Raw genomic sequence first — 69,669 nt, 5'->3', positions numbered from 1 at the left:
TTGCACAATCTGGGTTGTCTAAAAGATGTTGACCGATGGCAGAATCACTTGTTTTAACAGTGTTTCTAGACCTACAAGTTCGAGGAGGCTGTTCTCTTTGAGGGGCAGTTTTGTTTCTTATGTTGGAAGGAGCATGCTGTTTTATCCTATCCCCCAATCTTTGGGTTGTGCGTCCTACGTAGCCAGAATCACACTGGCACGTAAATTCATGAATGACGGAACCTTTTTTGGTTGGTAGGAACGCAATCCTTTTGAATGGATGGAAGGGCTCTCCTAGTGCTGTAAACAATCCGAGGTTTGACAGCAAAGGAAAATTTGGTTATGGGTTGCCTAATCTGACTCTCGAATCGCAAGGAAGTGTTACCAATCCATGGTAGTTTCAAATAAACTGGGCACTTTTGCGGACCAAACTTTTGAACAGCCGAAAAATTTGCGATCTTCTCCTTAGTATAAGATAAAATGACGTCTTCTGGATAGCCGTTGTCCAAGAAGATCTTTTTGAGTTTTTCCAGTTCAGCGTGCAGTTTAGATTTCGAGCAGATCATAAGTGCCCTATGTACTAATGTTTTGACAAGGTTGACTTTGCGTTGTTTTGGGCAAAATGAATTCCAGCGTATGTACTGACCGGTAAAAGTAGGCTTGCGATATACACTGGTAAGAATCCAGTGTTAGACTTTTCGACCAAAACATCTAAAAATGGCAAGGAATCATTTTCTTCCTTTTCAAACGTAAACTGGAGGGCTGGGTGTAGGCTATTAAGGTGTTTTAGAAAAATATCACACTCAGCCTCTGTTTTGAAAATGGTATATGTGTCATCCACAGGGCCGCGGAGAGGATTTATAGGCCCCGGGTTAAAACGAAAGATAGAAAGCAATTGATCCGAGGAAAATTTTTGGGACGATGGTTGCTAAAATTGCGGCTATTTTGGTTGCTGAAATTGCGATGGTGGCTATTACTTCTTTGGTCATTTAAAAGTGGGCCTATTATAGGGAGACCAAAAGCCGCAAAACCGTGCAAAAATCAACGAAATGCCGCAATCCGCAATGAAATTAAGCGCGAAGACGCGGCCGCGATAGCAAAAGAGGGCCTATAAGGGAAAATTGAAATATGAAATAATTAAAGTTTTCGGGGAGAAAATATACCTATTTAGATTTTTTGGTTTTGGAATATGAAATAACTTTGGTTCCCAGTATAAAATATGAAATAACAAAATAACTGAATACATCTTTTAATGTTGTGTTAGAATTAGCTATTTGATAACAGCATTGACTCAAGCAACTTTTGATATGTAGAGCTGTTAAGATATCATATTACGTCTGGGTTGCTCTTTTAAAACTTTTCAAACTTTTTTGAGGCATTTTCTCAAAGAAGGCGCTTAAAAGAAGAGGTGGCCTTTCATACTTCACGATTAGTGAAAATGCCAATAGCATAGAATCTACCGCAAATATTTTTGGTTTATAATATCTCAACAAAATAGACGAGAACATCAAATGGCATCATAAAAGTGTTTTTATCTAATTTAATTGTTCCACATCTTTATACTATGAATTCTTTCTAAAACCACTAAACAACAGTTTTGTAAACCAGTTAAGTTGCAGGATTGATTTGCTGATAAAATATGCCCTCTAAATCTTCAAATCTCCAAACAGATATTGTTCATTTTTCAATTTTTTTTATCCGAGGCTAGACATGTTTCCCGCGAAGTTATTCTTATTTTAAACAAATTAGACGAAGCACGCAATACACCAATTCGACTTACAGCCTCATTTCTGCGTTAAATCTACAATACAAGCACAAACAATATGAAAGAATTGTATCCAGCCTAAAATTATGATGATAAAGCCGAATCTGAGCATAAAAATGTCGTACATACTGAAGTCGATCAGTGCTGAAGTCTGGAGAAATTTCCTAAACGAGGCCGAAAGTCAAATTGGTGTATACTTGAGAGAAGCAAGTAACCAATCTCTCATAATGTCAAAATTGGCGCCAATAAACAATGCTAAAAATTTTTAGATATTATCTTTTTGATGCAAGACGAAGTAACTATATTAGATCAAACTATAAGGAAAAATTATGAAAAGCCACGTGAAGGCAACCGTAATAGACAGGACATATAGACTGACAATCTGACATTCAAGCTAATGTTTACTTTCTCAACGGATTCTGGTAGTAGGGAGTTCAGGCTTTCATAATCTGCCAGATGACTTTTTGGAAAATGCCTGGATGTCACGTGACTGATGACGTCATTTAACGGTAAAAAATCAGACAAAATCATCGTTAGCTCCTCACTGAAGGGTTATTTTTCAATGCAACTTACATATTTTGACTCATCTCATTGCAAGCTTTCAAATGATATATATTTAAGCAAGATTTGCCGACATAAGTATTTTCATTATGACGTCATAACAAATTTTGCATGACGTCATCAAATATTTTATTGTCATAAAATGATACGTTAGCATAATTTTGTTTTAATATGACGCTGGCTATCAGCAAAACCTTTTCTTCCATATGTTTTTCAATTAAAATATTAGTATTTAGTTCATTTAAATTGAATTTGTGCCCACCGCAATAGCCAAAGTTCGAAACAGGTAGTAGTCACTATCTGACGAGTGAATCACTTCTTTCTCCGAAATCGCAAAGTCTTGCTCCCACTCTGAACCGGACAATTATTTCTCTGCATCTGCATTTGACTGTTGCTAAGTCGGAAAATATCTTCGCACTATTATAGGCTGTCCAAGATGTCTTCGCACTATAGGTCTTTAGCGTGAACGCAAAGGACTTCAGACTATCAGTTCAGTTTTATCTGTGAACAAGCTTAAGCATTTGAATTTGCAACACTTATTTCCCAACCTTTTCATTGTATTAAGTTTGTTTCTGACTTGCCTTCTAGTGTTGCATCAGGCAAAATATCGTCCAGTAAGCTCAAATTCATAAATTATTGGCTTTGCTCACTGGTTTCAATGTCCATGGAAACTGAAAATGCCGAAAAACTTGACTATAGCTCCATAATTAACCTTTTTACAGATACAAAGTCTTGAAAATTGTTTTGTTAATATCTAGACAATAACCGAAAGCTATTAGCTCTGTTAGAGTTACATAAATGGGGTTAATACTATTGCTGCTTCTACCTTTCCAAGGCTTTTGCGATAATTGTTTCTATTATTGAAAGGTTTTGAAAATGGAGATTACTTTTATATTGTTTGTGCTTGTATTGTAGATTTAATGCAGAAATGAGGCCGAAAGTCGAATTGGTGTATACTTGAGAGAAGCAAGTAACCAATCTCTCATAATGTCAAAATTGGCGCCAATAAACAATGCTAAAAATTGATAGATATTATGTTTTTGATGCAAGACGAAGTAACTATATTAGATCAAACTATAAGGAAAAATTATGAAAAGCCACGTGAAGGCAACCGTAAAGAGAATTTGGCCCACTAAAGCTCCTGTTTTTTCACACTCGATGAGTACCCCTTTAAAAGACACCTAAAATATCTACTCTTTAGAAACATGTAGTCAATCTCTAGTATTTATAACGATTTATTCTTGAGAACATCGAATGCGTGGATGTTGCTTAGTTTTAGCTTTGCATTAACTTTATTTTAGCATTGTTTCTTGCTATCTTATGCATCCAAGACTGCAACTGATTAGAAATAACAGCATGACTGTAGTATGAAGAATTGATTAAACAACTGAATTTACTGGTTATTAGGGCTCTTGGCGATTAGTAGAGCCAAAGAAGATGTCCTAAAATTAAAAGTTTAAAAATCCTTCAGGCTCATTGTCTCTCCCAGGCATGTCTATAACTGGCCCCTTCAGGTTGTACCCTCCACGCAAAGGACTTCAGACTATCAGTTCAGTTTTATCTGTGAACAAGCTTAAGCATTTGAATTTGCAACACTTATTTCCCAATCTTTTTATTGCATTAAGTTTGTTTCTGACTTTGCCTTCTAGTGTTGAATCAGGCGAAATATCGTCCAGTAAGCTCAAATTCATAAAGTATTGGCTTTGCTCACTGGTTTCAATGTCCATGGAAACTGAAAATGCCGAAAAACTTGACTATAGCTCCATAATTAACCTTTTTACAGATACAAAGTCTTGAAAATTGTTTTGTTAATATCTAGACAATAACCGAAAGCTATAAGCTCTGTTAAAGTTACATAAATGGGGTTAATACTATTGCTGCTTCTACCTTTCCAAGGCTTTTGCGATAATTGTTTCTATTATTGAAAGGTTTTGAAAATGGAGAAGCTGAATTGCTACTTATCAACTTTTGACTAAGTTATTATCTTTGGGCCCATAAAGTCATGGGCCCCGGGTCAGTGACCCCCCTGACCACCCCTCTCCTCAGCACTGGTCATCCACATACCGAAAACAGACACCTGGCTTTTGGTCGCAGTCAAACAAACGCTCTTCATGAAAGCCGACAAAGATATTGGCCAAGGCAGGTCCCAGGGGACTACCCATAGCGACACCATCCTTTTGTTGGTACCTTTCATTGTTAAAACTGAATTCAACTGAACGTGTTGCAGTTTCCAACAGTTCAATGGATACCTCCTCTGGGAATGGTGGGCAATTAAGCTCGCTCCGGTACAAAGCGTCGGCACATATTTTGATGGTCTCACTCAAAGGGACATTTGTGAAAAGACTGCTAATGTCGAAAAAACACATGAACTAATTGTAACTAATTGTAATGCTACAATAGCTACGTAAATTTACATAATAATAGTGAATACAAAATATATTACTTTCAAGATTAATTACATAAACTGAATAATGATACTAAAAATCCCAAAAGAAAAAGTTAATGAATCTAAAGGTGCAATCAGATAACAAAAGGAATTATAAACAATCGAATGGTTATTATGAACAATTACTAAGGTTACAGGATGCAAAACAAACGAAATCCAAACTAGCACTATTACACACGGGTAGAACACTTCGCTGTAAATTGCTGTGAACAATCTAATAAAACGTGTGATTCTACAATCGAAGCACGTTGCGCTGCCATGGCCCCATCAACATTTGTGTAACTATTTACGTGGCTTCATATTAAGCACACCAACTAACGAAGATTTTACGTATGCCAAAAATGTTTTCTGTTAGCTTGCACTCGGAACGCCAAAAAACCTGAGTGTACGCCAAAGATCTTCGGGCCTAAGTACATGGAACGCACCCTGGCAATCAATAAAGCAGCTTCTTGTTATTAACAACGATGTGAACCAAAGGTCACTCTTTCTTTCTTTATCTAATGCATGAATCATCCCCTCCGAAAATTTTTTCCAAAAAATAAAAAATCAATATTTTTTTGCGCATCGTCTAAATGTCTATTCTGAGCGGTGTAGTAATTTGTTGAATTTTAGCCTGGGAGATGCATTTTTAGCCATTCTAGAAGGCTTGATTTCGAAAATTTTCTTGCGCGTCGGACCCAACCATGGTGGGTCTTTCTTTGTCACTAAACTTGATTCTTAGCCCAACCCCAGATTCAATTTCATGGCGACGCCTCTGTCCGATTTAATAGTGCGATTCAATGCTTGAAACTCTCAAGTTGATGAAAGAATTACTATTTAATAACTACTAAGAATAACAAACTTGAACCATGTTTGTATATTATACATCCGATAAATACGATGAGACTAGGCCAACCATATTGGTAACGTTTCCCCCAGTATAAGGCGCCCCAGTATACGGTCCAGCCCCAGTATAGGGATTGTCAATCAAGATTATGTTCTTAAGTGCCGCCAAAGCCGTTTCGGTTCGTTATCGTCGCGATGATGGATAGAAGTTATTTCAAGTCACAGCGGCTTCTCGGCCAGTAGACATTCAGCCATACACTTTCAGCAAGCGGCCATGTTGTAACAGCCGTACTTGAAAGACATTCGCGTAGCTCACCTTTAAAATATTATACCTTTAAAACTCATACAAAATATAAGTTTAGTTGTTTAAGTTTCGTTTTATTTTGCTCGTACCAAGTTTTGGTGCGACTATCGAACGAGTAACGTGGGAGCCTTTAGCAAGAATAGAGGGCTCCCTCGTTCAGCTGACAACTACGGGGGTCAAATTGTTTCTAGGATACAGTTTTGAAAAAATCTTGACTGAAACTGTTTCGCCGGCCAATTGAAATCGGTGCACTTGCGTTTAAACTTTATTTGTTTTATTGTTTTGTGGGGTTCCTGGTGTTTAATGTTGCTTGCCTTGTTTATATGACTAGCATTGACTGGGGATTTTTATGAACTAGAAGTTAGAAGAAAGAGGGTTTCGCTATGTTCTCAAGGTTGCAAATCAACCTTTTGATTATATGCAGCATTCTGAAAATCAAATCCACATGTCACATTGAGTTATTTGCTTGATCAAAAATTATCTTCCCCAAGAACTACACCTCGGTTGTGGGAGACACGCGCGGGGCCTTCACCCCCGGGTCAGACATAGAGGATTCTCAGAGTAGCGCGGACCTCTGTACACTTTTGCATAAATTTGGCCTCTTGTATGACCGATTATACCTTTAAAACTCATACAAAATATAAGTTTAGCTGTTTAAGTTTCGTTTTATTTTGTTCGTACCAAGTTTTGGTGCGACTATCGAGCCGAGTAACGTGGGAGCCTTTAGCAAGAATATAGGGCTCGCTCGTTCAGCTGACAACTACGGGGGTCAAATTATTTCTAGGATACAGTTTTGAAAAAATCTTGACTGAAACTGTTTCACCGGCCAATTGAAATCGGTGCACTTGCGTTTAGACTTTATTTGTTTTATTGTTTTGTGGGGTTCCTGGTGTTTAATGTTGCTTGCCTTGTTTATATGATGAGCATTGACTGGGGATTTTTATGAACGGGGTTCCCCAATGATTGCTTGCGATAGTTGTAATGAATGGTTTCACGTAGAATAAAAAGTGTCCAAGCAGTAATAAAAAGGCAGAACAAGTGGTTTTGCGAAAATTGCACTGCAGTTGGAAGCGAAACAGAATCACAACATGCCCCGCTGAATAAAAAGAGGAAGGAAATGGCTATGAGTAAGGGTTCTAAAAGGAAAAAAGAGTCTGCAACCTTACAAGGGAAAAGAAAACCCATTTGTTTGAAACCAGTTGAGAGCCCATGCGAAAAGAAAGTTGCAGTAGACGTTAATTTGAAAAGTTTGAATAAATTCTTACTAGCTTCACTAAAAAATGGGTCAATTGCAGAAAAGCTAGCAATGTTTAGGAATACAAAATTACCGTCCGTTTATGCAGAAAATATGAATTTAGTATTGAAAGAGGATAATAACCTGAAAATTTCAAGTTGATATCTTTGCTCATTCAGATATTATAGTTTTTTTAATTTTTGCTGATTCAGCATAATATTATCCACATATCCGCCATTTTGAATGTGCAGAGAAAGAATTTGCCTCTATAACCTTTTTTGCAAAATTTGGACATAGAATGGCTGATAAATTATTGGCCAGTACTAAATAATGAAACAAACAATATATGACCAAAATCAAAACTGTCAATTGTATATTTAATGTCAATTACGTTAAAATTAGCCGAACTTTTCATTGGATTCTTCCAAACAAAAGTTATTTTCAAACATATTTCCCAATCACGAAATCAAGATAAAATGCATAAAATGAACATCACGATTACAACCATGTTGTTATCATGAACGCAATGTCAAAAGTGTAATCGGTCGACCTCTTGTATCATCAATTGTCGCAGATGAAATATCGATCTTGATACCAAAAATCATAAATGGATTGTTCTTACCTATTAGCATTGTCCGCAAAAATTTGCAGTCAAAATTTTCATCAAAATGTGCAGTTTCCTTAAAATTAGAGTTTCCTTCTTTCTTCTAACTTCTAGTTCATAAAAATCCCCAGTCAGTGCTCGTCATATAAACAAGGCAAGCAACATTAAACACCAGGAACCCCACAAAACAATAAAACAAATAAAGTCTAAACGCAAGTGCACCGATTTCAATTGGCCGGCGAAACAGTTTCAGTCAAGATTTTTTCAAAACTGTATCCTAGAAACAATTTGACCCCCGTAGTTATCAGCTGAACGAGCGAGCCCTATATTCTTGCTAAAGGCTCCCACGTTACTCGGCTCGATAGTCGCACCAAAACTTGGTACAAGCAAAATAAAACGAAACTTAAACAGCTAAACTTATATTTTGTATGAGTTTTAAAGGTATAATCGGTCATACAAGAGGCCAAATTTATGCAAAAGTGCACAGAGGTCCGCGCTACTCTGATAATTCGCTATGTCTGACCCGGGGGTGAAGGCCCCGCGCGTGTCTCCCACAACCGAGGTGTAGTTCTTGGGGAAGATAATTTTTGAACAAGCAAAAAACGCAATGTGACATGTGGACTTGATTTTCAGAATGCTGCATATAATCAAAAGGTTGATTTGCAACCTTGAGAACATAGCGAAACCCTCTTTCTTCTAACTTCTAGTTCATAAAAATCCCCAGTCAATGCTCGTCATATAAACAAGGCAAGCAACATTAAACTCCAGGAACCCCACAAAACAATAAAACAAATAAAGTCTAAACGCAAGTGCACCGATTTCAATTGGCCGGCGAAACAGTTTCAGTCAAGATTTTTTCAAAACTGTATCCTAGAAACAATTTGACCCCCGTAGTTGTCAGCTGAACGAGGGAGCCCTCTATTCTTGCTAAAGGCTCCCACGTTACTCGGCTCGATAGTCGCACCAAAACTTGGTACGAGCAAAATAAAACGAAACTTAAACAACTAAACTTATATTTTGTATGAGTTTTAAAGGTATAATATTTGAAAGGTGAGCTACGCGAATGTCTTTCAAGTACGGCTATTACAACATGGCCGCTTGCTGAAAGTGTATGGCTGAATGTCTACTGGCCGAGAAGCCGCTGTGACTTGAAATAACTTCTATCCATCATCGCGACGATAACGAACCGAAACGGCTTTGGCGGCACTTAAGAACATAATCTTGATTGACAATCCCTATACTGGGGCTGGACCGTATACTGGGGCGCCTTATACTGGGGGAAACGTTACCAACGTTGCTCGACTAGGCTGATAAATTCGCCCATAAGCAGTGGCAAATAGACTAAGGTTACCTTTAGTTAAAAAACTAAGGAGCCCGAAAGAAAAATTTGCTCTACGTTATTTTACTCTGAAGCTGGTATTCTGGAAATAATAAACGAATTCAAGGGGCCGTCAGCCTGTATGAAACATCAGTGTAATTGAATAGAATGTCTTTTGATTAGTATTTCATGATTTGCCTACCGTATTTATTTCCTCGAAAATAGGCCGACTCTCGAAAATAAGCCAATTCAAAATAGCTTGATATTTAACCGAACCACGATCGAGAAGGTCAAATGTTAGGATTACAACATAACTTTTTGCATTCATATTCGCATTTTTAGTCAAAATCTTATTCATGAAATTTTAGATTCAAGTTGCAAAAATAGACTTCCCTTCTAGAAAACAGAACAAAACAAAAGAAAACAAAATGCAAAAATTGCCACTGTAGGATTTACAAAACTTTTATAGATGGTTTAGGTTTTTTGTAATTATTGTACCTTTTGTATATACCTTTTGTAAATAGTTGGCCTTAATTAGCTTTAGCTATTTTGAACTGCCAACTTTAAATCAAGGTATTAATAATAATAATAATGAATAATGATAATAGAAACACGTGCTTTTATATAACCACGATATATAGATAGGGCGCAAAAATCGACTTGGCCAACCCAGAGAAAACATAGCCACCCCATCACTGTAAAGCACCCGCCACTTTGTCGGAAATTAGAGAAGTTCGGTTGTTTTATGGCGTAAAACTCAGAAGGTCTTAGCGCCCTAAACATTTATGCCCCAAGCTTTTAATGTATCGAGTATATCAAAAATTATGAATATATCGTATATAATCACACGGGGGACTTGCTAAACACGAAGTAGATATCTAAAAGCCTGAAGGTGTCTTCTCAGCTTGAGGCCTCTTTGCAGTCCTAAACTGCACTCAAATAAAAACGATTAAAGTCGACTTCTGCCCGTCATTTTGTAATCGATCAGACCACAAAAATTAATAGATAATTCATTCATCTCTACTTTAAGCAGAAGAACAAAAGGAAAACACTGAAACTTCATTTTTTGGGACTGAAGCTTTGAACAGTTTACTCAGCTCGTTCTGTCAGCTCTCATTCACTGTCTTCCCTCATCTCCATTATATAGAGCGGTGCAACAAAACGGCGCTTAAAGCTGTAAAGCGTGTGTATCAGGGCCCGCGCCACCAGGGGGTGCCGGGGTGGCCATGCCCCCTTCCCACTTTATTGCGAAGCAAGTAGTTTTAAAGCTGCAGTAAAAGGGGTAAGAAGCCTTGGCCCCGTACTTTTTTAGCGTTGCCCCCCACTTTCAAATTTGTGGCGCGGGCCCTGTGTAACAATCTGCAGTCAAAGTTTACATAAATCCGCCGTTGCAGTTGCTTAAATTGTCTCAAAAATATTTGACAGAAATTTCATCTGTAACTTCAACCTAGAAACAAATGAAAATACAACATTTTGGAAGTGCAGCCATTATTTGAGCTATTTAGTTATTATTTTGTTAAGAACTGAATCTTATAACTGAATTGTGTGGCTGAGGGAGTATTGTGTAATTATTATTGAATGAATGGAAAACAGAGCCATTTGACTCGTATGTTTAGTCAAGTGGTTTGGTTGATTGCTGATCTCCTCCCGAATTCTTTTCTTTGTCAACAACCCTGTATCGATGATCCAGTAAAACTTGTTTGATAGCCGGTTTGGTCTAGTATAGACCTATTCGTCTATTGTGAACCAAAAGGTCTGCCACACGTGATCGTTGAAAACCAATAAAAAACCCGTCTTTGGTGAAGGCTATCCAATCATTTAAGCTATCCAGTTCACGTGACTGCAGTCGTCACCAGCGAAACGGACGCATTTGGCCAACTGCACGTCTCACAAGAATTTTTCAAAGACGCTGTTTGCTAGAAGGCTAGTAAAGTTTCGAAGACTTCAAAAAGCTGACAGAGCACAGAAAATCGACATCTTTGGCTGCAAGAAAGTAGCTGTAAAGCGAAAATTTAAGTTCAGATAATTATCTGGTTGTCTGTTGGTATGTATGGTAATATTTTGTTGTTTTTATCATTTATGACATTCTGGTCTACCGACGGATTGAAGTTTGATGCCAACAGATGGTGGCAAATCAGACGGCAATAACATCTAACTTGTAAAAGATATGACAACTGAAATAACTTCGATTGAGAAACTGCATAAAGCTTTTTTATTTAGCATTTTCTTTGACCCATTTCTTTGCTTTGAAACTTAATACTTCGGGCGTGAAACATCTGCATACTAGAACGTGTGCAACGCTTAAACAAACATAGATTTGTTTTTATTCAGTAAATTTGTTTTATGAAGTAAGAGTTGTTTTTATTCAACGAAAAAGGCGAATTATCGCAGATTTAATGCAGTTCATGCGTATGAAACCCAGGATTGTTGATCTTAAGATATTTCTGTGGTGCGACAAGATGCTTGCGGCGCGATTTACATTTGAATGCGATAAAATAAGCAAGTGATATAACCCGTTACATTAGAATGCTCTCAAACAAAGTGATACGAAAAATACCAGTTTTACTTGTCAACAGAGGCGCGATTCGTTCAATTTATTGTTTTTGAGCTTGTTAGACTGTTCTCTTTCGAGGTAATCGTGACAAAACTTTGTTTACATCTACTTTATTTCGTTCCGCTCGGCTTGCAACAGAGAGTACCAGTCTGCAGAGCATTCACAGTACGCTTTCAAAATGAAGAAACAATAGACTTCAGGCTCTTCTGAAGTTCCCCAAACAGGGCCCACGCCACCGTGAATAATAAAATTTTTTTGGTAAATAATAAAATGTCAAAAGAGGCCCTGTTTTGTAGCACTAAATTCAATTGACGTTCGTGGCGTGGTTGCTTATGGCCTGCTATTGATTAGTTGCTTAACCCTTATAACTGTCCTAAAGATTCTGTGAAAGTTACCCATTGCACAGTTCAGCTACTTTGTTCTACTTCTAACCCCCTTCTAGGCCTTGCCACGATGCAAACTGAACTGATGATGAGCGACGGAGACAAAACTACATGTTTTGTTTACACTTTAACCTTCGTTTATTTGCTTGCACCATACTTAACCGATAAATAGCAAGCATAAAATGTACAGTACTTGTGAGCTCCCCGTGAGCTCCTCAATTGCGAACTGAAACAATGTATGGTAGCCTCCGCTGCCCGCCCCAAAGCTTCTTGTTGCTCTAATTTCAATTAGTTTCTTGTCGAAATCTTCCTAAAGTTTATGCAAAAACAGAGCTTTAAACCAAAGTTCTTATGAGTATGCTATAACAAAATTACTTAGAAAGCTGTATAATTGTTTTTCCTCGCTTTCCAGGTTTTATTGAACTTGGACACAGCAGTTTGTTTGTTTTTGCAAAAGTTGTTCCTTTCGAGCAGCAAATGGCTCTCTCTCAAGCCCGATGTCTTAGAAAACGGTTTCCAGCTGTTCTTGGAAGATACATCCAAGCAAGGTTTGCAAGTGAAGGTAAGTTTTCAGCGCTCTATTTAGCATTACAGTTTATGGACCATGCCAAGGGGGCTGAGGGGGCTTTACCCCCCCCCCCCCAATAAATTCCAAAATGTACTTAAAATCATACAAAAAGCTGTCTTGCTCTTGGTTTTTGGCATGTTTAATCAGTGTTTCCACTTTTAAGGAATTTTCCTCAGATCAAGGATTTTTTTAAGGAATTACAAGATTTAAAGATAATGTGTCCATATAAAAGGACTGCGTATACCCAACTTGTCAAGCCACCCATCAAAATAACAATTTGCGATTGGATAGTGTTCTTGCAATGCAAAACTGCTGACATGAAAAGCTGACCTCGCAGCAGGATAAATCAACAGAACGACGGCAATGACTGGGGCGATGACATGAAAAATCACATGTTTCTAAAAACTCCTGCAGAGTCGCTTGCTATAGCTGGACACAATACCTTTAAAGAATTTTTAAGGAATTGCAAGATCAAAGCAATTTTTAGAGTATTAACTTTTTTTCCAAAAGTTAAAAATATTTTCGATGTTTGCTTTTTTAGATGTGTAATGTAACAGCGAAGATATAGCGTCTTATGCGTTAGCAACGAAAAAGTTGCGGTAGAATTGTCTTCATGACGACCCAAGAGGTTGTCAGTTGTTGATTTTCTTCTATCTGAAGGTTGCAATTATAGAGCCGTTGGCGCTTGTAGGTGATGATGACCCATCGCCGATTCTAAAGGAAACGCGTGTTTTTGAATAACTTTTTCCGTATTTTTGAATAAGTCAGATCGTTTCTTTGGGCTAAAACAGTTGGGCTAAAACAGTTGGACTTAAACTTCATTTCGAATTGATCTATCGTCACGTTGAAGCGAAATTGTTTTGACAGTAAAAGTGCAGCTTTAGCAACAGGAAAGCGTAAAAGATACTAGCAGAAATTTCGGAATACGTGACTAGGGGATCCCCTTTTCAAGTTTTATAATTTATGATGATTATTTGACTGTTTCAACACCTTAGCATTCAAATGGCCATTTAAAGCATAAAATGAATGAATTATTTATTCATCGTTCAAAGTTTGTATATGCATACTAACTGTTAGTCATGGCATGACCAATTTTGGGATAAAACTAACAAGGAAATATTCACAGAAAATAGAATTCCTGTTTAAGGAATTTTGAAAAATTTCAGCCTCGCTTTAAGGAAATTGAAATTTGAATAGCGGAAGCACTGTGTTTAATTCCTCCAAAACGTTGACGTTGAAAAGTGTTTGCAGTGCAGCAGAGTCCAGAAAACATTACGGACCGTAATTTACGGTCGCACGGTCATTGACCGGAGGAAGGTTTGAGAAACAATAGAGATTTGGAGAAAGGTTTTGGTAAAATATAATTTTAGAAAATAATTGAGACAACTTATTTCGCACTTGTTTCTTTGTTGCGATTTTAAAACACACGTTGAATCTGTCGCAGAGTCGAATGGTCGCACAAACGGACGCAAAATTTTTAGGCCACGCCTTTTTACCGCCTGAGTTACGTAAAGGCGGTTTGAAAAGAGAATACTGTTCGTGCTCTATGATTTTGAAATTTTTCAAGTTATATTGTATCATGTTTCCATCGATTTTATTATTCGACATTTAAAAGGAAATGTTATTCTTGAGCTGTAATGAGATTGGTATCTTATCAAATTTTTATCGTATGCGATAATTACCATCGACCCAAACACATAACTTTGTCTCGAGTTATTGCATCTGTCAAGCCGAAAACCCACTCCGGAAAATGATCCGCGGATCGGATCAGATTTTGTGTTGCGCAAGCGCTTTGAATGCAAATATCGTCACATGACTGATCCGCAACGGATCGAAATGGATCGAAAAAAAATTTTAACTTTAAACAATAGGGCATTTGCGTCATGAGGCAAGAATCCCGTGGAGATAATGTCAACGTGCATTCCAATCTGACACGTTCCGCGGATCGAAAAGACAACACGATCTGATCCGATCCGCGGATCTTTTTCCAGAGTGGCTTTTCAGCTCCACCCCTTATGCTGCAGCCACTCCCTAGCCACGCCCTGTCCAAGGCTATTGCTTAAACAATTGGAGTAAGGTTTTGACGGGGGAAAATTTGACCGGAGGAAGGTTGCAGACTTTTCTGGACTCTGGTTTGCAGTACTTGCTCAGATAGGGCAAACTCCTTTCAATTTTACACTCTCTGTTTTAGGGAAATAGCAATGGTCAAAATTTCAGGGAATTCCTTTTTTAAATTATGTGTATAGTATTGTTGTAAAAGATGCAAACCTTTATTCCCAAATAGTGTTTTGTTCTCATACTTCTGAAAATATTGTACAGAAAATTAACATTTTTGCCTCGACGATCGAGGTTTGGCACCAAGTTTTCAACGTGAAATTTCAGTTTAAAGGGGAACATGGACGACTTTCTCTTGTGTTTATCACTTCAAGATTCCTACCGACTGTGTTTATCACTTGAAGATTCCTACCGACTGTGTAATCAGAGCTACAGAGTAACAGTAATAGTGAAAATGCTTCAAAATCCTCCGTAAATTTTTAGGGTGTCAATTGTATTTTGGTGTATTAATCGATGTATATCTAAACCTAGAGTTGAAAGTGAAGCCATTTCTTTGCAAAGAAGATGGAGACTATTTTGAGCCAATTATGCGCACACAGCATCCAGGCCCCGTTTCACAGGTAATAATTCTTCTACTTTGATCTCATAAGATGCTTTTGCTCTAGATGATTGGCAATATTTCTCAGACAGCAGAATAAATCAACATTTGCTTCCCTCTAGTTCAGTAGCGGATTTAGGGGGGCAACTAGGGGGCAGGCAGTTGCCCCTCCCTCACCGAGTTGAGGCAAGTCTAGCGTCCCTTTTTGGAAATTTTGAGCCCCTTTTTTGGAAATTTTTTCGCCTCTTTTGAAGAATGAGAAGCAAGTGTAAAAGTTTCTGAGGCCTCCAGGTTAATTTACTTCAAAGATTTCTTCAAAGTTTTCAACATAATTGTGAAAAATTTCCTTACAAAGTGAATACAGCGTACACTCATCATCAATTTCTGAAAGATTTTCAGTGCCCTGACTTCCAGCTGCCCCTCCTTCAAATTTTCTCTGGATTCGCCCCTGCTCTAGTTTTGACAAAAAATTACTCTCATAACTGTATTTCTTTTCTACTTTCGTGGCTTTTTGGTAGAACATTGCCTTATAACACAAGGCATGATTTATGAACAAATGTTGCCCAAGGAGCGACACTCATAACCCCAGTCAATTTTCCATTTTAAATGTTCCTTTGCTTTTGCAAACCAAGCACTTGACCCTCAACTTTTGAGAAAATACCCTTTTCAAAGAAGTAAGCTTTCTGAAAAAGTTTCTTTTTTGCAACATGGTGCCTTTTTCTACCAGAATTATTTCTCCAATTTTCCACCTCAGCAAAGATGTAACTGCCTTTGATTGTTTGCACTTACTTTTCTTTCTAGGAGACAATGGCAAATTTGATAAAGCTGCAAGGGGTAGGAATTATTTGGAAGTAAAGTAATAATTTGCTTGGTGCAAATTTGTTCTCTTTCTTTGTCATGTTATTATAATCTACGTTTTTCTCAAAATAATCTTTTGCAAATGGTGTCCAATTCCATAGCATTCTTAATGTTTTCTCAGATATTTTATCACCCTGGTGGTAAGAGAAATGTTTTATGATTATGTTCATATGGTCTCTGAATATGTATGAAATTTTCATCATTCTCCATGCCAATATATATATGAAAATATTATATATTTGCAGGAAAGCTTTAGAGGCACCCTGAAGATATTTGCTGATTTTGACAAAAGTCAAGGCAACTTCCTTGCTGATGCAGATGGAAATGTTTATTTGGACGTGTTTCAACAAATTGCTTCACTTCCTCTGGGTAAGGATGGTGATAATAATGCATGCCTACTTTTTGCCTTTTTGTTTACCTTTAGAGTCAGTGGCAAGGGAGACCCTTTCAATAACGCAAAGTTCCAGTTCATTTGTTTGAAAACCTTTTGCTAATCACTTTTTTGAAGAGCTGTAGCTGTTTTCTTATGTCATTTCAAAATAGCGACTGAAAGGATTTTACTCTATGTTTCTGTTCCTCTTTGTATTTCCCCTCTTGTCAAGCAGTACATCACATTCCTATAACAATCTTTTAAGCAAAATTGCAAATTGGATTTTCAATATTTTTTTCCTTTTAGGCTATAACCATAGTGCTGTGATAGAGGCTGCTTCTTTACCATCGTTTACGGTAAGTTTGTATTTCAACAGATTTTACAAAGTTGATTCATTATTCTGTACCACTGTTGTTGGTTGGCAGACTAAATGGAAAACATGTCTCAAAGCAACTCAGCAAAGCAGGGTCATTACCGCTATTACTGTAATGAAACTTTTTTCAAAGTCTTAATCAGTTTGATGCTTTTATCTGCTAGACACAACAAATGAAGTAGAAATAATATGGTATCTGCCATCTAAGCTAGTTTGAGGCTCCCGGTCACGTTTTTACTTTCGGGTTTCTAATAACGGAAACAGCAAAGTCTTTGTCATGGGACTCTCTGATGAGGTAAAATTCAATTGTTCTTGGTCCTTGAAATAAAGCAGCCTAGCAGCCTCCCTATACTTCTGGGATTCTGATTATGCAATCATTTACCTTTAACTAGTGCTGTTTTATGGTTTTGCTTGTAAGTTAGCTGTTTCCATTTAATTATGTTGTGAAAGATCAAGTGAATGACCATTGTCTGGGTGTTCAAAGTGTACATATCTCTAACTATTTTGAAACAGTGGGGATTAACTCACTAGCAACATTTTGTACTGAAAGACCGTGCCAGATATATCTCATCATGCATTTACCTTTAATTATTTTTAGCCTGCATCCTTTTAAATATTAATTTGTAAACAGTAGCTATTCAAAATGTTGCAAGTTGCTTATAAACTGAACTGAACCTTGAATGTGTTCAGAGGGCTTCCACACAGCGGCTTCTGTTATTACAATTGTGATTCTAATGATGGGCCCTCATATTGGCTAAAATGTAGAGGCCGCAAAATACTTTTCACGACTAACCACCGCTCGCAAGCCCTTCAGACAAAAATTACAACTGTCAAAGAAGTTTGTTGAAGAAGATCAACAGGAAATCAGGCTCTTCTAGATTTCTTTTTTATGCTAGCAAGGAAGTATCTGTGTTTATTTTTTAAGAGATACAACACTCAAATGAGCAAAAAACCAAGAAACTATCAGCATTCGCTCAAATTCTTAGTTGCTTACAAAAAACGTGCATATCAACTGATAATTTGCTTTTGATCCAACCAATTTATGTCTTTTGGTGTGCTTTTTGTTTGCTATTTAGAGAAAATTAAAGACTTTCATTCATCTAAGATGCATATTTCCCTAATGTATAGCTGGGCCAAATTCGAAGGGGGGGGGGGGGTTGTAGCACCCCTATACCCACCCTCCAGCTGAAGAGCTTTGAAATTGCTTCATAAAGAAATTGTTAATTTTCCTTTTTCTTGCATTTTCCATACGTTTGAAAAGGTAATATGAAAAAAATTTACTCCCAGGCGCCCTTTCAGCAAAGAATTTTGCAGTACTTTCAAGTATATTAGAGTAGATGACTAGTTTTTTCTGGCAAAAGAATGTGTTTGTAAATTGTGCCTTTGAATGTACATGAATGTTGTCAAACATTCAGTGCCAAAAGGCTGGGTAAAGCTCTGCAAGGGTGCACATAGTAAGCAAAATGGTTTTAAGATTTATCTGTAATGCAAGCATATGATAAATCATGATAACACTTGCAACCTTACTACCTCTTCTCGTTGAATGTATCAAGTAATGAAAGTCCTTTTGTCTTGCCATAGACAATGGTTGTCAACAGATCTGCACTTGGTGTGTCCCCACCAAAGGCTCATATGAGCAACATTGAAGAGTCAATCTTAAAGGTAAATTAAACAGCAGTTTTGTACTTCCCGTGCTCTCATTATGCCCACCCCATTTTGATGGCCATTTATTTTCCTATTACAGTGCCTATTGTTAATACTGCACAGTTGGCTGATGGCAAAATCTCTTTTTAAAACACAGAATCTTCTTTCTGTATAAATGTTTCTGTAAAATTCTGTATTTTACTCCCGTGTTGCTAAAATAAGGCACAAGCGGAACAACCTAGTAACAAGCAAAACAACCCAGTAACAAGCAGAAATGTGGATTAAATGTTTAGTAAATAACACATGGGGACGTTTATATTCCAACTCTCTGAAGTTTGTGTGGCCTAGCACATGCACTTTCAAGGGGCCGTCAATCATGTCTTCAACTGTTTCGGAGGCTCTATGATTTTGCCAACGGGCAGAGAGAATTTATGTGCCCCGGGTCAGGATGAAAGATAGATAGTAAAGCATGCCTTAGGCAGAGGCTTACGGGGGTATCAGTTGAAAACACTTTCCAGAGTGGAATCTTCCAGGTTTTTCAAAAGCATAACCAATCTTATTTATTTAGAGCATAAACAATCTAACCAGAAATAATCCTTTGGGATGGACTAAAAAAATCATGATAAATCAATGTTTTGTCTGGCTCTGTGGATCAAAATGTGGATTGAAAGTATTCTTAAAATAATGTTTCTAAACAAGGAAGTTAAGCCATTTGTTTTCCTAATATGATAAGGCCTGAGGCAAATAAACTATTTTAACATCAAGCACTGCTTTATTTCATTATTCCTTTGCATATTTTGCTATTCTTTTGCATTTCTTGCAGGTTGCACCAGCTGGTTTAGACCATGCACAAACAATGGCCTGCGGCTCCTGTGCTCTAGAAAATGCATTCAAAGCAGCATTTATTAGATACAGGGTATGAAGCAAAACTACCACCTTTAGTTCAAACTCGTGCAATGCATTTGGTTATGAATAGCAATTTTAATGCTGAATGTTGTCCCTTGTTCAGTTACCTTGTAAGTTGCTTTGTGTTACTGCGTTGGTCGTCTGAGTGACTTAGTCATTGAAGATAACTGGTGACCTTTGTGGGATATGGCATAAACAGCACCAAACTTACTCATTGCTCTTTGTTCAATAGTCCACTTTCAATTCTCAAAGAGTATATGTTGCATTTGCAAAAATTTCGAAAGAAAATTACATCAAATTTCAACTTAGGTTACAGAGCCTTTATATTATAGTTATCTCTTTAATTATCAATGTATTTTGTGGGTTAATCGTTTTTTAACATATCATTTTGGTTGATATGCAAAATCATCTGAAATCTTCTAACTTTTACATTTTGTAGGCCTTACAACGAGGTACCCCTGACCCTTCGCTTCTTGAACTGGAGACTTGCATGAAGCATCAGGTATTCAACTAAAGATATTCAGTCATCATAATTTCTAACGTGTAGTATGAACGTAAGGTTTTCACATTCTTCAGTCATTACTATTACCATATGTGTTAGAATAATTTAGTATCCATATGTGTTATAATGATGGTTTGATCATATGAGTGGACGTTATAGTGCCTTTCTGCAGTTGTTTAGTTCCCTTTGGCCTTGGCCACAGACAACAAGCATCCCACCATCCTAAGAATAGCCAGTATTGATGACAAGGTTGTTGCCTATTTTCTATGAGATATTTTACCATGTTTTTAACACCATATTTAAGTTAGTTTTTTGGATTCACGGGGATGCTTATTGGTGCTAAAACATTCCTTTCCTCTAGTTACCTGGTACCCCAAATCTCTGCATCCTCAGTTTCACTAGTGGTTTTCATGGACGAACCCTTGGTAAGAAAAATATTTTTTGATATCCATCATTTTAAGTATACAACATGCTGCAAGAGAATGTTGCTCTGTTGTCACTTGATAACGGGCTATGCTCAAAACGTTGTTATTCATTAATCTTTTATTTATTCCTAGTAAAATTCACTTACATTCATAGTTACTATATGCTGCAAGAGACCTCATGCAGAGGTATTAAAGTTTAGTTCATCAACTAAAATGCAAATCCTTTTCATGTATATTATTAAATCTTTTGCCCGAAAATTGACACTCAATGTGATTTCACAAAGATGTCAATAATTCTTTTTTTTTGCTATTGCTATTAATGATTTAGGTTTTTTCTAATAGGTGCATTGTCAGCAACTCATAGCAAAGCTTTGCATAAAGTTGACATCCCAGCCTTTGATTGGCCTGTGACACAATTTCCAAGATTGAAATATCCTCTTGAGGACCATGTGGAAGAAAATGAACAAGAAGAAGCCTTTTGCTTAGAGCAGGTATGTTTTATAGATAACACCAACCAATAGAATCAACTGAGAAAAGATGTTGCAAATTTCTTATGACTTTGAGTATATTTAATTGTAGCTTTACCTATTTTATCATTCTGAAGAAGCTTACAGCGAAATATCAAACAAGTTGTTTTTTATTGAAAATCTATATAAATATATATGTATTCAAAAGCTCATAATTGCAAAATGTTTAAACGATAGTTTATGAAATCAAAGAAAACACTTTCGTAACAGGTTTCGCTTTCGCTTTATCAGTAAAATACTTATATATAAATTTATATATATATATATAGAACATTTATATATATATATAAATGTAAATACTTTCAAAAGTTCATGCACCGAGTCTCATAAAAATAATAAAGGTATTCAGAAAAAATACTATCGCTTGAATTTTTCAACCGAAGTCTACATTAGTGTTTGGTTATTAATTTTGACAATTCTTTTTATTTGATAACCTAACAGCAAATGGTTTGAGTGGTGATTCTCAGAGGCAAAATTAAGTTTGATTGCATCATCAGCTTTTGGTATTTCGCAAAGGGCGTTTCAGTTACCTAGAAAAAAAGCAACTCTCTGACATATTCAATTTTAAATTTTATCAAACAAAGAGGGCAAGCAAGGGTTAAACTCTTGTCAATTATGTTAGAATTCAATAAGAAAAACTGAACAATTTATTGAGCAGTATCAGCTCTCTTAATTGTGTGAACTCCAAAATGAAATGAAGGAGTTAGGAGAGTCTTTAGATGATAAGGACTTGGCAATGACACTTCTAGCCAGTTTGCCTTTTGAAAGATATCAATCTCTGATTGTTTCGTTGGATGTCGCTGGAGAGGACAGTTTAAGCTTTAATAATGTGAAAGCTCTGTTGCTTAATGAGGCTGATCGTCTAGCAGATAGCAATACAGAAAGCCAGCGAGTTGTTGCTAATTTTGCTTCAGCTACAAAGCCAAAACCGAAACCAAAATGGCATTTAAAGTGCTATGCCTGTGGGAAAAAGGGGCATTTTGCAAAGGATTGTAGAAATCCACAAAAGAAAGAAAAGAATGCATCACATGAATCAAGATATTCTAAAATTAATGCTCAAGTTGCCCAAATTACAAATGATCAAAGTAAAGGAGTTGCATTTGCTTTATCTACAACAAGCAATCATTTCAAAATGAATGGATTTTGGATTGTTGACTCTGGGGCAAGCCAGCATATGGTTTCTGACCAAAGTTTGCTTCAAGATTATTGTGCTTATAAGAAACCACAAGAAATAAGATTGGCAGGAAACGGTGATATGATATATGCAGTAGGTGAAGGCAGTATCAAGAAAATAAAGCTTGAACATGGAGAAATGCTTGTAGACCTCCAGAATGTTTTGTGTGTTCCAGACCTTACAGATAATCTTTTGTCAGTGCATTCAATGACAATGCATGGAGCTAGTGTGACTTTTACCAAAGGAACTTGTAAGATAGTTGCAGATGGCAAAGTGTTAGGTGTTGGACAGAAATATGAGCAGCTTTTTGGAGTTAAAGTAGTATTGCCAAATCGTGTTTGTGTTGCAGAGGTAAAACCACTTGATGATTACTCTCTACAGTTGTGGCATCAACGCATGGGTCATATAAGCAAGGACAGTATAAGTAAATTACAAGATGTAGCAGAAGGTGTCAATCCTATCAAGAAAGTCAGCCACTGTGTAAGTTGTGCTCAAGGAAAGCAACACAGAAACCCATTTCCATCAAGCTCATCTCATTCAGAAGAAATATTGGAAATAGTGCATAGTGATGTTATGGGACCTTTTGAAGTTGATTCAATTGGAGGGTCTAGATATGTTTGCACATTTATTGATGACAAATCACGTTATGCTTTTGTATACATGCTACGTACAAAAGGAGAAGTGTTTACAAAATTCACAAGTTTTGTTGCAATGGTAGAGGCACAAACAGGAAAGTCAGTTAAGATTATCAGAAGTGATAATGGAGGTGAATATTCTTCAGAGGCATTGAAAGAGTTTTGCAGAAAGAAAGGCATTCAACATCAGTATTCTGCTCCATACACGCCTGAACAAAATGGAGTTGCAGAGCGTTTTAACAGAACAATATCTGAGGATATGCGTGCTATGTTGCATCATGCAAAATTACCTAAGAAGTTTTGGGCAGAAGCTTTGAGTACCACTGTGTATCTCAAGAACAGATCACCTCATTCATATATCAATGGAAGAACACCTTATGAGATTTTTCATGGACAAAAGCCAAATTTGTCACATTTGCATGTTTTTGGGTGTCTTGCCACTGTACATGTTCCAAAGCAGCAACGTTTAAAAATTGATGCGAAAGCTAAAGTTAAAGTTTTCATCGGCTATTCAGATGATGTAAAGGGATACCGTTTGATAGATCCACAGACACTAGCAGTAACTGTTAGCCGTAATGTCATCTTTCATGAAGATAAATTTTTGTGTGACATGGAGAATATTAGGAATATTCATCCAGTTGAACCTGCAGAGGATCTTGTATCAATTGATTATTGTGGCGGTAATTACCAAGATGATGAAGATGATGAGACTGAGGATAATTCTGATCAAAGTTCAGATGCACCAGTGAGTAGAGATGTGTCAGAAAAAACAGATAATTTGGTTCAGGAGGAAAATACAGCTCAGGTGGGTGCTACATATGAGGAGACTTTTATGCATCAAGTTCGTTCATTGCCAGCCAAACGTCCATCAGCATTGCGTCCCACAAATGAATTACCGCATCATTGTAAGCTTGCTGAATCACTGACATCAGAAGTAAATGAACCAGACAACATTTACCAAGCATGGCACAGTGAACATAGTCAGCAATGGCATGAAGCTACTGATAGTGAGTTTACGTCTCTTGTTGATACACACACATGGGATTTAGTACCTCTTCCTGATAACAAGAATATTGTAGGATGTAAGTGGATTTTCAAGGTCAAACGCAAAGCTGACAACACAATCGACAGATTCAAAGCACGTTTAGTAGCACAAGGGTACAGTCAAGAAGAAGGTGTTGATTTTAATGAAGTTTTTTCACCTGTTGCTCGTTTTACGACCATAAGGACTGTACTGGCTTTGACTACATTATTGGACCTTGAATTGCACCAATTGGATGTAAAAACAGCATTCTTAAATGGAACTTTAGAAGAAGAAATTTACATGAGACAGCCGGAGGGCTATATTGATGAGAAACATCCTGATTATGTGTGCAAATTGAGAAAATCTCTTTATGGATTACGTCAAGCAGCTCGTTGTTGGAATAAAGTGATTGATGAGTACTTGAGATCAGCTGGTTTTAAACAAAGCACCGCAGATACGTGCATCTACATTAAGCAAGAGGGAGAAAGGTATGTGCTATTAGCAATATATGTAGATGATATACTAATTGCATCAAATAACACAAGCATGCTGCAGAAAGAGAAGGTTCAACTCAGTGAGAAATTTGATGTTGTTGACCAAGGAGAGGCTCATTATATTCTCGGCATATCAATCAAGCGAAATCGTTCAGCAGGAACTATGTCTTTAAGTCAGCCTATGTACATTGAGAACATTCTAAAAAGATTTAAGATGGAAAATTGTAATCCAGTTAAAACACCTTTGGAGCCAGGTACAAAGTTTTCAAAATTATCAATTGATGAAGAATGTGTTGACAAAGATATTTATCAGCAAATCATTGGCTGTTTGACATATGCTATGACTACTGTACGTCCTGATCTGTCAGCTGCTGTTTCGTTATTAAGTCAATATATGTCAAATCCTGGAAAGCAGCACTGGATTGGTGTAAAGCGTGTGCTACGTTATTTAAAAGGAACAGTTAATCATGGACTATGTTATAAGAAGAATGACGGTCATGCAATTTTGAGTGGGTATAGTGATGCAAGTTGGGGGGACTGTCTAGATACAAGGCGTTCTACATCAGGATATGTTTTTAACCTGGGTGGCAATTTAATCAGTTGGCGTACAAAGAAGCAGTCTTCAGTTGCAAAGTCTTCAACAGAATCTGAAATTGTAGCATTAAGTCAAGCCACACAGGAATGTATATGGTTGCGACATTTGTTGTCTGATTTATGTTTTACACAAGAGGATGCTACTGTTATCTTTGAAGACAACCAAGGAGCAATACAGCTTGCAAAGAATGCAAAGTACCATGAACGTTCTAAACATATTGAGATACATGATTTGTTTTGCCGTGAGCGTGTCATTTCAGGAGATGTTGATATTCAATATTGCAGAACATCAGATATGTTAGCGGACATAATGACAAAAGCTGTACCATATCCATGTTTTAATCAAATGAACATGAAACTTGGACTTATTGACATTTCAAGTTAGCCGATATTGCTCAAGGGTGGCTGTTAGAATTCAATAAGAAAAACTGAACAATTTATTGAGCAGTATCAGCTCTCTTAATGTTGTTGTTGTTCTTCGTTTTTAAAATGATGTATGGCCTAACCTGCACATGGTTGTTGAAACTTTTTAATATCCACGTTAATCGTAAATATGAAGGAATATACATTACTTGTGTTGAAGTTAAAAGGTTTATAGATGGTTTTCCTTCTGGCTTGAAGTATTTTTAACAAATTATAGGTGCTCATTCCTGTAAGATTGTTGAGGACTGCATTTTTTGAAAAACTTTGTACATGAAGAATAAAGAGTGTAAAACCATGCTTTATGATATCTTATCTCCCAGTATCCTTGCCTAAGTTGGTCATATAGACCCTATTTGATCATTTGGGGGCCTCACCTTTGCCCTCCCATTGCTCTAGCACTGGATGATTTCAATAGGATTAACTTGGGCTTAAATTGTTTTTCAAGGTAGAGAAGATAATCAAGAAACAAAATGCCTCTGGCAAATGTGTAGCTGGTATTGTTGTTGAACCAGTCCAGTCTGAAGGAGGTATTGTTTGAAAACATTTCTGTATTTATAACATTTATCTGATCATTTTCCTTCTTTATAATTTATGAAGTACCAACATTTTTTCAGGTCAAATTGATGTCTTCCAATGCTTGTAGGCAGTGGCGGACACTTGGGGGGGCGAGGGGGGGCGACCGCCTCCCCCAATACTTTAGAGAACAATGGCCTTTTGTTCTAAAACAATGGGAAATGTGACGTCATCTTATTAAAACAATAGGCTTGCCCCCCAATATTTGACCAAGTGTCCGCCACTGCTTGTAGGGTCTACTTCAATATTCAAGAAGCAATGCATGCCAATTCAAGAAGCAATGCATGCCCTTCCAGCATTGCATTGTGTTTTCAGTTGATCTAAATTTACTAATATGTTGGCTTTCTTCATAGGTGACAACCATGCATCACCATCATTCTTTCGGCAATTGCAAGCAATCTGTAACAAGGTCAGTCTACCAGTGACATCCACTTCAAAAATATAAATATGATCTTTTTAAGTGTAGTCTGTTACAGAAATTTTTGTCTATGAGTTTGTGTAGTCATAGCTCTAGAAATAATAGACTAAAAAGCAAAGGTAGCATTCCTTCATTTCATTTTTTTTATAATGATTGTCATAAACAGGGTTGAATTCAAGATTTTCTTTTTCTTTTTCAAGTATGATGCTGCATTCATTGTTGATGAAGTTCAGACTGGTGTAGGAGCATCTGGAAAATTTTGGTGCGTATATTTTCTAACTTAATTTTTTCCACAATCTTAGTCCCTTACGCATTCACTTCCACGATAAGTTGCTAGAAAATTCCTCAAAAGATGTTTGCAAATGGAAGGGGTTATTTGCACAGAGTTATACATTGGTTGCAAACTTGTCACTTTGCCTTGGAATATTTTTGCATTTTTCCTGCTTTTCAAACATGATTTTATTTTCATACTCTAGGGCTCATGAACACTGGGATCTTCCTGAACCACCTTCCATTGTAACATTTGCCAAAAAAATGTTGGTTGGAGGATATTACTTCAAGGATGATTTCTTGACACAGCATGTGAGTCTGCTACATATACCATTTCCTTATATTCTTATCTTGTTTTAGTTTATTTTAGCTCAGGGATAAACTACTTGTTGAAATTTCTTTGCATTTTAGAATATTATGAATGTTAATTCATAATTAAACTGTGTTTTTCTGTTGTTTGTTACTAAATCAAACGCAAGGAAGAAATCTGATTGTTATTAGCATCCCAACCCAATATTATTTGAGCTCAAGAAAAAGCATTGAGAGTTTCCTGGCCCTGCTCAGCAATTTGTATAATTTTTGTTGCAAACTGCAAGGATCTGTCCACTTGATTTTCTTAAAGCTTGGATGAGCCTAGAAAAGATAAGGTGTATTTTGCTCTGATGAAGCCCCTTCTGCCGGGGTGAAACATAAGCTAAATTTAATTTACTTGTTTTTGTTTTTGTTTGTTCTCAGCATGTTGGGGGTGTTCTATTTTCTTCTAAAAGATTAATTACCAGATTTGAAAGCATCGTTTCATTTTTTCAAATGTAAGCCTTATTTTACTGCTTTTCTGCAGCAGTTTTGCTCAGGCCATCCAGTTTGACAAACTCAGCCTTTATTTTCACCAGGCTGTATCTAGCCTTGCTTTTTTCAATCAGGTTTCTTCCTCCAGTCTTTTGACTTCAGTGTTGCTATGAATTGTGCATGTGGTACACAAACACACTGTAATGATAAGTATGGTAATATGTGCTGTTCCTTTAAATCTCATTTATAGAGGACTGGCTGCAGCGTCTGGTGTGAAGGGCTCCAAAAAAGCTACACCAGCTACCACTGGTATTTATATAAATCTATGATTAGTTTGAGAAGGGCTCATCAAGTATTTAGATGGGACCCATTTTAACATATACAGGGCTAAGGGTAACATCAATTTACTACATCTACATTTAGGTATTTGAATTTCTTTCTTCAAGTGCTTTTACTGTGAAAGGTGGTTGAAAAGGAAAGCATAAACTTGTTATGAACTGGAACTGATAGTGTGATTTTAAGCAGAGTAACAATAAATTGAGTCAACTGTATCTTCAATTATTTAAGCTTCCTAAGTATATTTATCTGGATAATCATTGTTTTGCCCTGATGTGCATGGCGCTCCAATGCCAAACCTCAGTCCGGTATAGTCATGCAAAGTAAGTAGAATAATCTAACGATACTTTGGTAGATGAAAAGCTTTATCAGTACCAATTGTATATTTAAGGAGTCAGTGCACCTGAAAACCCTCTTTATAGGGCTAGGTAGTAGATGGGATAGGCGATCTTAGTTGAAGCTATGTCACAGAAGATAAGCATCCCAATTCACTGCCTTGGTGCATTCAGTAATCTGCTGTCTCTATTTCCAAAAGGGTATTAAAGGTTTAATTGGCCAAAATGGAATATTAATCAGAATATGACAAAAAATAATGAACTGTAATTCGAAAAAAACGTAAACAGACCGTGAAATCTTTCCAATGCCTTGAGGCAATAATTTCCAATATTTTTGCCCATGTTTGCTATAATCACTGTCAGGGTAGGTTTAAAGTGTATCATGGGATTGTACAGTGCTAGTTTGCTGTTTGGAGCCTGCTGGTAAAAACCGTAGCCATTATTGGCATAAAAATGCTTTTTAGACTATTGGTCATTAACATAAATGTTTTTAGACATGAAGATGAGACACTTTATTCATTGTAACTTTTCCTTAATGTCTCAATAAAGCATACAAATTTGCAATATTTTGGTCATGATAATTTATCTCTGTGTATAACTGGTAGTTAAGCATAACAATAAAACACAAGCAATAAACATAGCTTAAATTAAAGATAGAATTAACAGTCTAAATTCTGAGGTTTTAAAGATTAAAAATTAAGATTTAAACGAGCATAATGTTGATCAATGAAGCTCGTAGATTTTGATTATTATCTTAATTCGCTCAATAAATCGTGTTTGTGTATCTAAAAATAAATAAACATAAATATCAATTGTGCAGGTAATTTCACTTGATGCACAATGTTAATCTCAGCAATCACCATCCTTTACTTGTAACATATGATAAATAAGACAAATCGTATTGAGGTAACAATGAAAGTATTTGTTTCAAATATCTGGGCAACACATAAGTGCATAATTGATAGCAAGTGACCAAAGTTTATAACAAGAAAGCCTTAATTCAAATTGCTTCTCCAGTTTTGGTTTTGTTATCCGATGTTTTTTCTGCATCAATAAACGCAGGTGCTTTGGTAGGACATGGTTTATTGAAATAATCAAATGTTGATTGTGTCTTCAAAGTAACTTGATATCCGAATGTTAATACTTTGTAAGAGAAAACGGTGATTTATGAAAATATTGCATTTATGGTTCTTGAAAAACAGAACACTAACTTCTGCATCATAGAAATATTTCAAAGTCTATTTTTGGCAATTAATTTATCGATTTGTGTTCTGCTTTGGAGTAAAATCCATTATTGTAAAATGTTATCACTTATATTTGATTTTGCGAAATATTTTTTTATGTGTAGGTTGAATATTCTGGATTTTATATTTATTTTATACTTCCTATGATATAATGTTTTTATTTTTTCATCTTAGTCCTTCAGAATCTTCAACACTTGGCTAGGAGACCCTGCAAGAGTTTACCTCCTTAAGACGGTTTTAGCAACAATTAAAAAAGACAATCTCCTTCAAAATACTCGCGAGGCTGGGGCAGTGCTCCTTGATAACATTAAAAAATTGCAGGTAATTAGTTTTATAATTTTTCATCCCCTCTTTATATCACTATGAAAAGCTTGGTTTATTATCTTGCCCTTTCTCCTGGTCTCTATCCCAAGCCACCGAATATTTGTTCAATAAGTTAGTAGATCCCTCCTTGTTTGCTCTGGCTATTCTTTGTATAATCAACCTTGGCCATAGACACAAGCATTTTTGAGCGCTTAAAACATAATCTGTCTTTTGGACGGAAGAAAACTCCAAACAAATTTATAATGCTACCAGTTCTTTCCAGTGAAAGTGCATTGGGCCTATATTCTATCTTTTTAGCTGGTAAAAACGGGGGACCCGACTTTGCATTCTTCATCTCCCCTGGCGGTTTAATGAAACACCCTTTTGTGTTATAACTTTAGCGACTCAGTAATGTCTTGTCCATTTTCTGACCCCAATGGTTTCTTCACTTGTTTTTATGCTTCACCAAATCTTATATTTAATGATTTGCCTGTTTACAGAACGCATACCCTGGCTTGTTATCCAATGCGAGAGGTATTGGAACACTTTGTGCTGTTGACCTTCCAAACACTGAGATAAGGAACAAAATAGTTTCCATGCTATGGAACAATGGTAGGAATTTATTTTATGTTCTCAACTTTCTGGTTTTATGATTTTGGCTTGTCACTCAGCATGTTCCAATTGAAGGCAAGGGGGATAAAGTTAAATGTGATAAAAGAAATGAAAAACACAACGGCAAGCATTGTTCCTGTTAAAGTATTTGTACCTTTTATAATGACCTGTTACTCTAAGTCATCTATTTTAGTGTTTTTTGCTTAACTTATTGCCTTAATGCTTTAATGGTTCTTCAATGGTTATATTCTGTCACGCCCACTTGTAGCCATACATTATGAAAGACATTCCTTATTGAATTTTGACGATGATGCACAAACTTAGAATCGCTCGTCCAAATTTGAGTCTGACCTGACTTGCCAGTCGCTCGTCCAAGTTTGAGTCTGATAGCTGAATCTTACTTTTCAGGTCTTTCAATCCACGGATCTGGCGACACAGCACTTCGCTTCCGTCCTGCACTCATATACACGAGTGGTCATGCCGACCTCACACGTGACATAATTGACGACGTATTGAATAAGTACAAGTCGGACGGTGCAGTCTCGTCCTTTTAATGGTTGGTACGGTTAATATTAGGGACAGTTCTAATTTCGTACCGATTTTCGTACCGTTTAACGATTTTCTTGTTACTTTTTTCCTTGATTGTTTCCAGTTTAATATCTCGCGGCAGGCACGGCCCTTTCGCAGATCCATACAGGGTTTGGCTGCCAATTTGTATTATAAATGCATTTGACGTAGTTCGATTTTAAGTTCCCACGTTTGGCACGCACTTGATTGATGCTGATGGTGAACAGAATAGATATGAAACAGTGGTTTTAAATTTGGTAATTACAAAATAGCAAGATTTAGGAACAAAACACCGTCATATTACTTTTCAATTAATCTTTAAATAGAACCCAGGGCGAAGGTTTCGGAGGATCTCAGTCCACAAAACTGTGTATTGTCTTCTTCGATAGAACCATAAATTTGTCTCACAGAAAACCAATTACGGTCAGCATGGATAAATTGTCCTATTTTAGTTGACTGGAAGTTTCATGTTATTTTTAAGAACCTTTCAAAAAGGGTACTTTGGAGTGGCAAGGGTGTATTTTCACCTCCATAAGTGGAGGGAATGTACCTAAGACCCCTTCTGATTTCTAAGTTTATAGTTCGCTATTTTAAGCAAAGAGTAAAGACTTTAGCTCACCTCATTTTTCTGGTTGTTCGTTATTATTGCTCATACTCCCAGTTGAAGTTCAGAGATTTGCCCCAACGTTGGGAACCAAAACTTGTAAATGATATGTCACTAGGATTCGTATCCACACTGATTTGTATCAAGGGTAAACTAGAAGTCCATTTGTATTAATAAAGTTTATTATAATATTACTGATATAGAATATAACTGATACACCTTTGCATTTTTATTTTGTAGAATCTATTGTCTTGTGATACGTCTAGAGTAACAAATGCTCAGAAACATATTTTGGACCTACATAGGTTTTCCCCCGATTTCAAATAAATAATCCTAGATGTGATTTGTCGAGTAAATGATTGTCAAATGAGATAATAATTGAAACAGTGCCGTTTGAACGAAATTCATATTGGAGGGGGGGGGGGGCTGCCCATTGTTTTCTTTGTCATTCAGTACACTGTTATAAAGGGAACACACCACAGTTTGATAATTATTAGGGGGCTCCAGCCCCCCGGTTCCGATTGGCCTCTTGAACAATATAAATCTTTTTGCTTTTTGTGGTACATAACGTAAAAATGGCTTTGAAAAAAGCAAACATTTGTGTACGCTTAATCTTTTCGCCTGACACTCTTTCATCAGAACATAGATCGTCGTTCCATCTAGCAGTTTTGGAAACTATCTACATAAGCACGAAAAAACCGCTACTTTGTACGTTCGTTTTCATTTAAGATCAGTGGCGTACCCGAGGGGGGGAATAGGGGGTCCGGACCCCCACTTTTCTAAAATATGATCCTCGAGATTTATCCAAAAACGATGTAAAACTCATTGGAGGGGGGTGTAGTATACTGTATGGTTGTGTCAATAACAATTGTAAAATACTTTGCTATTTACCGTAGCTAACATGATTCAAATAATAGAGGTAAATTTTGCAAACGGGGCGTTTCCCGCATTTGCGAGTGTCTGAAGGGCGTGGTCTAATTTTTTTCTGGCGGCTGGGCCTTAGACCCCTCCTCTGCTGCAACCCTGGGACTCCATTGGTAACATTTTCAATAGGCCATTTTTAAGATGAAAAGAGTTGATAACTTAATTAAGATGATAACTTAATTATGGAATCACAATTACTATGGAATGACAGGGTCGTCCAGGCAAAATTCGTCATTTAGGGGAGGGTTAGTTCAGAGATTGGAAACATCTCTTGCTTCCCATTCAAGATGATAACTTCATTTAATCGGAGGTAATTTCACGAGGAGCTTTTGAGCATCAACTAATTCGCTTGAGACATTATTTTCGCTTGAGATTGTTATTTTTTCCTATTCGTTATGGTCTGTTGGGTCACGCTTCCTCGCGCTTTTCTTCTGTCTGCTCTTTTAGTTTATGAGTAATGCGGGACAGTGGCAGTTTTTCATAAAATTTCAGGAGGGGCAACAGTGTGGAATTTGCAAACTGTTACATGGTAAATGGTATGGCTCATGGTAAATGGTGTGGCTCAAGTTAGTTTGAACTATTCCCAAAATGTGATGTGATGACTTTCATGGTCCAGCAAAAGCTTAACCTTCCTCTGACTGCCCTCCTCCTCGGCTAAACCTTCCACAATGCAAACTTAATGCAAACTTAAAATAACGAGTCAACTTAAAATAAACTTGATGAGATATCCCAGCCTCTTTTTTGACATGTTTGCAAAATAATTTATTTTTGCGAGGAGTTATAAACCTCCAACGTTCCACAAGGCAAGCTGTACAAATTTTTTTTTTAGTTTTTGTCTCTATTTCTTTCTTAATTGAGAGAAGCTTTACCCCCCTTGAGTTGTTGCTGACCAATTATGTTCGTCGTTAGTTTTGAGAAGGATTTAATGGAGCAACTGATGATTTACCGACCAAATCGTGAAAAATTGGGGGTGCTTACACTACCCCGCTAGCTTCGCCCTTGACTGACTATTTCATGAGTTCGCGTGTAAATGTTGAGCCTCATTATGAATTCGCGTTTAACAATGCTTTCCAAAGAAACCGCGTCTGGTGGCTGAGGATTAAAAAAGGTGATCTTATATGATGCCCAAACCACAGAATTCTGTGCCCAAACCAAATACTGCGAGACTAAGCCACAGTGTCAAAGGAAAAGAGCGTTCAAGGTCCCTCTGGTGAGTTTAAGTCTCTCTGGTAATATTTCTCATGTAGCTTTATTTATCACATTTCATATCATTATGGAAAGCATTAAGGTAGCCTCACTGCAAAAAATAGTCACATGCAGACTTTTAGAATTGGATAGCCGTTCGGCGGTCCGGCCCGCAAATTACGACAGGGTTGGCCTAACCCTAACCCAAGTTTTCCAATTTTGGCCTTTTTCATAGTAAATTGCCTGGAAATTTGGCTTTTGGCTACTCAACTTTGGCTTTTTGGCCTTTGAGGCAGAAATTCTAGATTGAATGAGTTTACTACGGCCAAAGTCAAATAGTATCAGTGGCGGCCTGGCCTTTTTCGCCTGGAGAGGGGCCAGCAGCAAAATGGCGCTCTTCATAACTACTCTAAGGTCCTTAATAGACGGGGGGGGTCTTGATAGCTGGGGGGCCAGGAATTTTTCAAAAAATAAATAAGCGAGGGGTCCTAGTTAGTGGGGGGTTCGGAAATGTGAAAAATCTGAAAAATCACGTGATGATTCTTTTTTGGGGTCAAATGAGATTTTCTTCTGAATACAATCCATAGCAAAATGACAATTATCACCATGTAATAATGCATTGCTGTATTACTTAAATGAGTAGGCTAATTATCATACATCAGCCAGGCCTTGTAAATTTTTCTATGTTAAAACTTTTGTACAATGCAACCTCTTAATTTAAGAGAAACTTTACAGAAATTTCACACCTGAACAAAGGACAAATGAAAAAAGAGATATGAATGTTGCATCTAAAAATTAATAAGCGGGGGGGGGGGGGGGGTCCAAATAAGCTCCGGTGGGGTCAGAAAAAAATCGAGAAAGATTGGCAGATAAAAATATGTCAAGAGCATGTTTGGGGAAATTCCAAGAGTTACCCCTGCGATGTAGTAAAATTAGGGTTTTATTCTTTTTGTAACTGTTGTGTTTATTTGGTACCTTGGAGGGGAATCCAAAGCGCCAGACAAAACATTTACCTTTGTTTTGCTAAACTTGTACTTTGGGGCAACTAAACAAGCTCAAAACATACATATAACACCACAACTCACAATCAGGGGGCAAACTAGGGGTGTTGGGGTAACAAATAATGGAAAGAGTTGGTCCTAGCCAATAAGTTGAGGATTAGTGCTAAAAATGATTAAGACTATGTCATTTGATACAAAATGAAGTAAATATTTTATCAAATTTTAAAAAAATTATATAAAAGACCAAAAACAGCAACCGTTAAGAAAATTAGGACTGACCCTTGAAAAGAAAACTGAAGTACCTACAAGAAACATCAGCGACTCCGGAACGACCAAGGTCAGGGGGGCAGGCTTGAGTAAAAGGGCATTTGTAAGGTGATTCTCAGCTTCTACTGATTCCTTCGTATGTGCCGTTTTTTCAATCTTCTGTACGTATCTTGAACATTGGCTATCTTTTGGCATAAGGAGTTTATTTACCAGTTTTGACAAGTGTTTTCATGAATTAGGCACTACAACCAGAATGTAATATAAAACTATCTAATTATTAGAAATGGCCGGTTTCAAGGGCACTCTGGCTGCCCTATAAAAAGGCAACAAGGGCAGTTGACCCCCTGCGCCCCTTTCCATAGTGTCCCTGAGAAACGTTTTTGAAAAGTCAATGTTTTGAGTCAATCTTGTGCACCCAAAACTGTATGTTTGTGGAAGTGACTTGAGATAGCAGACGGACTAATCTAGGATGAAACAGTTAAACAACCGAACTGTCTGTTGATTAGGTCTCTGAAGGCCAGCAGGGCCAAAGAGACTCATTGAAATTCAAAATTTTCCTTAGATGAGGGTGGGGCATGAGTCCAGATACCCTAAACACAGACTGTTTTCTGAGTATTAATTTTTGCGTCCATGCAAACAGTATAAATGCTTTGTCTGGGCAATACAGTACTTAAGGGGCCCAAAGACAGGCCCTGAAATGAGACTGTTCTAGGGGGTGTGGGGCCATGCACCCCAAGAAAGTTTCAATTTTAAGGCGTCCTCTTTGTCTCTGCTGACCTCCTAGAGACCTAATAACCAGACAAGTCAGCTGTATCAAACTTTTTCCTAGTTTTCAGGACCATATACAAGCTTTGTTGCTCCTATGAAAAAGTCAGCTTGGGGGCCCTGGCCCCCTGCCCCCCCCCCTGCCAGGCCACCACTAAATAGTATCACCAGGATTTTTGAAAGAAGAAATTTCTTATTTCAGCTAAAGAGATTGTTAAAAAGATGCATTTATAGAAATATAGATTTGGCCTTACACCTTAGATTAGACATTCTGGTTCTCATTTAAACATTTGGAGGGTTTTGGTTTGATGTAGAAAAGTATATTTGTTATGGAATAACCAATTACAAAAAACAAAGCCACACTATTGAGCCTTGTTTCACTTGCTAAGGAAGCTGAGGAAAGTCGCTCCATTTTAAGAAATCATCTTGGTTGTGACAGTGAAAACACTTTGGCCCAAAATTTTGACATTCGCAAAACTTGACATCAATTCGAAGCAAAAAACAAACTCAATATCAGAAAGGATTGAAAAGAAAACATATAAATATATTATAAAGCCATACCCATCTGGAATATTTTTCAATTTCCTGAAGAATTTTCAGAGCACTAGAAGCACACATTTGACTGGAAAAACTACTTAAAACTTGCATATTTGTGCTCGAAAAACTTTTTTAAATGCTAATTGAATTCGACGAAACTTCAAAAAACATCATGAAATAAACCTACCACAACTGTTTCTTGAGGTATTTTGAATTTATGACATTCTGGGGATAAAGTTCCGAAATTGACCCCCCATACTGAAGCTTTATAAACAGGTAAAAATATCTCACTGCACTCGAATAACTTTTTCACATTTAAATAGAATTTGACGATGGCTTCTCAAATCATCATGAAATAGCCTGGTAGGTTATTTCACTCCCCCTCTACTTTTTTAGGCCCCCAACTTTTCGTAATGCTCTGTGGTGCCTACGTGTTAGAAAGTTTTTTTTCAACTTATGAATGAAAATTTGAAATGGATGAACCACGGTTGCAACAGGAACGAAAATTGTGATGAAGGAAAGGTCTAGGCCCTGACAAAAAGGGCCATGCTTTCTTTGGCTTGGACTCTCTAGAGGCTACACGAAGAAGCTCAGTTTATAGACCATTTGGGGAGAGGATATTTATGGCCCCATGCTCCCCGTCAAATCTGCCGCTGTTTTACGGTACCAGTAGAATACAGGTTCTAGTACTGCCCGGAATCGGAAGTGCAAAGATCTTCAATGAACACTTTTGTATCTAGAGTCTTGATTCCAGACCACGGTCTGTGTTTGTGTGTAAAATGCAATCAGATAACTTATATTTACTCATATAAAGGTGTTGCTCATGGTCATGGATAAAGAAGGACAAGGATAAAGAGGATAAAGAGGATAAAGAGTCTAATTTCACAAAAAACCCTTTATGATAAAGGAGGATTAAGAAGCATGAACTTCATAAGGACAAAACAGCAAACAGGGCCCTGGCAACAAAGCCTGTGTTCAGACTCTGAAATTTAAATGTCTGCACGCAGGCTATGACAGCGTAAATCCATCTCATTTGTTCTATCGTTGATAGCTCGTTGCATTCAGGTAGTACTAAAAATTGAAACTAGTACTCCTGAGTAATCCGTCTTTTATTTGATGTCTTGAATACAGAACAATTGAGGTCACCCAAAAAGACCAAATGAAAATGAACAATGGAGGGGCAGTACTAGAATTTGAAAAGTTTTCTAGTATCACAGCATTGAAATCTAATGCTAACATTGCTATGACATATGTGCATTGATGAAAATGAAAAAGGGAAAAATAAAATGGTACTAGACTGACTTTGCAATGTTAGTACCACTATGTAGGACCACTGATGAACCATATGTTCCATAAACCACATCACAGCTGAAGTATATGTAGAACAAATGAATGATTACATCTACAATTCTGCAAAAACATCTGCCCAGCCTTCAGAATAGGCATGACTATTTCTGGTGCAAACACTTATGCAATGCTAATTGTGAATATTTACGACTTCAAAATAGTCGTAAATATTCGCAAATACACGCAAATATTCAGCTATTTAAGCCCAGCTTTTGCACTGAAAATTAACAGCTTTAATATATAACAAATTGACGGGACCAAGCATTTTTTTCAGGGTTATGAAGTATCCAACTCTTGCAAGTCCAACTTATTGACTGTATTATTATATTTATTTATATTATTATAAAGAAGGTAGTAGTCAGTAGAGACAAGAGTGCCACATATATTTTCCAATATCTCCCAAAACTTAATCATAATTAATCACAAAAATGTCCTTCCTGTGGATATCAATAAATATTTGAAGTAGCTCGATCATCATTTTAATTTTTTGCTATGGACCATCATCAACACAGACTGAACTTTTAAACAGTATCAACAAACTATTAAGAAGAATCAACAGCGTCAACTATTACCTGAAAATGTCATGTTGTATCATGGCCTTGTTGTGTCTAAAATTTCTGGGAACCTCACCATTGCAGATGATAACAGAGAGGTGTTTGAAACTATTACCAAATTTATTAGACAATGGCTTGAGTTACCAATTTAGGCCAATTCACTTGAGTTACCAACTAGTACCCAACCCCTAAACTGTCCCTATACCTTTCCTTATTTTATGTCTTTTCTCATATTTGTTGACAATTTTTGTATTTAAAAATTGTTTCTTTAAGGATGGACTACTTGCCTTTCTTGAATAAAAGCAGTATTTGGTTCACAAGCTTTCATAAGTATGATGAAAAGATTTAACAACATAGGAAGCAGTGGCCTGCTGCTTTTCAGAGCAGTCGGCAAAGGTGAGTTTTGGTGGAAGTGATAAGATTATTACTACAACAGTTGGATCTGAACTTGAAACTGATTTGAATTTGAATTAAAAGTACCATATCAGGCAACCAGCAAATAATATGAAATCATGCTGGAGATCAAGAAATGGTACCAAGCAGCTGTTTGAATCTTTTCTTTACCTAATTTTCTTTCAAAGTTGTGTGTGTTAAAAGATTGCAATCAATTCATTATTGTATTAAAGCTGCAGTTTGCTATTTACAACAACTGCTTAATTTCTTGAAATCATGGTATAAGCTTCTGAAGTTAGTTGGAAAGGAGTTCTATTGAAGTTTTTAATCGTTTTGTTGATCTTACAACTTACCCTCATACTATGCATGTGTGACCAACAAAATGATAGTAAATTTAAAGTGAGCAGCTGCAAAGATTGAGATCTCAAGATACAGGGACTTTATCTGCAATTTTTGGGTATCAAGAACTACTTTTGGAACAATCTGTAGTGTTTCGTCATGCCATCGCATTTCTCTTCTTGAGCCAATGCTGCCAGGCTACAAAATATCAGATTACACTGTGAAACATGTTTTTCACATGACCTGTAGGGTATTTACTCCAACCCGCAAGATTTTTCTTGTGAGCCCAGGGGCAATGGCCCCCTTCTCCCCCCTCTTGATAGCCTACTTATGCCTGCAAGTTCTTCTATCAATGTCCTGTGTTCTTTTGTTATTTGTTAGTGGAAACTGTAGTTGGGACATAAAGAGAGAATAGGGCTTCAAATTTATATTGCAGGGCAGTATGGCACATAGTTTTTCTTGAGTGTATCACAAGCACTCATTTTTTTCTAGGAAAGAGTTGGGAGTAATTGATCAAATTGCTTAATATAAAAGTTCCGTTCTAATTTTTCAAGTGACTCAATTGAAACTGTAAATTGAATCGATAAAACTCAAGAATATTAGTAACTGCTTATCTGTCCAACGAATTTAATATTAAATTTTTGTTCTTCTAGTATCTAGGCTCCCATTGGTCAGAAAATCATCATCAGCTTTGATTCCAGAAGATGGCAATTACTCATCGCCTATCATGAGTACCACCATTCCAGGCCCCAAGTCCACGGTGATGAATGAATCAAAATTCTAAAGATTTAAATCCTCACACGCTACTCACTTCTTGCTCATCATTTTTCAATTTCCATTTTTGAAGTTAGAAAACCTTCCAACTAAGATTGTTTTCTTTTGTAGGAAGTACTGCAAGAACTTTCCAGCATCCAGGTAATTATTTTTTGGTTTTTGAGTTGTTGCTAGAAGTCTTTAGGGATGCCGGAGAGGGGGCACAGGGGGGTCAACCACCCCTGTTGCCTTTTGATAGGAGAGGTAAGGGGAGCCAAAGTGTCCTTTTCAAAGGGGTTCCCATGACAATGGTCATTTGTAATTATCAAAAGATTCATATGAAATTCTGAATGTACTGCCTTATCCTCTAACAGTTTGTAAAGAAATTTCTTATGCCAAAAGTTAGCCGATTTTCAAGATGCCCAAATAGATCAAAACAAAATGATAATTACGAAAGAAATGTTAGTAGCTGGGAATTATTTTTCAAATGCCCCTTTACTCAAGCCCACCCCTGGGAGTCTTGTACTGTTTTCATTTTTAACAGTCCTGTGTTCTTAACAAAAATAATCTATATATAACAACAGTAGATTTTGTGTCAAAGCATTTGTGGAAAATGTTCATTATTAATAAGAAATTAAAATATCATACATAAAATCTAAGTATCATCTGTAAAAAGCCACACTTTTTATTGTGCACATGCTCTGTGGCTGTCCCTCATAATGCAGGCACAACTGTGTGTGGAAGTTTCAGGTGGAAAGCATAAGGGTAGTTTATGTGTTGAATTATGTGTTCAACCTTAACTAGTTATGTTTCTGTTTACCCAGACTACTGGCACAATGCATTTTGTGGCTGACTTTGAAAAAAGTCAAGGCAACTACCTTGTTGATATTGATGGCAATGTGATGCTGGACGTATACCAACAAATTGCTTCACTTCCATTAGGTATTCATTTTATTCAGATCTATTTATTTGATTTTCATTTTATGTCTTTTCCCATTTCATTTCTACAAGATTGGAATTTGTCTTGCTTGTAAATTTAATTGATCCCATCAAGGGCTATTTCTGTTCACATGATTTATATAGGTATAGATATTCCCATGGATGGTATAAGGGGCTGAGTTTCATTGGTTATTCTATTGAAGTAGATTCTGTTTTAATTTTTTGTTTGGCTTATTTTAGTTGATCAGTATGTGATTGTAAATAGCTTTATTACTTTTAAATAGTGCATGACTAGAATTGGTCTTTATTGGGAAACCAGCTTGTGATTTTCCTAAGAAAGAGGCATAACTTCCCTCTATTGCTTTAAAGGCTTGACTCTCTACTAAGGGTGCTCTATTGCAAGCTTCATTCACCACCAAAAGAGGTGGAATATGCTCTCTCTTGGGAAAGGACCTCCTTCTCAAAGCAAAGGGTCAAAATTTGGGCCTGGTTTCTTTTATGAAAGGATACTGTCCAATTGTGGAAGGCGCTCACTTACTTAACCAAATGCTTCCTAGTGTGAAGGGGCTTGATTCCCCCACAGAAAAGACATTAGGTGCTCTCTTTGGGAAAGGATCCTACTTTATCAACAAAAGGATACCGTCTCTCCTTTATACAAAGTAAACTTTTGACCGCGTTTTGAGAAAAACCTTTTTTCTGTTGTAGTAGATTTTCCTCCAGATTTGGATTGAGGACCAGAATTTTAGTCTACATAATTATTGATGTTGACTTTAAACTATATAGGGATTTCACCGTGACTGAAAGTTTCACTCAGAACGATTTTTTTGTCCATATCCCATATAAGTTTCCTAAATGGAGCACAGAAGAGTCGTACAATAAAGTTTAGAGTAATTTCCAAAACGTGGCTGGCAATTTAATTAGTTGCGAAAGGGGATTTTTCTTTACCGAAGGGATACCACCTATTGGCAAAGAAATGTGGGGTTTAAATGAGTTTGATTAAAGTCCTGTGGCTGACCTTGTGTGCTTGATTTGAATTTTTGCACAAGCAGTAAAGGGCATGCTAGACACCTACATCAAGGGCATAACTCGGTAGCATGACGCTACTTGTTTTAAATTGTTGTTATATTTTGTCCATTTAATCGACAGGCTATAATCACCCTGCTATCAAGCAAGTAGTCGAGTCTCCAGAACATCTAGTAAGTTCAGTAACCAAGCGTGCGAGCGTCGATTTTCTTCATCTAGATTGGTGCCCTTGAGAATCAGATAGACTTCAAACCACGAATATGATTTTTAAGATGTTTCCTAACCTTGCAATCGTCATTAAAAACCCACAGCTCATACGTAACTTTATTAGTTCCTTTGTGCACTTTGAGTCCACATTGCTGATATCAAGGCCATCTGACACATCTACGACAGTCTACTACAGTCTTAAATATTTGCACACCCTGGGACATTTTTCCACCTGATAAACCATTGATGACCTTGCAGTTATTTAAAATCTATTCAGTTTTTGATTTGTCTTTAAATTTTCACATTCCTTCATTGTTCAGCATGCAAATCCCGCTTCTCCAGCATTATTTCCATTACTCTCTTTTGCAAACCAATTTTATCGTGCCCAGCTTTTACTTAATTTTGTTTAACTTCTACCTTCTTAAACGTCCTCAGCTGAAACGACGTAAATCTTTTCATTTTCTGTTTTGATTGACTATAATGTTTTTGCGAACTTCAGCCACCCTAGAACAGAATGGTGTTGGGCGTTGGTTATTTGTTCATTTTATTTCAATAAGGGCAGGATATGTTGTTAAAAAGAGCTTTTCATTCGTATCGATTAATTCGAAAAACTCAGCGCTTCAAAGATATTCTTTTTTAACCTTAAATTGAAATTACGTCATAGGTCGGGGTGGATTTAATGCTTGTAGGATTGAAAATTCCAAGCTTATAAACCAGTTCTTTTAACAAGCTCTCCAAACCAGTTCTCCAATTTCTCTTCGTAATGTCTGCCTTGTGCCTAAAAAATTATTTTATTAGAATTTTTCATAAACTCAAAATATAAAAAAACACCCATTTTTAAACGACCGCTTGAATTAAAACGTTTCAACAATACTATTGCTAGCTTCGTTTATCTTTGTCTCTGGCATTATTTCAAAATAACATAACATATATCTATTCTGCGTCATGTATTATTTTTTTTACCAGAAACAATTTCGTTTGATCGGATTTTACTTGTTTTCAAAGCTGTTTCATTTTTCGTGGTAAACCATGAATTTTAGAACTCGAACCATATCTCTTAATCTAGAATTCAACATTCCAAACGTTTTCCACATGGAAGAACCCAATTTTATAGCTTCGTTTACTCTTTTTCAGAGCCTTTTGATCAATCGACCTGCCTTGGGAGTTTACCCTCCACTGCAATATGTCGGACAGATCAAAAACCTTCTTCTCGAGGTATGCGATACCACTAAGCTGACGGTTTCAAGTATTATTTTACTTTGTGACCACTCTTTTCATCCGTTTATACACCCATAACTCCTTCTCTTCCCGTAATTTGCTTAAATTTTAAGCCCCCTGCAAATAGAATTTTGATATCACTTAAACTTTCTTCAATTCTATTTACCACTTTTGACATTCCATCTCGATTTCTTATCAATATATTAAATAAAATATTTTAGGCCTGAGTCACACTTTCTCCGATTGGATTCACTTTTGATTGGTGTTTACTTAGGATATGGGCTCCATCTACACGATGGTTGGGCGGTCCGAAGCATTTGTCATTCACCCTTGAGATGCAGTAATGCACCCTACCTGAAGTACTCTGGTTTCCATTAATCTCGTGGAACTCTTGGCTTAATGTGAAATCATTTGTTGCCTGTAACGAAATAGGATTAAAAGGAAAAGTGTTGTGGAAAGCTGTTGGTGGAATTCCGCCATTACGAACCCACCTATTACGATCATTCCACTATTACGAACTAAATATCTGGTCACTTGGAATGCTCCCTGTAAGACGAACCCTCGGTATAACGAGCTGGCACTGTTACGAACTATTTTCTTGATCCCCACAGAATTCTTAATGGTGAAATTCCACAGTAGTTTAAGTGGATTTAATCATTTACGACTCTCTTGACATGCTTCCAGCCCAAGGTTCCCTTAGACCTATCGAATTCTAAATTTCTCACAGACAATCCTGTTTCAAACCCTCTCCTACTTTTTCTAAGGTACTTGTTTATTAAAAATCCTTATACATATAAATCCCTGCCTCTTTTATTAGAGGTAACAGTAAACTATTGTCCCCCTGATTCTTCTAGAGTTTGCAGACAGGGTAGGTCTCTCTCTTCTTTCTGATACCCTTCATAGATATACGAATGCTTCGTATCTGCAAAGCTTAAGCCTCGAAGTCATACACTTACGGGCTTCGCCAGTCCTGTCTTCTTAACTTGTACTCTATCAGGCCGTAAAAAGCCCCTGTGGTGGAGCGCTTCGCCATTGCGTTTAAGGGTCCTTGTTCTTCTGGCGAATTGCCAATTATCAGCAAGACATTAGTGAAATATTCTGAAAATGAATATTTCGTTAAACATGCATAACTAGAAGCATCACTTATATGAGAAAGTACTTTTTTGTGTAAAGTGAGTTATACGCAGTCTGGTATGGCGACGTTTTCTATAATAGGAGATTTTTCCAAAAGAGCAGCTCCGTAAGAGACCTGCTCGAAAACCAGTCCAGGGAAAAAGATAGAGCAAGAGGGTCTATTGGAAAGGGGAGGGGCACAAATTCTTCTTTCACAGTAGCTGTTTTAATGGTGTTTTCATGATAGGCTGATTGTAATCTGTCGCTTTGCAGGTTGCACCACGTGGTCTTGATTGCGTACAAACAATGATGTGTGGTGCGTGTTCAATTGAGAATGCATATAAAGCTGCTTTCATTAGATACAAGGTAAAATATACTGCCAATCTATTCCATCCACTGATCAGTGATTCCATCAGGCCAGGACCCTTTCTTGTTTTTGTTGGGGTTGATATCGGGGTGACCTCACGATTCAGATCGTAAGCACCGTAGTCTAATAAGATTCACTTGCTATCTCAAAATAAACTACCATACATGTCCATTCAGTTAGAATTTTAGCGCTTGAAGTTTGTAAAACACTTAACAACCTTAATCCTGTTTTCATGAAAGACTATTTTGTACCCAAAACAACAGGTCATAACCTTCGACTCAAAAACCCCCTTGACATTCCAAAAGCCAGAACTACCAATAATGTTATCAGATCATTAAGATTTCAAGGGCCTAAAATCTGGAATTCACTCCCAGAATCAATAAAGACAGCACAAAATACTAGACAATTTAAGAATTTATCAAAACTTGGTTCCTTGAAAACAAGTGCGCATGCTCGTTTTGCAATAAATGAACTGTCTTATGCAATCCTTGAAATTGCTTCATGTTAGTCTTAATTAGTGTATATTCACTATTGTAAAAACTAACGTTAAATAATCTACAATACAATACAATACAAATCATTAACCGAAAGTAAGAACAAGGATGTTGTTTTTAAGAATCTGTTATAAAGACGGTATGGGGTTGAAAAATGAATTCTTTGTGATGTCTCAATTGAAAGGCTGGCCTGAGAGCTACTTCTGGATCAGAGAATAGTCTGCTAGATGTCTTTATAAATATCGTTAAGTGGGTGCCTATATATTTCGAAGTCTTATATTTGCCCCTAAACCTCGTCTTTAGTTGCTTGTTTAATGCATCAGAGAATTAATCCATCAATAAAAAACTTATTCATCAATAAAGAATGAATCAGACTTCTGAAATACGTTTCCCTCTTTAGATCGAAGGAGCACCTGTTCGCCATAAGGAATGAGCCATAAGCGACATTTTATAACAATTTTATAATTTCAGAGCATAATGCGTGGCCACTCCGATCCCACAGAATTCGAGTTACGGACATCTTTAGAGAATCAGGTATTTATTTTCATTTAATCTTTGAATATCCACATTATTTAATCAGTTGTTCACAATATGTTTTATGGTTACACTGAGTATAAGGACAAGGGTACTGTTCGAGACTGTTAGCTTCTCTGTGGCCCAAAACCCTATCTTTGGGGGCCAAGTAAATATACGTACCAATGTGCCAATGTTTTCATGCAACCACTTTAACCATAGATGTGACACCTCTCAAAACATTGTTCCCGTTTTATCATATGCAAGTTCAATTCAGTTGGTAAATTTTTTCGGATCTATGCTTTATGAGGGAGAATGCTTGAGAACGATTTTGCGTTCTTGACAAGAACTCAACAAAACATAGCAAAGAATACATAGAAAAGATTTAGAGTAGTGTTTATTTACAATTTGTCGTTATCCCGTTGACCAGTGCTGATGGCGTCTCTGCCGTAATTACCAATAAAAAAGTAAGAGCGCGTGTTGTATCAACCTGCAGAAAGACAACATCATTAAACCTTTTGGACTTTTGTCATATTGACAGCAAAAAATTTAACAATCAGAAAAGCGTGAACACATGTCCAATACCCAATCAGCACCGCGTGCCTATAGGAAAGTTAGCACTGGAGTCCAAGGGTGAAAACGAACTCCTTCTGTCTATACAAACAAAATTAGTTTATGGTAATATTTAGATCCAGCTAAACTGGGAGCTGGCATTTCTACCTAATCATGCTGTCGTCCCAGGAAAAGTGCTTTCCTTTTAAGTCACTTCGCTTGTATAAAATGCGTTCAGCTATTTTTTTAATTTTCAGACTAAAATGGCATACCGTATCAGGTATTAGCAAAAATATTTCTCTTACTGTATTTTCAGCATCCAGGATCGCCAAACTTGAGCATACTGTCCTTCGAAAATGCATTTCATGGTCGCACGCTTGGTAAGTTACCCATTTGCTATGTCTGCCAAAGATATAAAGCAAGTCTATTCGAAACTTGGCCTTGAAAATCCCATTGTAATGCTCTCCTCTGATGCCTTTGTATGCATAGTAGCTTCCACAGTTGCCCGTCGATGGCATTCTTTGGCAATGAGCTATGCTATAGTAACAATTTCATTGATTATTTGGGATGATTTTGTTGTCCCTCAGAATATGAAATTCACACCCATCACATGACTTGTGTAAATGGGAATTAAGTTATCGACGTTTAACTGACTTAACGAAAGTCAATTGTATATATATATATTTATAAATATATATTAACTCTTTGATTTATGCCAGCGTTGCTTTGATAGGTCTTGGTAGGAAGTCCTGGGGGTGTTTCGACTGTAGGTTAGGGGCTGCCAAATAAGGAAGCTGTTGAAATTTCAAAGAACGTCTATATAGACAGGACATATAGCTTGACAATCTGACATTCAAGCTAATGTTTACTTTCTCAACGGATTCTATTAGTAGGGAGTTCAGGCTTTCAGAATCTGCCAGGTGACTTTTTGGAAAATGCCTGGATGTCACGTGACTGATGACGTCATTTAACGGTAAAAAATCAGACAAAATCATCGTTAGCTCCTCACTGAAGGGTTATTTTTTAACGCAACTTACATATTTTGACTCATCTCATTGCAAGCTTTCAAATGATATATATTTAAGCAAGATTTGCCGACATAAGTATTTTCATTATGACGTCATAACAAATTTTGCATGACGTCATCAAATATTTTATTGTCATAAAATGATACGTTAGCATAATTTTGTTTTAATATGACGCTGGCTGTCAGCAAAAGCTTTTCTTCCATATGTTTTTCGATTAAAATGTTAGTATTTAGTTCATTTAAATTGAATTTGTGCTCACCGCAATAGCCAAAGTTCGAAACAGGTAGTAGTCACTATCTGACGAGTGAATCACTTCTTACTCCGAAGTCGCAAAGTCTTGCTCCCACTCTGAACCGGACAATTATTTCTCTGCATCTGCATTTGACTGTTGCTAAGTCGGAAAATATCTTCGCACTATTATAGGCTGTCCAAGATGTCTTCGCACTATAGGTCTTTAGCGTGAACCATTTAGACTTTAAACGGTCGAGTATGTCGTCCAAATTTCAACATCAGGCTTTTGAGACATGTCTTGTAGTAGTTGCACCTAAACAGTGTAGCCAAAATAACCTTGTTAAGTTGATACAATTTAATTCTTTTCTGATTGAATGATTATGGATCTGCTGGAACTGCTGCAGATGATTTTTTTCAGATTTGATAAATATCTTTGTCCCTAAATAGCTTTTATATGTTGTTCCACTATATTCTGCTGTTTCGCGAATGTCTTTGCTTTTGCGATAACTCTTTCGGAGAGACTTTTAATGATGACTTGTTTCTGGTTCCTCGTTAGCTTTTTTCACAGTAACCTTATCAATGTTGAGCTTATATGCAGTTGTCTCAGCCCACAATTCCATTAATCTGTGATAAAATACAGCAAATTTTGGAACCAGAAGTTTCAGCGATGCCTCAAATGTTGACGATTTGTTTGTTATTTATGCACATAAACCACTAATTTGTGGGTTTGCACTTCTGTGTTGCATATACAAGCACACATAAATCAGTATCTTTTGCAACAGCAACTACTTTTGCATCTTTCGAGTTACCATGCAAAATATTCTGGTTTCCGCCTTTTTGTGGTTACATCTTGGAGGGACTTCTACTTGCTTTTTGAAGTCTCCGATGCTTCTCCTCCTTAAGCTACGATAAATTGAATTGTCAGGGGCCTGTGACCCTCAGCGCTTCGAAAGAATTCGGGAGCAAGTCTCATAAGATTCTCTTTTTTTCATCAATGTAAAAATACTCTTCTTACTTTGGAGTATCTTTTGCTCTCCACTTTTTATATGCACTTGCCTTGATGATTCTCTTTTCCCGTTTGCTTGCTCGTGTGCTGTTTCTAAATATTTAGCGTTGACTTTGTTTCCACTTTCATTGCTTTAGCCTCATAAGGAGGATTAGCACATCCATGAATGTTCTTGAAGCAAACACTGAACGTTTCCTTGGGTTTGATGCTACGAACTCAGGCCGTCTCATCAAATCTCCATCTGGCGTTTTCTGGTGGCGTTTTTACAAAATGTTCTCACGGACTGATGACACTAGCGCTAACATGGAAGAAATATCTCGAAGAAATGAGCTATTTTGCTCGAATTGTAGGTTGTTGCTGGCAACAAAAGTATAGTCAGAAACTTAAGCTGCATTCTGGGGCACAAAGATCCAAGAAAACAGCGAAAGCAGTCTCAATAATGAACGAAGACCACCAAGCTTTCGTGATTGGCAAGGCTGCCTCTATCGAAAAGGCATTTGCATATCCCATCAAAACCATAACTCTAGTCTTGCAACTCCTGAAGGTGTACTGTGACAAGGAGATAAAGCTGTTCTTCTTAATTTCATGTGCAAGGAGCCAAATCCATATATAAATCCACCATCAGAAAAATGCCAGATGGAGTATTTTATTTATGAGATGGCCTTATTTCGCAGCAGAAGATAGCCTTATTGAAAAAGTCATGCACCTTCAGCACATCAGTAGGACATCTTGGATAGCCTATATTGCCAAGAAATTCTTCCGATTTAGTGTAACATTCAAATGCGGATGCAGAGAAATCATTGTCCGGTTCAAAGTGGGAGCAAGACTTTGCAACTTCGGAGGAAGAAGTGACTCACTCGTCAGATAGTAACGACTTCTTTATTTAAACTTTGGCTATTGCGGTGGGCACAAATTCAATTTAAATGAACTAAATACTAATATTTTAATTGAAAAACATATGGAAGAAAAGGTTTTGCTGATAGCCAGCGTCATATTAAAACAAAATTATGCTAACGTATCATTTTATGACAATAAAATATTTGATGACGTCATGCAAAATTTGTTATGACGTCATAATGAAAATACTTATGTCGGCAAATCTTGCTTAAATATATATCATTTGAAAGCTTGCAATGAGATGAGTCAAAATATGTAAGTTGCATTGAAAAATAACCATTCAGTGAGGAGCTAACGATGATTTTGTCTGATTTTTTACCGTTAAATGACGTCATCAGTCACGTGACATCCAGGCATTTTACAAAAAATCACCTGGCAGATTATGAAAGCCTGAACTCCCTACTACCAGAATCCGTTGAGAAAGTAAACATTAGCTTGAATGTCAGATTGTCAGTCTATATGTCCTGTCTAATATGCTTGTATTTTAGAACATCAACATTGGGTAACTCTTCCTGTTTCTGTTTACGTAATCTTGCACCTTTCCTATTTATGTAATTACCCATTTCACGTAGATTTTACTCTTAGGTTTACTCAACCTCCTTTTCTGGTTTTCCAGTACCAAAAGCTTATTTGGTTCAATAATTAAATATTTTTGTCATTTAAGTCATTTTTAAGAAGCTAGTTAACTGTTTGAGATAAGCTGTATTCCAAATTCATTATATTCACCTGTCTGAGATTTATCGCCACATATAAGATGAATAAGCCACAAGAGAAACATAATGCTTCTTTACGACGCAACGAAGCTTGTGAAGGTGAAGAATCCGGTTCGGATAATCCGATTAACTTCGTGTCATACACGTCAAGGAGTTTTTTAACTGCATCAACGAATCACTGGTCGCCTAGGGTCAGGGAACGCTCTGCTGAGAATATGACATCTAACAAAACACGATACCTCTCCGGATTCTTCATATCATATGTGTTTCCACCTTATACTCACTCTGTTAGACCTGAAACCTAGCAACTAGATTATTTTTCTTTCCTCGTTCAGTTTCAATTTCTTAACAGGAGCGTTGGCAACTACCCGTGCCAAACCAATTCATAAAGTTGACCTTCCTGCCTTCAAGTGGCCTATGGCCCCTTTTCCCAAACTGAAATACCCATTGGAGGATTTTGTAGACGAGAACAGAGATGAGGAAAGCCGGTGCTTGGAACGAGTAGGTTCTTTATTATTTGCTTTGGAGCATCAGATTGAAGATTTTTTCAGTTTTTGGTGTTTTCATTTTTTCACAAGCTTTCGTTCAGTTTTCTTTTCATATGTTGTTGCACCCGACCAATACCAATTCTCACATACGTCATGTTCAATATTTCTCCCTTTTTTCCTGTCCCTGTCCTCTCTTCCCTAGCCATCCCTGTCACATCATATTTCCTTCCCTGTGTCAGTATTTCTTTTAAATAGATACGGTATACTTGGCAGTGAACTATTACCAAAGAGCCGTTATCTAGAAATTGGAGGGAGAGTGAGTGGAAGAATTTGCGTAGAGAGGGCCCTTCAGTTGTCCATCTTTCTACAAGACAATGAGTAAGAGCTGGAAAAATTAACCAAAAAATTAAAACCTGGCCTGGTATAGGTGTGTTAGATTAAATACTTTTATCACCAACTTTTTATTTTCGTCAACCGAATGGCGGCCATGTTTCTAGACCGTGCTAAAAACTTTCTCCTTTTTGTGCACTACAGGTGTTTAGCGCCATCGTCGCGTCTAATAAAGAGAATCGATTTGTGGCTGGTTTGGTGGTGGAACCAATCCAAGGAGAAGGAGGTTGGGCATCTGTGATTCTTTTAATTGTTCCAATTTATTCTTTCCTATCTCCTCTATTAAAAAGAGATTCTTTTAGGGTTTTTATATCGACAGAACCACCAATCTTTGTTTCATGGTTACTCCTGGCTGGTATGGAAAATCATATAAGATATTTTTTATCATCGTTTACAAAAAGATAATAGCCATGAGAACAGCATTCACGTGTTCTCTGTTTCCGATATATATCTTTCATGCTTCTTGCTTTTCAGGAAATAATTCTGCATCGCCATATTTCTTCAATGCCTTGCAAGCTATCTGCAAAGAGGTATATATCAATCTTGATTCCTTTATAGTCGAATAAGTTTTTCTTTCATTGCCTCGTTGAGCAATTACATGTCCAAGAAATTAAGCAGCTGTATATCAACAGCTTTATATTTATCATTTCTCTTCTTTGCTCTTTTGGATTTTAAGTAGAATTTGAGATCTAATGCTTGTTGCATAAGCGCAGGTTATATGGACAAACATTTATTACTTTGAACGAAAATTACGTTTCTTTATTTTTATGATTAATGTGTGCCTATCTGGCATGTGGCATTTTTTTCAATTGATATATATTCGTAAAATATTAATTTGTTCAAAGAAAAACGTTGTTTTGAAATCAATCTTTGTTGGCACCCTCGTGTTCATAAGAATGCTATTGTAATCGTGATTACGTCATTTCAAACGCTCTTTTCTCCCATAGTTCAATGTTGCCTTTATCGTCGACGAAATCCAAACAGGTGTTGGAGTGACTGGGAAGTTCTGGTAAGTGGAGCCACTTGCATCGGAACCACTACAATCTTTTTTATAAGAACCAGTAAATTGAAGTTCAGGCTAGCTATTCTGAATTTTTTCGAAAATTTGAGGCTGGATTGTTCTTTGTTTGTTCGTAAATTATTAGGGTGTAAGCAGTGTGATTGCTAGCTATTGCGCTCTAGGGAGGTGTTAAGGCCTCGTTTGCCAACAAAGTGAGTAAGACATCCTTTATATGCCAGTCCTCGGTGAATTTGCAAAAATCTCCTCGTTTTTAAGATGAAACATTGCTCAAAGTGACATTTTACAGTTGCTCAGCCGCAGCTTGTTCTTAATTTGTTCTTAACATTTTGACCAACTTTGTGGCACGTGTTCTTGTAAAATTGTTCATATATAAAAAGCGCGTAGTTGATATGACTGCGTTAATCTAGATAATTTTAATATTTAACATTTCAATTTTAACTAAAGTGTCTAAATTCTTTGCTTTTTGTAACATAAGCTAAACAATTTATGAAAAGGAAAATCAGATTTATAGATAAATAAAATCTGTGTGTCATCTAATTGTCACTGAGTACCAAAAAACTCTTTTTACTGAACCATAACCAAATTTACCGACAATAACAAAAACAATAAGGAGGTCGCACCCCCACACCCTATTGAAACCCGTCGCTGCTCATATAGTAAGTCAGTGCTTACATTCTAGGATAATTATCTTATGTTATCTGTACTTTTTAGGGCTCATGAACATTGGGACCTCCCCGAGCCTCCAGACATCGTCACTTTTGCAAAGAAAATGCTTACTGGCGGATATTTCTTTCGAAAGGAATTCATGCCAGCACAGGTTGTTAATAATAAAATTTCTAGGTTATCAGCTTGGTGTTTTTGCTAAAGTGCATTTTACCCTAAAGTTTTCTAATTGAAAACGGGGCTGTTACCGCAGAAATTTTTCGACAATATATCTTGATGATCTTGATGGCGGGGTTTTGATAATCGTAAGAAAGAACTGATTGGCTGGTAAGAATCCCCTTAGATTACGTTGATCAGCCAGGAAAATCGAGTGAAAAGGTTTCTGTTCTACAGAAACTATTTGAAGTTTACGCAGAAGGTTTCGCTGGAAATAAGTAAACTTGGAGGTGAAGAGCTGAAGGGAATGTTAAATGGGAATTGCTCTTAGAGCGATGTGAAAATGTGAACTTTTGAAGTTTTATTTTTGAATGCTGATTTGACTGCATTTGTCACATAATATTAAATCATTTGTAATAATGAAAAGTATTCACCTTGGAAATGGAAATGGTCTAACATGAATGGAATAATTAGATTTTGCTAACATGATTTTTTTAATAAAATTTCACTATGGCCGGAAGCATAATATATTCGATTAAACAGAAACTATCATGTGAACAGATTTTTCTTTTATAACCCCCCCCCCCCCTGTTAAATTACGTCTATCAAGGGTTCCCTATAAGTAACTGGCAATAAAGCAAGTGGGTGGAGTTGAAGAGAGGGGGGACTGGGATGATGCATAAGTGGATGGTTATTACAATGATAATATGGTTCGGCCAGCAAAGAAGGAATACAAAAATAGGGCTCTGCAGAATACGTTTGAAAAATGGTAATTTAACATCTCATACTTTTGAAAACTAATTGAAACGATATGCAAGATTAAACACGTCAACGAATTGATTTCTTAGTTCTATTTATTCTGATATAAGGGCGACTGCTTTTTCTAGAGTCAAACGTTAAATATTCTCCTTTTTAGCCTCTGAGAATTTTTAATACCTGGATGGGCGATGCTTCTAAATTGATTCAACTGGAGCCCGTTTTACGAACGATCAAGGCAGATAACCTCATTGAACGCGCCAAGGAGTCTGGTGACAGGCTGTTGTCTGGCCTTGTCGAACTTCAGGTATTTGTTGTTGTTGTTGCTCCATTTTCGTGTTACAAGATATATCTGATTGAGAACTCATTTGTGATTGGTTTTTTGTCTGTTTCCTTGCTGACCCTCACCTGCTCCTCAAAAAATGCCTTCAAGCCCCGTTACTAGTTGTTATGGTGGTGAAATGGTATTACTTCTAAGAATAAAGGCAGGAAAATGCTCTTGCTTGAGGATCGTGCAATATATCTATTTTAAAACGCCCCATTCACGAGAAACCAAAACTTGTTCATATCAAATTCCTGGTGTTGAGAAGGCGATTTTCCTGTTTTGTTTCTCGCATTTATAATTGATGTTGTTGATGTTGTTGTCATTTCGATTGCCACTCGTATTAAGGATGCAAGTAAAGCTTCTTTTCTCAATGTACGTTTCGAAATTGCGGTCGTGACGAAATTATGTCCTCCGTTTACTCGAAATAATTTGAAGTCAATTACAATTTGTTACTTTTAGAATCGATATCCTGATGTGCTCTCCGCCGCAAGAGGTCAAGGAACGTTTTGCGCGGTTGACGTACGGGACGCTGCCACCGCACATCATTTGAGTGTCTTACTAAGAAATGCAGGTAATTTCTTGCTTCAAATGGCCATTTTTGCCTTTTTAATACAAAGATTTTCTTAAATTGCTTTTTGAGAAAAGTTTTGTATTAAATGTTATTATTCATTTTTACAAGTTAACAAGGAAGAGCCGTACTTCTATTTAGGATTGAAAACATGAAACTTCGCCACTTCATTGCATATTTCATCAGAATATCTTGCGTTTCGTTTATTTTAAGGCAAGACTAACAGTAAACTTTTGTTTCGTTTTAGGACTTGAAAATGGCACGTGTGGAGAGAGGGCACTCCGTTTCAGACCTGCTTTGATTTTTACCAAACAACATGCCGATTTGTGTTTGGATGTATTGGAATCACAATTGAAAAGTCTTCATGAACATCAAATCTGATAGCCTGCTCGCTTTTTGGTATTGGAGGATTTTCAACCTGTTCCTTTCAGTTGTCATTAAAAGTCCATGTATGTGATATAATTTTGAAAGACTCTTCAAGTGGGCTCGGCCTTAAGCAATTTTAAAAAGAAATTAAAGGATATGGTTTGTAATATTTGTTTTTGACTGTATTCCGCATTCTAATTATATATACCAGTGAATCAGTAATTGAGTTTGTGATTGACATTGTGTTGTAAATTCTTGATATTTTTTTGTCAAGTTCATTTTGTGAGATCATGTTATAATTCATGTAATATCAAAAGGCTTGTCAACGCATTGGTTGACGGGAGAAAGGACTGGGCACCACCCTATTCCCAGGACTCGATCGTTTCAACGCATTGCATTAGAATGAATAATCAATATTTTATGGAATTTTTTGTTTATTAATGCTTTCTCTTCTGGAGTTTTTGCAAGTTACTTGCCCTTCAAAGAGATCTGCATACAAAGATTTGGGAGTTAGATTCTCAAGGTTAAAAGCACGAATAAAATTTATAGAAACGTCGATAGACAAATTTATCTTCTTCTCGAGCTGCTAACTTGGTGCTAGGAAAATCAATTGAGCAGTTGGCTTCAATCTTTCTCGCTACAGTTATTATTGCCAGCTTTCCAAGAGACAGTGGCGGAGCCAAGTGGGGGTATGAAGACCGTTACTCCCAACATTTGTAAAAATAGGGTCCACCAAAATTTTTAAAGAAGGGGAAGGGATGATCAGGTATGTGTAGGTCATATTTGTCATTCTTTCATGTATGGATTGGTCATATTTGTCACAGTAATCTAGAGGACCATGGCGCTGAAATCATGCATAAAGGGGACGTTTTTGCGCCTTTGGCTGTGCCTTTGACTCTCAATGGCTAGACAGCACGCCGTTATGGCTAGCTCTGCACACAAACTCCCTTTTTATTTTCTGCTGACCCCGCAATGTCAAGGATAAGGAATAAATTTTCAAACATGTTGAATCCTTGTTTGAACAAATTCGAAATTATTGTTAGAATTAATCGAAAGGCCAGAATACCCAATGGGTTTTGATCAGTGTGACTTGAATTGCACTGCTGAACAGATCACTCCCACCCCCATATTTTTTGTCATATTTTCTTGTGTAAGAACTTGAAACAGCGAGATATACGTATTTTCCTAAGCGTGATTTACCTGGAATTGAGTGCTCAAATAATGTGCGGGAATTCGTGAACCGCGCCCCCACGGGAGCCCCGTACATGCAGCGAACTACCATGAGAATTCCTCGTGTTCCTATCAAATCAACCAGTGCTTACCGTTGAAGACAAACCTTGCTCTTTGTGCATTTGAAATCATGAAATCAAACGGCGATTACAACAGAGTAACATCAGAGTTTTGGATCCTACCTCAGTCAGTTCTGGGCCGGAATGGTGAGTCAAGTTTATTGTTACTGAAAACATGTATAAACGCAATATTATGTCGTGATCCGCTTAATGAAACCAAACCGTCGAGTATTGAAATCTATGGCACTTCATTTTCCATACCAGAGCTCGGGGGGGGGGGGCATTTCAACTTTTTATATTTGTCCATCCTGTAGTTATCACAATTCACCTGAAAGGCCTAAATTATCAAAAACAAATTGATCAGACGGATATGGACCAGACGGAATCGGCGGGGAGTACCAATTTGGGGCGGGAAATTTTGATTCACAGCTTCGAGCTCTTTATTAACTAAGGATATTGAGTCATGATGGTAAACGGGGATTTGCCGCTGTTTTGGGGGGGGGGGGATTAAATCAGAAGAAGTTCCTGCCTATCCTCTGCGAAGGAGAAACGTGGCTAAGCAGTGGAATATAGAGGATAGTTTATCTTTTTTGGTAGAAATACGTTTAAAGTAGTAAAATGAGCTTTAATTTGTCATGTGACGTCTAATAACCCCCATGTCCATATATGGATATTTTATTAAAAATTGGCAAAGCCAACTCATCCATTGACATCGGAAATTGATTTTAGCATGCCATTGACTATCAAAACTTTAAGAAGAAATTGTTGTGGTACTCAAACAATAAAGAGGGACTTTTTGTCGTTTTTGTCAACCTACATTGATAGTATTAATGGGTCTTAGAGACTATTACTATGCTAATACAGATAAGATATACGTGGAATCTTACTGAGGAAATTAAGAGCTAGAGCTACAAGTATGAATGACAAAAAGCAATCCACTTCAAACGAATGCAATATAATAAACCAAGATTTAACAATAAATTATAGTTTTAATAGGACCTAATGTACTCAATTCTTATTCTTGACCCGTCAGGTAAAGAACTTGTCTTTTAAAGTCAGCAACTGAAATAGCTCGCGTATTTTTTTAGCATACAGTGGACGGATCAAGTAGAATGAAACTCATCTGCGACATACAGTGACGCCGGAGAGGAGGCGCGGGGGTCAACTGCCCCTGTTTCATTTTGATAGGAGGGGCAAGGGTGGTCAAAAAGGCCTTTTTAAAGAAGTCCCCATGACACCAGCTGTTTGTAATTATCAAAATATTCATATGAAATTCTGACGGTACTGCCTCATTCATGACGAAATTTCTAAAATTTCATAGTTAACCGATTTTTTAAAATTCAAAAGTTAGCCGATTTTCATGATACCTACAATAGATTGAGATCGAAACAAAATGATGGTTACGAACGAATTGTTAGTAGCTGGGAATTATGTTTCGAATGCCCTTCTACTCAAGCCTGCTCCCTTGTGCCTTGGCCGTTCCAGCGTCCCTGGCGACATAGTTACCAAAATATATTTTACAAAAAGTACTGACAGATTCGTGTCCAAACTTATGGAAAACCTGAAGGTTAGATTAGAAACAAGAAAAAGGCACGTACATTTTACCTATTAAAAAACACCTTAAAATTTGAGAATTAATAAGGCGTTATTTTAGATTTCAAAACTCGAAAAATTGAAATTTACCTCGCATTAGTTACAAATAGAAACTGGAAGATATGGAAAAAGACCAACCCCTAGGGTATGATAAAGATCGAAGCACGATGAGCTGATTTACGAACCTATAAAGCAAAATGAACAGTCATACAATGGGAGTACACTCTTTTTATGTACGAAGAATGAGTACATGAAGGGGGGATTTTGCTCAGCTCGATGGGCATCCATATATATATATATATATATATATATATATATATATATATATATATATATATATATATATATATATATATATATATATATATATATATATATATATATATGTAGAATTGTTGCCAATTGTGTAACAATGGATCGGCATTTTGATGAGTTCAACAATGGAAACAAAGAAGCCGAATTCAAAGGCGGGAGACAATCGAAACAATGCAGGCATAGAATGCCAAAATCAAAGGATTTTCCCAATTTTCTCAAACGAACAATCGAGAATCGTGAGTTTCCCGATTAAGTGGGCAATTGAGGTTCGCTAATCTATAATCGTGCTATTAAATTGGGTTCGGCTGCTAGCCTGAGATCCCCTTTGTGGTCATCCTCTTAGATTCGACCAATCACCTTTAGTTTTGCTCATGACGTTGTGCAGTTAAAATTGGTTCTGCACGTGCATGTTGAACGGTAGCCAGAATAGATCAGAAACTTCTCGTAATCGAGAATGGTGCTTTCATCCTGTCAAGCGTCAACATAATTAGACGTATAATTTGGAATTTGCTATGTGGGATACAAAAGAAAGTGCGGGAATATGCGATTTCTCGTTCCACGAGTTTCTGCAAGAATTAACTTTCATGCAAGGAACTCGGGATATTTAAAGAGTCTGAAGCAAGGGCGGGAAATTCGAATATACTGCAACTGTTACAAATCTGTTTAGTTTTTCCCAAGTTTTGCAAAGTCGGTGAAAGTTATTTGAAAGTTTCCAGGCTATGCAAAATTGTTGCAAAATGCTTGCAGGTACTTTCCAGTTTTCTCTAGGGTTTATCCAAAATTCATTCCAAATTCTTCAGACCCAGTTGGATAAGGTAGTTTGGTGTAGGAAAAACATAGAAACAATGGAAATTTGTTAAAAGTCTGAGGTCAGACCAACAGTTACGAAAATGACCAATTAATAATTTTGGGATCTGTGTGTGACTACATTTCTTCATCAAATATTTGAATTGCCGAGTTGAAGAAATCTTTGCACTCGCAACTAGGAAGTTTACGAAATTAAAAGTTTGGCTGCTCACAATTACGTACGAAAGATTCACCTTCGTAATCAAGTAATTGCACTGCCGTGAGATCATTATGCTGGAACCGTTTTGTCAGCGCGGGTCGTTAGGGATCGTTAGGCACGCATCGATTTCTCCTTCTTGCAAAGGTTGATAGTGGAATTCAAAGATCTCGGTTTTGTAAACTTACTGCGTCATAGCATTCCCCGCTTTTTATCAAGAAAGTGTAAATCTGCGAAACGCATTTTGATAAAGCAACCGAATAAGAATAATTATTCGTGTTATGTTATCAAGCAAAAAATGTCCTTCGTCATATCAAAAAACAAAATCCCAGTTAGGTTCCACTCACAGAGCCCCAATAATTGAGTTCTGTAATCTTGGCGAGTCATAGCTCGTGCCACCGTTTTTTTAGTTGTCTGGGAAACAGACTGGAAGCGCATCTAGAAAAGTTCAGACTTTTAATACATTTGGAATCTTCGTTGTCGTCATCATTGTCATCGTTGTCATCAATCATCGATCATCATCGATCATCATCGATCATAATCAACATCATCATCATCATCATCATCATCATCATCAATCATCATCATCATCATCATCATCATCAATCATCATCATCAATCATCATCATCATCATCATCATCATCATCATCATCATCATCATCATCATCATCATCATCGTCATCATCATCATCATCATCATCATCAGTTTTGTCCACTTCGCCAATTCATAATATCGAAGTACCATTCCTCCACATTCTTCGTACATTGCAAAAGCCGTGCTATTTTTTATAAGAACCAGTAAATTTAAGTTCAGGCTGATTGTTCTTAATTTTTTCGAAAATCTGAGGCTGGATTGTTCTTAATTTGTTCTTAAATTAAGAGGGTGTAAACAGTGCTATTGCTAGCTTTTTCGCTCTAAGGAGGTGTTCAGGCCTCATTTGCTAACAAAGTGCCGAAAGCACCCACATATCGCTAAAAATCCTCGATTTTGAGAAAAAACGTTGTTCAAAATTGCATTTTGCAGAAGCTCAGCCTCAGCTTGTTCTTAATTTTTTTTAACTTTTGACCAGTTTTGAGGCTCGTGTTCTTATAATATTGTTCTTATAAAAAAGAGTGTAAATTGCGTTGCCTCAACCGAGAGCCATTACATTGTGTTTTGTTAATCCAAAGAAATCCGGAAATTCTCAAGAAAATCTTCGGAAATCCCTTAACCTTAAAAATCTCCAGAAAATCCTTCAATCACTCAAATGTTTCATTAGTTATGAGTTCCGGAAACCTTTGAAATAGCAGAAACGACGTGTTCACAAATGTAGGAAATTTAGAAAAAGATCAAAAAACACTCCCATGCCGAAGGAGTCGAGAAACTTTCGTGTTACTGCGTAGGAGCCTGATGATAACAACAACAGATCGTGCTCAGTTTCCAGTAATGGAGTTGGAAGATGAGGCCAGTGGAAGGAAGGGTGAGGAAATTCCTCAAGAGTTATGGAATATGATTCTCCCATGTGGAAGTTATTTAAAAAACATAATGGAATTTTCTGGTTACACAAAAAGAGAGTCTATTGTCAAGCTTGCAGACAAAAACGAGATCAGCAAAATGTTTGAATTTGTCAAGTCGATGAGTGGGGTCATTGAGGACAAAAAGGCAATGTTTGGTGTGTTCGACAAATGTCCTAATAAAGTCATGCTTTTACCTGGATTAGAGGTATTTTAAATTTTTCTTTAGACTTTTGACTCTGAACCAATGTACTTTATATTCTAAATTATGAAAAAAATGCATACTCATCCCATTCTTTGGCTTAAGAAAATGTATCAATGTAGGCATCAGGTTGTACTTATGTTTTGATAAACAGCATTTTTTATAATTCCAGCCAACATTTATGAAGTTTATTGATGCTGTTGATAGACTTGGCAAATCATTAGATACAAATACAACTGACTTTCAGACAGATAGGGTCTTGGAACCAAAAGTAAAACTTGAAAAGATACCACAAGTAACAAGAAGATGGGATGAAATTGGACTATGTCAGGTCACGGTGTTAGCATCAAGAATGGCTAGATGGATAGGTAAACAAAAAAACTGCATAGAAAAGTTAAAAGAGTTTGGATTTGAGGAGCCAGCACAGACTTTTGATATTATGGTATGTAAATGCATTTTAACAAAAGCTTTGAAAGAAGCCCAACTTTTGTTAATTGACCTTTGCTGCATAACATCAACAATTTGAGGCCCAGATAGCTTGAGCTTGTAAATTTCTGACCAAACAAAGTTCAGAAAATTGAGATTCAATGTTATAAAAGCTGTTAAAAATTATTTTCATTGCCACATCATTAAAATTTTTGATTATTTGGTCATGCAATCAAAAGGGGCACAATAAAGTCACTGGCATCTTCTTTTTATGTACCCCGGATATCTTGTATTTTGTCTTTTTTACCTGTGGGTTTTGGTGATATTGTGGGTTTTAAGTTTGTTGACTTATTGTGACATCTTAGTATGTTTTTTAAATAATTTATATCTAAGTACCAAAAATACAAGGCAATTGGATGCTTATCAGCATCTTATTTGATGGTTTTCATATATCATTTTATGTGAATTGTCAAAATTGGTTGTATGAAGACCTGGTTTTAAGAAATTTGTCAGGTGGGTGGTAAATCACTCTCCTTGTTGGAGTCAGGCAGGGAATTTCAAAAAAATGTCAACTATATCAACAAAGTTTTTGCACGCATTCATAAAAACCCTCACAAGTTCGACGGCAACTGAACAAAAAAAATAACATGTTCTATCTGCTCTGTTTTGTAATAAGAAATCCATCCGCACTTGAATTTGATTATTATTCATCAATCACCACAACTTTTTATGTCAGCCTCGCTTGGTACATTCCTTTTTCAACATTAAAATTGCAGAGCAAACTAAAATTTTGTTAGTTGAGTCTCTGATTTTTTGTTTTTTTCAAATAATGGGATTTGAATACCGTAATGTTTTGTTCTCTCTGTGAGGTAATCTTGTTAAAAAGACATGATATTTTCTCTATTTCTATCAAATGAACAAATGTCAGCACTAATGCTAGGGGTCATGCCAGATCAAGCATGTGCATGGTTGGACAATTGCATTTGTTTACAATGTTTGAACGTTGTTTTCAAGTGGATGATTTTCTTTAGTATAGACAAAAATGTCTGTGATATTTCTATGTGATGATCAACAAGCTATAGTCTCCCAAATAAATAGATTTTAAGATGTGACAAATATGTTTAACTCAAAATGCCAATGAAAATCTATGGTGGGCTGTTACCCTATAAATTGATGAAGAGTTTTTGAGTTATCTAGGCAGGCACTGAGGTGCATGAGGGTGATCGCACACCTCGAAAGGCCAGGCTGTGTATAGGGGAATGTGTCTTTCTTCTACCAAGTCCATTTGATTTGTTAAATTATTTTGAGTGGATAAGTTGATATCATCAACTGGTTGAATAGTTTTTGCTGCATTATAGTGCAAAACCAGAGCTTCAGTCTTTTTGTGGTGGAAAATGACCTGTCTGGTGTTGCAGTAGTTGCTGTCAAGACTAGTAGGAAGGATTATTTTGTAGGGGATTGTGGAGGAAGTTTAAAATGCTTTGTTACAAAAGGATGCTTGAGAAGGCATGCTTTTACATCACAACTATGAATGATTTTAGCCATTTGTTGTACTTATGTTTTCTTTTCCTTACATATCTTTTTCAAACGTAAACTATACGGCAATACAGGTAGTTATTGATGTGTTTGTCCTTATAAAAGTTGGGGCTAAATTAAATCTTTGATTTTGCAGAAAATGGGGAGCAGTGACCTCCCCCTGCCCTTATTGTGTTTGCCTTGTCTGGGATAATAATTTCTTGTAACTATATGACCCTTACTCTCTTTCTCAGGAGGCAACAGGATTCAAGCGACCAAAGGATATCATATTTACATGCAAAGTGTGTCATAAGAACATTAACCTTCAGATATCCAAGGATTTCTGGTCACTATCAAATGCACAAAGACACATAATGAAAAAATGCTGGCTGAACAATGGCCAGATGAAATCTCAAAACCCTGTGCAGAAACACTCAGTAAATTTTTATTCCAATGACTTTTTTCTTGATCCAGTGACGATGGCTTAATGGTAATAAGATGCCTTTGAAAACTTGAGAAACCCATAGAAGGTCCCTTGAAATTTAGAGAAAATCCCCAGAAAATCTATAGTAAACCCCTCAGAATTCCATAGTAAACCCCATACTTTTTAATTTTTTCCACAGTAACAAAACATTTATCTAGGTCAATGAAATTAACCCAGTATATTATTTTTGTTAGTGTTAAGTCATTGGTGTTTTTCATTAGACAAGTAATATTTTTCGTACTCCAGACTGATGCCAGTAAATAAGCTTGTTTGTGTTTTTTATAGTTTTTTGTACAGCAGTTTCTGAAATAAACATGGCAGAAAAACCATGGAGAACAGAGATTTGCCTAGAGTCATCCTCCTTTTTATCACTCTAAAGACAGGGGCAACCTGTGTCACCTTTGATTTAAGAACACAACAGATATACTTTAACACAAATGCAAGTATACAGGGTGTGACTATGGATGCGGTCATGGGCGTGGCCCTTGAATTTGCCTACTGCACAGCTAACTTTTTAGGTCGGCGCCCCTGAGAGTAAGTGAGGTTTGTCAGGGATCTTTCTGTTTAGTATATAATCATCAATATTTCAGTGTGGAAAACAATCAACTTCTAATGCACACCCCCAGCTGGGGCATGTTATACAATTTATAAATTTAATTGAAACTCTGCATCAACTGGTGACGTTTTACAGTCATTACAACTTACATAAAAGCCAAAACTAAACACTGCAACGCGACATGTGTACGTATATAATTGAACTACGAACATCTAGAAGAAAAGAGATTAATCTTATTAATAAAATGTAATGAAACAGCAATAGAAACAATCATTGCAACAATGGATTTAGACCCTCTTCACACAGAGAAAATGGGACCGATCCAGTTTGGGACCAATCCAGTTTGGGATCGATCCCTAAATCTCGCAGAAGTTTAAATTCATATTCATGCAATTCAGCAATCTATCTACAATTTATCGAATACATGTTAACCAAAGCTAGATTGATAAAAGATGCATAATTAAAGATTAATTAATATGCTCTATTCAATCAAATTTGCAGGAAGTTGCCCAGTACACTGAGAAAACCAAAAATATTTTCTCAGTCAGTAAACTCTCAGTTACTAAAATATATTGTGTTTACACCGGATCGATCCCAAATTGGACCGCACTGCTTTCTAGACCTTTTTGAAAGGACTGCAGCTTATGCCACCAACTTGTAGGAAGATTGAAAAAAAAGTGGCTTCGAATCCCGGGGGGGGGGTACTCCCATTAAGGCCTGACAGGGGGGTCCAGTCCGTCTGAGAGTCTTACCAAATGGCTCGTTTTCGATAATAACTGAATTGCAATTTGTTATAGATAATGAGCAAGATTTATCTTTCCCGAAATAACAACAATCAATTATGAAGAAATTTGTCAAAAAGGACCAGGAGAGCACAAAGAAATGGACGCTACCAAGGAAATAATTTCGGTAATGCTTCTTTTCTTAAATTTTTAACTGCCTAGATGTATTTTTATAGGCCTCCGTGAACTAAATTCGCACAAATTCGGTCATACCTTTCGAGACAAAGTTGACTAAACGTGCCTATTGAATTACGGAATTGTAGATACTGAAAACCGATTACCAAACTAGTTACATTTATTCAACATTCCAATCTTCTCTCTAAATCTTTCAGCATTAAATGTGTAGTAATTGCAGGACATTTTATCTTCTTTTCAAGCAGAAACCTCTATATCTTTCCATCTAACTGGCCATCCCTAAGGAGTGACCTAAACAGGATTTTTGTATAGCCTTGATTTCTACAGTACTGCTGTTTGTGAAGGCCGATGATCGGTAGCGATGCCCATCATGCTCCAAACGTCTTCGTCATTGTATCTTTTTTTTGTCAATCTAATATTTAGACTATGTATAAAAACAATATATATTTGTGCTCTCTCTTAAACTCTCCTTGATGCTTTCTGACACAAGAAACAAAGTCTTGATGTGTTGTTGCATTTTGCTCAATCAAGGAAGATGTATATCAAAAGTGACTTTAGTGATGGGTTCCTTGATTACTTGAGTAACGCCACAAAGATCATATGTTTCTTGTAAGTGGGAAATACAACATGGAGCATTGTGGTAGAACAGTCACTAAAATGACAGCTAATATTGCTTAGAAGTGCTATTCCGATATAAAGACCTTACAAGAAAACTTATTCTTTATTTATAAACAGCATACTCTATTGTCGAAGAGTAACAACAGCTAATTGCATGAACATTAATCAAAACTTGGATTTAACTTTGTTTCTCATGGATCCGTACCGAAAAGTTTTTGTTTGCGTTTGATAAACATTTAATATGCATTTTGTTTGTCCAGATGCTTTTCATTGAACCTCTCAAATGATATCAACAGGAATAACTTTGGGTTTTCACTCATTTTCTACTCTGCCTCTTTTCAGAATCGAAGATATAATTTTACGGCATTTCGTGTTACCTTGGATGATAATCAGCGAGTTTACAATACCACTGCCCAACACGATTTCGCTGCACATATAATGAAAAAAACGTAATGTCAAATGTGGGTTTCTTTCTTGCTTGAATTCATAGAATATGAAAACTGGAGACACGATATTATAAGGAAGGTAGGTAAAAAAAACAGCAAGTAGCACCAATCGGATCGTTCTCACTGCACTCAACTGGCCTTTTTGAAAATTTACATCCCTGTTTGATGCAAAGCCATTACACCCCTGTTTTACGGTTGCTTGGCGCTTCTTTAGAATTTTTAGCGTTTTCGTGTTTAATAGTGTAATCGCGAATAGAAATACGATATCAAGTACCACTGTCACTGCGTGCAGCCAAAATGAGTGATAAGTTGACACGATAATTGCTATTCCAAGTGAAATCACCACACACAAAGCTATCATGGCCTTCATTCGAAAGTTGCTCATGTGCAGTTGATACAGAAGCGGTTTTGCCACGTGAATGTGTCGATCGATTGTTATGCAGACTAGAATGAAGAATGATGCATAACAAAATGTAAAAAGCGTGATTTCCACAGCTTTGACCACAGTACAGTGATAGCTACCAGTCACCAGCATGACCCCCAGTGGGGCAAAGGTAAAAACGCCTGTTCCCAAATTAGACAGGCATAAAAAGAGAACTAGTTTGTTTGAGACCGTTCTTAGTTGCTTCGATTTGTGTAAACTATAAATCAGCAGGCAATTTAAAATGATGTTAATTGGTCCTTGAAGAAGAGCAAATGTTCCTGAAATCGTTCCTTGCAATTTGGGAACATCCGTTAGTATTGATGACGTACACATCGTGTCTCCTTGGGTTTGATATTGACATACCTTCTTCCTTTCATCTCTTGAAAATCTCCTTCCATCTGATGCAAGTTCTGTCCGATTCTATTTGAACAAATTGTTTCTGCGTTGACGTTAATTGCCTAAGTTTAAATTGGAGATCGCTGATCACCTAGATTTTTAGTGTGTTAACAACATAATTGAAGATTTTCAAAAGTATTGTCTGACCCTTGGCCTGCTATAACATTTCTATGAATTGTGTAGACGGTATCCTTTTGATATTTTTCGCTTTAATTGATTAGTTTAATTAATTTACTCAGCTGCTTAAATTACGGTAGTTACTCAGCTGCTATCAAAGCAAACTGTTGACTGTTCTTTTTGACAAAAATTTCTTTATTGCTTTTTCCAACAATACATGCAATTATAAGTCTTACTCTCAAATAAGAAAAAAATAAGAATATCGTAGAAATCCAAGTAAACATAAGTAGGGGTGTTGCCAAAATTTGTTCTTACCTTAGGGATATCACCAACAAATCTTGCACTATATTTGAAAGCACTAGTCATTTCTATTCTCTTCCTATGGTATTAAACAATTAAAAAGCACGATTTTCTTATAACAACGGGCATAAAAAACACTTAGTCCTAATAGCGTTTTCTTTACCTCCATATTTACGCTATTTCAAATTTTTATATTGTTTTTGAAAATGGCTTTGAAAAAAGCAAACATTTTACGACATACTAAAAGCTTTCTCGTCTGACACTCCTCAGAGCATAAAACGTCAGAATAGGTTCCGAAAAAACACGATGGAAAAATATCTTGTAGGATCTTGTAGGTCTAGAAACACTGTTAAAACAAGTGATTCTGCCATTGGTCAACATCTTTTAGACAACCCAGATTGTGCAAAACTCTATAATGACGACATGTTTCGGATAATTGGCAGAGCCCGGTCGTCCTTCCATCTAGCAGTTTTGGAGTCAATCTACATAAAAACGAAAAAGCCGCCATTGTGTGGACAAAAGGAGTTCGTTTTCTCTCTTGGATTCCATTGGTAATTTTTCTTTAGGCTCACGGCACTGATTGGTCAACTATACCGGTCTTGTGCTTGCGTTTTTCTGATTGGCCTATTTCGATCCACAACTGGGTATATATTTTTCCATCGTGTTCTTTCGGACCCTTATTATGACGTTTTATGCTCTGAGGAGTGTCAGACGAAAAAGCTTTTAGTATGTCGTAAAATGTTTGCTTTTTTCAAAGCCATTTTCAAATTCTGTACCGCAAAAAAATTGTTTAAATTGTTTTGTTATGCAAATTCATGAATAATTTATCAAATGAATTTTTTTGATTAGAATGAGAAACGAAAAGTGAAGGAAGACATCTATACCTTGATGTTATCTGCTAGTCTTGTTTGCTAGAAGCGCCAAGAACTTATATTTGAATGCAACTTCTCATTCGATTGAAGAGTGACGTCATGAACATGGCGTCGTAAAAATATATGTTTAGAGTTTAAGAATGTGAATCAGAAACTACTGCAATTTGGTCATGGCTCTAACATTAATAAACCTCTGGACAACTCTCTGTTTAGTTTTCTCTGTTTAGTTCAAAACAACTCTCTGTTTAGTTTTTCACTGACCTCATCCAATCTGTTTCACTAGATTCAACTCCTTTTTTGAACTATTGGAAGAATATGCTGGTCGTACTTTGATTTTATAGTCCAAGTAAAAAAATTCTTCGCTAATGTGACGTCATCACTTTTGCTCTCTGTTGGGAGACCGGCAAGATAATCTTTTACAGCAAACAATAGCCTATAATTCTTATAATTCTTGTTATTTCTAACAAAATTCTAAGTAATAAGATGGCCATCGCCCTTTTTAGAGAATTCCATATATTGCCTTGATGTACATAATCTTTGAATAACAGGTAAGATTCAATTAATTATGTCAAGATAATAGAGATATTTTGTCGTAATGCTTAATTATCTTTTGTCTAAGGTGTATGATAAGATAGATTTTGAAATATTTCATGAGAATTCGTTAGCAAGTTGCCGATCTAAAATATTATATACTTCTCAGAAGTTTCACGATTTTTAATATTTTCATTTCTGTACAACAAGCTTGTGTCATTAACAAATAGGGAAATTTTAGTGGGTTATTGAAAATTATTTACAGATTGTAAAGCAAAATTTTTGCCCAGTCAGGAGAGAGGTCTCCAGAAAGATCAATTTCTTTGGTTTTGATAGAGTGAGCTTTAGGGTGGTTTATCTGGCTCCACATTACACTCATTTTTTTTAAAGAAACAGATTATAAAGCTGGTTCCCACTTGGTCGTTTGGGTCGTTTGGGTCGTTGGAAAATACCCAAACGACTGAAAAGACACAGTGGAAACGTACCTGCCAACGACCCAAAATACCCGAAAGACTCAAACGACAGTTGTCGCAGAGATAGAAAAAATTCTATCTCCGCGACCCAAAATACCTACGCATGAATGATTTTTGCAAGTGGAAACCGACAAACGACTCAAATGAATCAAACGACCCACGCTCTAATAACTTTTTCTTCAAGAATAGGAGATTTTCTTGTAACCGCGTGTTTGACTAGAACAAGAACAAGATAGCTGAATATTTCACAGCAAGCTTTATGGAAGAAGTTCAAAAATACGAGTGACATCGTCGTCTGTACAAAGTCACCAGAGGTGGAAATAGTTGACTTTGCAACATCAGTTGTTGTTTATCAAATGCTACCATCGTTCCTTCCACGCATGCCGCCACAATTAAATGAGCGATGCATGGTGCAAGCAATGAACAGCATCAACAACAAACGACTCGAAAGACTCAAACGACCAAGTGGAAACCAATGTGTTTTTTGGGTCGTTCGTCTCTTTCAGGAACGACTCTGATGACTCCAACGACCCAAACGACCAAGTAGGAACCAGGCTTAAGAAACGGTAGGCTCGATAATTCGAAAGTTAAGAAACAACCCTACCCAAATTGAAAAAAGCTAAGAAACTTTCGTAATTTGCAGTTTTAATTTTCCGAGTTGACACTCGAAACAGTCTTGACATTGAATATCACTGTATTTTGCAACACTACACTTGACATGCAGTTTGCATTCATTCTCAGTAAATTGCACACTCAATTGCACACTTAATACTTGTTTTCGTTTATCATTCTTCGAATTAGCACATTACATTAGTTTATCTCTGAATGTGAGTGAACTATTCACTTTTCCTTGGAAACACGTTTAAAAATTCATTACCTAAAAAATTTAAGAAACATGTAAGAAACTTTTGATAGCAAAATGGCCAGAAAATTTAAGAAACTGCCTACCAGCACAGGACCATAGTTTCATATAAAAATGCGTGTACTCTAGCCTGTTAAGAAAAAATTAAGTAGTTAACAACAGTGTTGTGTAACCTTATTTGGAGTATTGCCACTTTCAGATTTAGGGCATAAAAGGAGGGCCACTGATATTATATACGTATATATCATCTAGCTATTCATTGGTCCAAAACTGACGTGAGGAATTACTTCCACAAGGGTGCTGCCCAGTTGTAAATACATCCCTGAGTCTCAGAAAATTTAATCTCGGAAATATTGTTCGAATCTAGTCACAGAAATATTTATTTGAAGCATTGGTCTAGAATACTGTATCCCCAATTTCTTGGGGCCTTCGTACTCAGAGTGGTAAAAATAGTGCATCCTAGTTTATCCGAACATGGTTTTCGGTAACATGTTTTATAATAGGTGTGTTTTTAGGGGTCAATTAGCAGAACTCTCCAAACAAAA

At 36.8% G+C, this 69,669-nt stretch overlaps 3 protein-coding genes across 5 annotated transcripts; all 3 read left to right on the top strand.

Moving 5' to 3' along the window:
- Window positions 1–10,900: 10,900 nt before the first annotated feature.
- On the top strand, window positions 10,901–31,409 carry LOC135692251 (4-aminobutyrate aminotransferase, mitochondrial). 2 transcript variants are annotated; one of them, XR_016144500.1, is made up of 18 exons: window positions 10,901–11,080; window positions 12,386–12,535; window positions 15,128–15,216; window positions 15,996–16,028; window positions 16,298–16,421; window positions 16,729–16,778; window positions 18,377–18,457; window positions 19,263–19,355; window positions 19,785–19,847; window positions 20,209–20,272; window positions 20,615–20,763; window positions 25,589–25,670; window positions 26,070–26,125; window positions 26,335–26,396; window positions 26,611–26,716; window positions 27,441–27,499; window positions 29,280–29,426; window positions 29,909–30,020. XR_016144500.1 is itself a non-coding variant. In XM_065210335.2 (18 exons), the coding sequence occupies exons 2-18, from the start codon at window positions 12,451–12,453 to the stop codon at window positions 30,572–30,574; spliced, it is 1,542 nt and encodes a 513-aa protein (XP_065066407.1). In that variant the 5' UTR covers window positions 10,910–11,080; window positions 12,386–12,450; the 3' UTR covers window positions 30,575–31,409. The 2 variants fall into 2 exon arrangements, 1 of the variants encoding a protein (XP_065066407.1); XM_065210335.2 differs by lacking the exon at window positions 27,441–27,499 and adding an exon at window positions 30,429–31,409 and having other exon boundaries at window positions 10,910–11,080.
- Window positions 31,410–33,165: 1,756 nt separating this feature from the next.
- Window positions 33,166–54,537, top strand: LOC135692252 (4-aminobutyrate aminotransferase, mitochondrial). The gene is made up of 18 exons (XM_065210336.2): window positions 33,166–33,325; window positions 38,045–38,167; window positions 39,157–39,263; window positions 39,389–39,418; window positions 40,081–40,198; window positions 41,342–41,391; window positions 42,560–42,640; window positions 44,030–44,122; window positions 45,089–45,151; window positions 45,999–46,062; window positions 49,910–50,058; window positions 50,580–50,661; window positions 50,910–50,965; window positions 51,383–51,444; window positions 52,168–52,273; window positions 53,192–53,338; window positions 53,816–53,927; window positions 54,172–54,537. Exons 2-18 carry the CDS (start codon window positions 38,104–38,106, stop codon window positions 54,303–54,305), a joined length of 1,518 nt encoding a protein of 505 aa, XP_065066408.2. The 5' UTR covers window positions 33,166–33,325; window positions 38,045–38,103; the 3' UTR covers window positions 54,306–54,537.
- Window positions 54,538–59,600: 5,063 nt separating this feature from the next.
- Window positions 59,601–62,889, top strand: LOC148958587 (uncharacterized). 2 transcript variants are annotated; one of them, XM_089112041.1, is made up of 3 exons: window positions 59,601–60,193; window positions 60,360–60,629; window positions 62,068–62,366. In XM_089112041.1, exons 1-3 carry the CDS (start codon window positions 59,882–59,884, stop codon window positions 62,086–62,088), a joined length of 603 nt encoding a protein of 200 aa, XP_088968167.1. In that variant the 5' UTR covers window positions 59,601–59,881; the 3' UTR covers window positions 62,089–62,366. The 2 variants fall into 2 exon arrangements, with proteins under 2 accessions (XP_088968167.1, XP_088968166.1); XM_089112040.1 differs by lacking the exon at window positions 62,068–62,366 and adding an exon at window positions 62,383–62,889 and having other exon boundaries at window positions 59,610–60,193.
- The last annotated feature ends 6,780 nt before the right edge of the window (window positions 62,890–69,669 follow it).

Source organism: Rhopilema esculentum, chromosome 13 (assembly GCF_057945365.1).
Source record: "Rhopilema esculentum isolate cy_ngs chromosome 13, ASM5794536v1, whole genome shotgun sequence".
Classification (NCBI taxonomy): domain Eukaryota; kingdom Metazoa; phylum Cnidaria; class Scyphozoa; order Rhizostomeae; family Rhizostomatidae; genus Rhopilema; species Rhopilema esculentum.
This window is presented reverse-complemented; position numbering and strand designations above follow the sequence as displayed.

What these genes read in the sequence shown, in the direction of transcription:
- LOC135692251 (XM_065210335.2), top strand. Translation starts at nt 12,451, where the DNA reads ATGGCTCTCTCTCAAGCCCGATGTCTTAGAAAACGGTTTCCAGCTGTT. An exon ending in ATCCAGGCCCCGTTTCACAG is followed by an intron (nt 15,217 to 15,995) that starts GTAATAATTCTT and finishes TTTTCTTTCTAG; the next exon opens with GAGACAATGGCAAATTTGAT. An exon ending in CTTCTTTACCATCGTTTACG is followed by an intron (nt 16,779 to 18,376) that starts GTAAGTTTGTAT and finishes GTCTTGCCATAG; the next exon opens with ACAATGGTTGTCAACAGATC.
- LOC135692252 (XM_065210336.2), top strand. Translation starts at nt 38,104, where the DNA reads ATGATGAAAAGATTTAACAACATAGGAAGCAGTGGCCTGCTGCTTTTC. An exon ending in TCAAAAACCTTCTTCTCGAG is followed by an intron (nt 42,641 to 44,029) that starts GTATGCGATACC and finishes GTCGCTTTGCAG; the next exon opens with GTTGCACCACGTGGTCTTGA. An exon ending in AGGAATTCATGCCAGCACAG is followed by an intron (nt 52,274 to 53,191) that starts GTTGTTAATAAT and finishes TCTCCTTTTTAG; the next exon opens with CCTCTGAGAATTTTTAATAC.
- LOC148958587 (XM_089112040.1), top strand. Translation starts at nt 59,882, where the DNA reads ATGATAACAACAACAGATCGTGCTCAGTTTCCAGTAATGGAGTTGGAA. An exon ending in TGCTTTTACCTGGATTAGAG is followed by an intron (nt 60,194 to 60,359) that starts GTATTTTAAATT and finishes TTATAATTCCAG; the next exon opens with CCAACATTTATGAAGTTTAT. An exon ending in CACAGACTTTTGATATTATG is followed by an intron (nt 60,630 to 62,382) that starts GTATGTAAATGC and finishes TCTCTTTCTCAG; the next exon opens with GAGGCAACAGGATTCAAGCG.